The sequence below is a fragment of the Cervus canadensis genome, chromosome 17, assembly GCF_019320065.1.
Source record: "Cervus canadensis isolate Bull #8, Minnesota chromosome 17, ASM1932006v1, whole genome shotgun sequence".
In the NCBI taxonomy this organism is placed as follows: domain Eukaryota; kingdom Metazoa; phylum Chordata; class Mammalia; order Artiodactyla; family Cervidae; genus Cervus; species Cervus canadensis.
This window is the reverse complement of record NC_057402.1, coordinates 18,488,853-18,560,941: the sequence shown is the minus strand read 5'-3', so window position 1 is coordinate 18,560,941 and position 72,089 is coordinate 18,488,853. Positions and strand designations below refer to the sequence as shown.

The following is a 72,089-nucleotide window of genomic DNA, read 5'->3' as shown; positions in this document are numbered from 1 at the left end:
AGAATATATTCTAAAATCACTTTTAAAAGTGTTAAAGCACTTTTGAACATGTGGATCTTTTTCTTATTGAAATTGCATCTCCAGTGTGCTATCACTCTATGCCAAGATTTTGTAAAATAACTGAACTAGACTTATTGAGTCAAATTTTTCAACAGCAGTATTTAGTAAATAACTCAATATCAGACAAAAGAAGCCCATTATTGACCTGTTAAGAGTAAAGGATTTTTCATCTTTTTCTATATTTGTGTTTGGTTATTGCTGATGCTGCTAAACCTGACTATCTGATTTTAGCTCTTCAGTCTCATTCTGTATTGAGACATGACTCTTTCTCTGTGAGACCTTTTAACACAAGGTTTCACAACTATTTAAATCATTTCAAAAGTTCCTTCTATGGTTTTCTTCAGCTAGAAGTCTTCCATTAAACACTCTGTGGTCATATAGTTAAATCCTACCACACCCTTTCATCACTGATTGAAATCCTAAAATGCATGTTTAAACTGGTACCTCCTCTGAATTGTACATAACTCTTGCTTTCCATGATGCAATATTCATCTTTCGTGCCTCAATTTAGGTTTTCTTCAAAATATTTTCATAGATGTAGTCTCATTCTTTCTGGGAAAATCCCATGGACAGAGGAGCCTGTTGGGCTACAATCCATGGGGTCACAAGGAATTGAACACGACTGAGCGCCTGAGCACACAACATAGAACATCTCAGAGAAACTCACTGCCGAGCCTAATCTAGCCACCCCAAGGATGGCCTGCACAGACACTCACCAAGCAGAGCAGGACGTTGACTGTTGGCTTCACGCCAGCTACTTCTCTCAGATCCTCTTTTGCCTGCTCATTCAACTAAGGCATAACACAGGCCAAGGTAACATGGCCCTCTGTTACCTTGCAGCAAACCATTGCTCTCACATAGGATTGCCTAAAAATAGGTATAAATCAGAAAATTAAACAGCAATGCATATGATGTTATTGTGATCTTACCAGTATAAATCTGAATTAATCTTAACCCCAAATGATACATATTAACAGGTAACAAACTTTATTCTAGACACATAAAGAGAAAATAGGTCAAAATGTGTGAACTGTACTAAATAAATATTTCCTATAATTTTAAGTTGGGACATGTAGAGTAAGTTTAAAATATATAATTAATATTAATATTATCAGTTATATGTAAGAATATGGACTATCTATTAAAGACATGATTTTAATTGTAAAAATTTAGAAAAACATATACAAAATAATAGTAATTATCTCTGAAAGTGATGAGATGACAAATGAAAAACATCACTTTCAATTTGTTTTTGGTTGAGTATGCTTTAGGTTTATGAGAAAATTAAAGACATATCAAAAATAAGACCAACTGCCCATTTAGAAAGAAACATATCAAACATATCAGGGATTTGGAAATATATTTTTAATACATGTAACTGAAATATGTTAGTGTGCTAAATGTAGATAAAATTCCTAGAGTCAAAAGCACCAACAAAAATAAAATGATAATTCAATGAGGATGCATATCATTGAAGAGGAAGTGGTCATTTAGTGCACAAATATATATATATTAATACATGATAGAATATAAAATGTAAATGTGTTATATGCATATACACAGTTTATTGACAGTTTTTTCACATAAGTATAATTCATATATATTGTATGAATGAATGTAATATGCATTATTTATATTGCATGTTATATAAATATTATATACATATATTACATTTATATTACCTATTTATATTAAATATTTTATATATAATAGCACATTTAAATATGGGACTTCCTTGGTATCTCATATGGTAAGGAATCTGCCTGCAATGCAGGAGACCCAGGTTACAATAAATCATATATGTAATATATCACATATATGTTACATGTGTAATAATGGGTATATATAATTATATATAGCATATGTATAACATATATACAACATATTATAATATATATTATATATTATTTTATATGTTATATAAAATAATATATATATATAATACACTGTATATATATAATACACACATTGTATATGTAATATGTATTATATATGTTATATACATACCCAATAGTGTATGTTTATTGTATATAAAAACTCAAATCCAAAGGTAAAGAGGGAAATGCAAATTTAAAGTACAGCAATGCCATTTTATTCAACTAAGGGAATAAAATAGTTAAAAATTCTCCTGATACAGGAAAATGATGTGCCTATACTGAACTATTATACATGTGCAGTAAGAGATATAGAATAGTGCAGTTATAGAATAGTGCAAGTGAAAATAATCCAAATATCAATGAAACAAATAGTTAAGTAAATTATTTGTATTCATCCAAAATATGTTATACAGCAGAGAACATAAATATAATAGAGATACAGGCTTGAGCATGGGTGAATCTCACAAATTATTTTAAGCAAAAAAGCAAATTGAAGAATATATGGAGTATAATTCTATTTATATAAAGTTCAAAAACAAGCAAAATAAAATATTATTTATATATGTGTATTTGATTAAAATGTGAAAAGCAACATAATTAATGTAAAATGTTGTGATTCCTTGAAGTTTGAGACACAGGGTTGCTGTCAGGAAGGGGTATAAGGTCAACTAAAAAGTTACTGATAATATTTTATTTCAAATATGAGTGGTGGGTACATGGATGTTCATTTATACTTACTTTATTTAACTCATGAATTCTATCATTTACATTATGCTTGTAAAATAAGAAAAGGTTTTTTAACAAATTTATCAAATATAATTAATTATACTTTACGAAGAGTGTTACAAGGGGCTTCCCAGGTGGTGCTAATGGTAAAGAACCCACCTGCCAATGCAGGTGGATCCTGGCAGGCCACAGTCCATGGAATCCCAAAGAGTCAGACAAAACTGAAGTGATTTGGCGCACACGCACACGCACACGCACACGCACACGCACGTACACATATTTTTGATAACTTACTAAAGACATTGTAATCTGGTGTGTGCCAGTTATTTACCAGAGATATTCTTGGAAAATAGTAATTATGCTATTATGCTATTATTCCTGTACTATCTTGCATTTTTTCATAAATATCTAATTATTTCAAAATACTTTCTGTATATTTGGATGCAAAGTGAAAGATGAGCAAATTATTTAAATAATATCACCTGATCAGAATTTCTACATGTTCCTAAACCAGAATTATTATGCAAAGTGCAATTATCTCAAGTAGTGTCCTTTCTGTAAATGTCAGAGAGAGAGAAAATAAACTTAAGGTCATATTCAGCTGTATTTTCCTAATCATTAATTATTTTCATAAATATTTTTGAACCTTTGCAATTCACAGTTTTATAAACTGTATAAAACTAAGCTACACATGCATCCATTCCCCTACCAGAAAGCAGGGAGATACGGGGATGTTCTGCATCACCCCACAGTCTGGTACACTGTATATTGTTGGAGATTTCAATGGTAGGGAACAGCATAGTTATCCACTTATGGCAAGTCTCAATGGGAGAATAAATATGTAAGAGCTGAGATTCTAGAGTAAGGCCATACTTTCATCAGCAGAGACTCATATGTCTTTTAAAATTCTTGGCATGTCAAGGCCTTGGCAGAAAGAGAACATTTTGATCATGGAACACCATGTGACCATGCACCTAAAACTTCTCATTATGATCTGGGTTCTGTTGGTCTTACCAAGTCACAAAGATAATACATATCCAGAAGCAAACCATCACAAGAATGAACTAGTATATCCAGGATTGAGTCTGAGAATGACCAAAAGGCATGTGTAAAATGCAATAGCAGATGAGTAGACCAGATGCCCGTGTCACCCACCAAAGTTGTACCAGTTCAATTTACTGTTTGTTCCTGTCCAATCGGAAGGTTCCACGTGACCAACTGAAGGAGGAAGAAAAAGCCCAAGATTAAATTTCAGATTTTTTTAATCAAAGTATAGTTGATTTACAATATTAGTTTTAGGTTTACAACATAGTGATTCAAATTTTTTGTAGATTACACTCCATTTAAAGTTATTATAAAATATTGGCTATATTCTCTTTTCTGTACAATATTTCCTTGTGGCTTATTGATTTTATAGATAGTTGTTTGTACCTCTTACTGTCCTATCTATATCTTGCTCCTCCTCACTTCCCTCTTCCCACTGGTAACCACTAGTTTGTTCTCTATATCTGTGAGTCTGTTTTTGTTATATGCATTTATTTGTTGAACCTTTTATATTCTACATATAAGTGATAGCATAGAGTAATTTTCTTTCTCTGACTAATGTCATCGAGATAATACCCTCCAGGTACTTAGGTTGCTTCCCTACCTTGGGATACACAATAGTGTATATCATGCTGCTCTGAACATTGGGGTGCAGGTTTCTTTGTTAATTAGCATTTTCATTTCTTAAGATATATACCGAAGAATGGAATTGCTAGGTCATATGGCAGTTTTAATTTTAGTTGCTTGAAGAATCTCCATACTATTTACCACCATGGCTGAACCAATTTAGATTCCCCAGCAATGTATAAGAGTTCCCTTTTCTTCACATCTTTGCCGACACTTCTTATTAATGATCTTTTTCATGATACTCATTCTGCCAGGTATGAGGTGACATCTCGTGGATTTTTCTTCATTTCTCTGATCATTAGCGATGTGGAGCATCTTTTCATGAGTCTTTTTGCCATCTATATTTCTTCTTTGGAAAAATGTCCATTCCAGTCTTCTGTCCATTTTTTAAATTGGGTTGCATTGATTTTTTTGAGTGGTATGAATTTTTAATATATTTTGTTAATCACTTATTGGTTGTATAATTGGTGACATTTTTCTCCCATATTGTAGGTTGTGTTTTCATTTTGATGATGGTTTCCTTTGCTGTGCAAAAATTTTTAAGTTTAACAAAGTCCCATTTGTTTACTTTTGGTTTCCTTTGTCTCGTAGATAGATAAAAAAAAATGCTATGATTTATGCTAAAGAGTGTTCTGCCTATATTTTCTTCTAGGTGTTTTCGGCTTCTGGTCTTACCTTTAGGTCTTTAATCCATTTTGAGGGTTTTGTTTGTTTGTTTGTTTTTTATGGTACGAGTGAATGTAATTTCATTATTTAGCATGTAGATGTCAAATTTTTGCAGCTTACTTGTTGAAGAAGCTATCTTTTCCTCATTGTATATAGTTTTGTCTCCTTTGTCCTAGATTATTTGACCATAAGTGCATAGGTTTAGTTCTAGGTTCTCCATTCTATTAAATTGATATGGATCTACATTTTTAAAACGTATTTTCTATTTTTTCCTCAAATTCTTACTTACTATTAAAATAAATTCCATAGTAATAATAGCCTCAGATTGTCTTCCAGAAAAAAAGTAATATAGGGTAAGTTGGATAAGAAGAATGAAATATTAGCTGTTATTATAAGTCAAATTTGTATTATTAACATTTCTGTATATTATATCATTTGCAGAAGGAAATGGCAACCTGCTCCAGTATTCTTGCCTGGAGAATACATGGACAGAGGAGCCTGGCAGGCTACTGTCCAAGGGGTCGCAAGAGTTGGACACAATTTAGTGACTAAACCACCACATATTCTATTTATAATTCAGTTGCTCTGCTTTTGTTATTTCAGTGAAAATAAACACATGCTCTTTTGAAAACACAAATAATAAGTCCTGGTGGCACAGTGGCAGAGAATCTGCCTGCCAATGAGGGAGATGCAAGAGGATGTGGGTTCGATCCCTGGGTTAAGAATATCCTCTGGAGTAGGAAATGGCAACCCACTCCAGTATTCTTGTCTGGAAAATTCCATGGACAGAGGAGCCTGGCTGGCTACAGTCTGTGAGGTTGGGTTGCAAAGACTGAGCACAGACACACAAGTGACTGAACTGGATTTTCTGGACTAAGTAAACCAATTTTGGGGAGCCTGTTATATGTAAAAGATTTTTCCAAATCACATTTGAAAAAAATTTTCTAACAAGTGTGTTACCATTTTATTGTCTTAGCAGTTGCTCATATATGTAATTTCTTCTAGATTCCATGATCAATTTTCCTTTTCTTCTTCAAATACTACAGTTTGTTTTTATTGTTGATTCTTAGTCTCCCCCTCCCCTCTTCCCTTTGCTCTGCTCCCCACACCCCTGCTTCCTCTCCCTCTTCCTATAGTTTCTAACTTTTCTGTTGGAGAGAAAACAAAACAAAGTAACATAGCAACCCATCATGAGATGTTTTCGTATCAATATCTTAATGGGGCAAATATTATCAATTCTTCTACATTAAAAATAATATAGATTATAAACTATAAGTTTGCTCTGGAATTAGATTGCCTGGATTTGAATGTCAACTTCAACACTTGCTAGTTGTGTAAATCCTGTTTACTACTCTTTTTCTGTAGTATTTTGTAAAATAATTTATAAAGTAGGAATTTTTATATTAATAGTAACCACCTCATAGGGTTGCTTTGAGATTAAATAATATGTTTAAAGACAGAGTACAATTCCCAACACTGAAAAAGCTCTCAGTGAATGCTAGCTATTTATTTAATGCTCTTGGATTCTTCCATTTCTTTAGCATTAATAAACATATGTAGAAATAGAAAAGGCCTGCTTGTCAAAGCCCTTGGTTGCTGGTGGGTTGTTTATTATGGTATTGAAAATAGGCAGCAGTTAATTTTTACCTGGTAATTCTCTTTTCCTTCTTCTTCCCTGAACTCCCATGATATTATGTCAAACTTTTTTCTGTGTGTTCTAAAGCAATTGAGAGTTTTATTTAAAGAATAACACATGAAAATAAGGCAACCAGATATTATAAATTTGATTTTACTCCAAGATGCCAAAAAAACAAACCAAAAAACAAATACCAGTGTTTTCTGAAGCAAATGGACTTTAGGACAGATGCTCACAACAGGAAGAAACACTGAGGTTTTTCAAATTACTAAAGAGATCTGATGAGCAGATTCTCTTGCTCTTGCTTTTCAAAAAGCAGCAGAGGATGTTTAAATTTCCACCTAATGCTGTGAAGTGTCTGCTTTTTCTGTTTTTCTTGCAGACTTGTTTATACAAAACCAGAAGAGACCCATTGTGTCATATTCAAACATTCCATATCACAGTATCATATTCTCATATCTGTGCAATTGTAATGACTGATCTTTTATGTTCAGAGCTCTCCCCTCAGAGACTGCTGGCTTGTTTATAGTTTAGCTGCAATTGGGTCAGATAATTACTCTTAAGGCAATGACAGTACAGTTATGTGGTACCAGCATAATGCCTTACAGATGAGACTGTAGTCAGGATGCTTGTCAACTTTTTTTTTATGGAAAGTATCAAGGCCAACCTTATAGTCCAATAACTAGAAACAGTGTAGTATAAAGTTTAAGGATGCAGTGTGATTGGGTTAGAACCTTAACTCTGCCATATTCTAGTGGCTGAAACTCTCTGAGCATTGATTTTCTCATCACTATAAATAGGCATAATGACAGTACTGGCAACAATAAATGTACTTTTAAACCTCATTCTCAATAAGCATTAGTTATTACTACTATCTTATGCCTACCATTAGATGCAAATGTTAAGTTCTGATGCCTGATTTTCCTGCCAGGTAGAGAAACACCCAAAGAGTAAAACTCTTGACCCTTCTATATGTATTCACACAAACGCCTCCAGAGAAGAAGGGTGAGTTGACTAGTGCATTTCAGAACACAGCCAAACATAGATAACGATGCTCCCTCCTACTTTTCTCTGGAGACCTTCAAGAGACAGATCTCCTACTCCATTACTCTATTCTGTAAATGTTTTCCAGAGAAGGCCACTCGGAGGGAAGCTTATGATTTTTCACTTAATGACTAGACAAATTAGTAAGTAATTACTTGATTCATTAAATCTAATTTTTTGAGTCATTCTTAAAACCTCAGTGTTGCCAAAGTGTCACCTAAGTCATTTACTCCAGTATCAGCTAATCTTTTCATTTTGAAATTGTCTGGGGGGGGGGGAAACTTAGAATTTTAGGGTGATTTTAGCCTCCTCAAAGCTCTATATCTCCTAATCTAGTGTATACTCTTAGGGACCAAGTTTTAATTATCCTTGATTCCCAATTATCTTTGAATGTCAGCTAAAGTTCCTGGTATGTAGTACATTTTATAGTTTATATATAACATTTTTCATAATAAGTTCCTATATCCAGGTTAGGATACAACCATTTAGCTTCAAGCCTGCCACTCTCACTTTTCATACAACCTACTGTGATCTGTCACTTCATTCCTTGCCATCAGAAAATAACACTACCAAGATGCACTGAACTATTTGCTTTGTGTTCAGCTCATTCCTAGAGACACTGCTTAGGATTCAATTTTTCTTTGAAGTTTCTCTGAGCAGTGGAGTCAGCAAATATTTATTGAGCATTATATGTCTCCTACACTGGGTAAAAAATTGATAAATATGACAATATATTTCTAGCATAATGGAATAGACAAGCCCATTATAAACATATTTATGATTTAAATGAGTATGTATTTGTAACATGCTGGTGTAACTTAAAGGAGAAAATGTTAAAGCCTTGAACCCAGTTCAAGTAAAACTGACAGAGTCTGAAAAACATTTAGAATAAATATAATGTCATTTTTATCTTGAAGAGTGTTTTGAAGACAGAAGAGATGTATGGATGTATAAAACAGTGTTGTTTTCAAGATGGGCAAGCAAATGTTAATGGCAGGATATAAACCAGATTAAATTTGAAGAGACTTCCTGAGATCTGTCATTTTTAAAGTCTACTTCAAGCAATATTGAAGGGATAGGATAATGACAGGAAAGATACAGAGCAAAACTAGAGTGCTCTGAGAAGCGAGTGGCAGATGAGTAAGTGGAGACTTGAACAAGTTTGAATAAAAAGGTGAAGAGAGATTTGTTAAAGGGAAATGTTGGAAAAATATTTTTAGGATGGGCAAATTTGGATGTGTTTACTGACTGAGAGGAACAAAAATTAGATAAGTGTGTAGTAAATCATAGTATCCAAAGAGATGGCTGGCTTTTCCCCTGAACTTCTGAGAGATGCTCTCTAAGCATTTGAAATGTCCTATCTTTATCGGATTGTCTTTGTTGGCCAAGGGACATTATTAAGTCTAAGAATGTGGTTTAAGATAGGACTTTAAGTCATGCATTCTCAGTCTGACCTCCAAGGTGTTGCAGACTGAGGTTGCCATATAGGCAGTTGACCATACAGCCCCAGTAAAAATCTTTGGACATCAAGGCTCCGATAGACTTCCCTGGTCAACAGTGTTGCACGTGCTTGTAACACACAGATGAGACTCTTCTCCACAGGCAGAGGACCATGGAAGCTTCATGGTTGACACTTTCCTGGGTTCTGCCTTTTGTGCCCTCCTCTCTTGGCAGATTTCGATCATATGGTTTTCTGGTGATGATCCATAACTTTGAATATAACAGCTTTCAGTAAGTTCTGTAAGTCCTTCTAGTGAATTTACCAACCCTGAGGGCAATTTGGGAACCCTCCACCCCCGAACTTGCAGTTGGTACCAGAAGTGAGGGCAGTCTTGCAGACTCTGCTCCTTCTATCTTTTTAAAAAGGATGTTGAAAGCTAATAAGAATGCATATCCAGCCAATCAAGGTAGTGAAATAATGCAATAAGGATAAGAATTGTGTGGCAGGTATATATTTGTCCAGCTGGGAGGCACCACATTCTTGATACTTTGAGGGTAAGAGAACATGGCATGGGTGGTGTGGTGTAGAAGAACTTATAAAAGGATGAAAAGTTCTTGGGATTTATAGTAGAGGAACCCATTGTTCTTCATGAATGAAAGAGAATTTGTCTTATAAGTGGTTTTAATAAAGGTTAAAATAAGGATACTGAAGAATGAAAAAAACCTGCAAAAGAAACTAAGAGGTATTGTGGTCAGCCAAATGAGGTCAGAGACAACCAAAAAACTGTAAGTCAAGCCAATCTTTAAATGTGAATATTTACCCACAGCACAGCTTTATTCCTCCTTTTCCATTTCTGCGCAGTCAACTGTGAGCTCTATCAAGTCTTCTGCCACAGCAGGGCACCAAGGCAGCAGTGGGTAGAGAGAAGGTATTTTGTGAGCAGAGTGCTTATTGAGAGATGCTTCTTCAGGGAGGTAGAGAAGGATTTAGATAAGAAGAAACTTTTGGGCTTTGTTTTCAGATAGTTCCAGTTAATATATGATACCACCCAAAGGGAAGAACTATTAATAGATAATTTGTGCATTTGTGCTCAGTCACTTCAATCATGTCTGACCCTTTGTAACCTCATGGACCATAAGGTTACATGGGCTCCTCTGCTGGGCTCCTCTGTCCATGGGGTTTTCCAGGCAAGAATACTGGAGTGGGTTGCCAAGTCCTCCTCCAGGGGATCTTCCCAACCCAGGGATCAAACCCATGTCTCCTGTGTCTGCTGTGTTGCAGGGGGACTCTTTACCACTGCACCACTGGGGAAACCCCATATTGACACCACTGGAAGAGAAAAAGCTAGATGATTGGTTGCCAATTAATAGGCAATAATGCAGCTACTACACCATGGACAGGAAGGAGGATGTCTGGACCTGTTGGATTTTCTGGGTACTCACCTGTCCAAAATTCAAGTGAAAACTATAACAAGCCAAAATAAAAATATCCACTAATGACAGCCTCCTTAGGAGTGCATATTTTTGCCTTTCTGCCAAATAAATAGGTATGTCAAGTTTAGGTTCTGGATGAGGGCAAAGCAAACACTGAGTTGAAACTGGGAAAAGGAAGTTATGACTCCTAACTCCAGCCACATAAACAGTTTCAGGCTGAGGATAATAGTAACTGTGCATATTTTTCTTCCTTGCTTTGATATTTAATTGCATTAAATATTTTTTCTTCCATTTCCCACTATCTGATAATAGATATAAGTTGTGTAAATAACATTTGACTCTATAATTCAGCATTTAAGTTTCAGTATATAAACTGTTGTTACTAGGCAGAGAGAGAAAAACATTACCCCTTTTAGGGAAAATGTCAGCATGCGTGTGACTGCACAAAGAGCAAATACATCACATCAGGCAGGCAGAGTGCTGTTATCCTCTTCATTCAGAAGTGAACTGTGTGTCAACAGGTCGCCTATAAATACAGATTTGAAATGGTGTAGACTGCTGGGTTGTCTGTCATCAATTTATTCCCTTTTCTGGTCTCCTTTGCCTCACAGAAAATAACACAGAGCTTAATTTTGCAAAATCCCCATTCACATATGGTTTCAGGTTAGAGTTTGACATTGGACGACATTCACGAGTGATTTACAAGGGAAAGACAAATCTATTCCTCAGGGACAGTTGAATTGAAGTGAACTTCCTGGCAGGCTTTTGAGAAGAGACAGCTGCCACGGACTGAGGTGGATGGTGAGAGCTTAGCAAAGATCTTTAAAAATTGCACTTACTTTATTTTGAGTTCTTGAGAACCACACTCTTCAGGATTTGAGGTGGAGATATTCATTAGAAGCTTCTATGTTCATCACTCACTCCTCAATTGTTGCCAATTGGGTGAACCTGTAATTCCCAAATTAATGTCTTTATCTCTGGAATACATGTCCTTGCTTTTATTTTCCTAACCAAACCCAGACAGAAATAGCAGATAATTTCATTATGTAGATGTGGAAATGTGCTAGAATCTTATTTAGTGGGTTTTTATATGAATTGAATCATGTGAAATTTGTCCCAGGGTTTAGGAAATCAAATTTATTTGAGATTACTTAAAAATATTTATGTTGGTCATTTGTCATTCACTTGGCTTAATATTGAATTTTCTTGTTATGGCACAGAATTATTGGCAAGCTGATTGCCTTTATGAGTGTTGAAATAAGCAAATTTCAAGAAAAATGCAGGAAAAAAATCCAGAAAAAGAAGGTAGTGTTTATATAACATATAAACATATAGGATATATATATTTAATATATAATATCCTTTCAAAGTATAAAAATAATGAATTTTGGGAGAATGGATTTTTTAAAGCTGGAAAGTTGCAATGGTTGTTTTTAAAGTGGATGAAGTTTCTGTGCCGTAAAGATCAGCACTCCTTACTTCTCCATCTTGGCTGCAAAGAATATAATCAATCTGATTTCTATATTGACCATCTGGTGATGTCCATGTGTAGAGTCTTCTCTTGTGTTGTTGGATGAGAGTTTTTGCTACGACCAGTGTGTTCTCTCGGCAAAACTCTATTAGCCTTTACTGTGTTTCATTCCGTACTCCAAGGCCAAATACACCTGTTTCTCCAGGTATCTCTTGACTTCCTACTTTTGCATTCCAGTCACCTATATTGAAAAGGACTGAAATTATGGATAGTTTATTATTTCTCTTTGTATTTGCCAATTCTGCACCCAGTCTAGGGGGAGGGAAGTAGTTCTTTGACAACCGCCTGGTGTCCTACAATTTAATACAGTTCTGACACTGCTAATCTGGAGATAGCATCAGATCCCACAGGTTAAGAACTCAGTCCTAACCTATGACTGATTCGTGTTGAGGTCTGACAGAAAACGGCAACATTCTGTAAAGCAATTATCCTTCAGTTAAAAATGAATAAATTAAAAATAAAAGAAGTCCGTCCTAAAAGAATGCCCCCCACTTCCCTTTAGCTAGCCAGTGGGAAGTCTGGGTTGTCACCTATGCTTCTGATTAACTGGCTATCAATAGGGGTTTCCAATGACACCCTCCTAGGGTTCAATTAATTTGCTGGAGCAGTTCAGAGAACTCAGAGAAACATTTTATCTACCAGATTACTCCTTTATGATAAAAGGACATAACTCAGATAGAACCAGATGAAGAGATGCATAGATGGGATATGTGGGAAGGAGGTCAGAGCTCCCATGCCTTCTCCGAGTGGGCCACGCTCCCTGCGTCTCCACATTCAACCACCCAGAAGGTCTCTGAACCTGCTCCTTTTGGTGTTTTATGAGGCTTCACTACATAGGCATGATTGCTTACATCATAGACCTTAGGTGAGTGAACTCAATTTCTTCTCCTCCCCACTTTGTAGGGGAGTTGGAGGGCTAAAGACTCTAGTCATGTAGTTAGTTCCTCTGGTGTCTAGCCTCACACTTAGATGATATAGGGGCTTTCTCAAGTAAATCATCAACATAAGAAAGGACACATCATTGCTCTCCTCATAGGAATTCTGTGCTGGAAACAAGATGAAAACTAAATACTTATTTCTTATTATAAATCATGAATCTCCATCCATAGTTCTTCAGGTGCTCTGTCTACCAGATCTAATTCCTTGAATGTATTTGTCATCTCCACTGTATACTCATAAGGGATCTGATTTAGGTCATACCTGAATGAAAAGTGAAAGTGAAGTCGCTCAGTTGTGTCCAACTCTTTGCGACCCCATGGACTGTAGCCTACCAGGTTCCACTGTCCATGGGATTTTCCAGGCAAGAATACTGGAGTGGGTTGCCATTTCCTTCTCCAGGAGAACGTCCTGACCCAGGGATTGAACCCTGGTCTCCCGCATTATAGGCAGACACTTTACTATCTGAGCCACCTGAATGGCCTAGTGGCCACTAGGTGGTTTTCCCTACTTTCTTCAATTTAAGCCTGAATTTTGCAGTAACAAGTTCATGATCTGAGCCATAGTCAGTTCCTGGTCATGTTTTTGCTGTCTCTATAGAACTTCTCTATCTTTGGCTGCAAAGAATATAATCAGTCTTATTTTGGTATTAATCATCTGGTGATATCCATGTATAGAGTCTTCTCTTGTGCTGTTGAAAGAGGGTGTTTGCTATGACCAGTGTATTTTCTTGGCAAAACTCTATCTGCCTTTGCCCTGCTTCGTTTTGTACCCCAAGGCCAAACTTGCCTGTTACTCCAGGTATCTCCTGACTTCCTACTTTTGCATTTCAGTCCCCTATGGTGGAAATGATATCTTTTTCTAGTGCTAGTTCTAGAAGGTCTTGTAGGTCTTCATAGAACCATTCAACTTCAACTTCTTCAGCATTAGTGGTTGGGGCACACACTTGGATTACTGTGATGTTGAAGGATTCGTCTTCGAAACGAACAGAGATCATTCTGTCATTTTGGAGATTGCACTCAAGTACTGCATTTCGGGCTCTTTTGTGGCCTGTGAAGGCTACTCCATTTCTCCTAAGGGATTCTTGCCCACCGTAGTAGATAAAATGGTCATCTGAATTAAATTCACCCATTCCCATCCATTTTAGTTCACTGATCCCTAATATGTCAATATTCACTCTTGCTGTCTCCTGCTTGTTCACATCCAATTTATCTTGATTCTTGGACCTAACATTCCAGTTTGCTATGCAATATTGTTCTTTACAGCATTGGGCTTACTCTCACCACTAGACACATGCACAACTGAGTGTCATTTCCACCTTTGCCCAGCCACTTCATTCTTTCTGGAGCTATTAGTCATTGCCCTCCACTCATCCCCAGTAACATATTGGACACCTTCTAACCTGGGGGCTCACTTTCCAGTGTCAGATCTTTTTGCCTTTTCATATTGTTCGTGGAGTTCCTGGGACAACCATTTCCTCCTCTAGTGGACCACGTTTTATTAGAACTCTTCATTATGACCCATCTGTCTTCGGTGGCCCTGCCTGGCATAGCTCATAGCTTCATTGAATTACCACAATAAGACTGTGATTACAATGAAACCTTGCACCCCTAATTGAGAGTCAAACCCATGGTCTTTTAATTGAGATCACACACCTGGCTTCAGGGTTTAGTGATGCTCACATTCTTGATGTTTCATTGCAGAAATAATTCAGTGAGAGACAAAGTGATGATCAAGAATGAGGTTTTTTAGAGAGAACCACACTCCAGAGAGTATGGGCTACGTCAGAAGGCAAGAGTGGCCCCAGGGTGTGGGGTTGTCAGATTTTATATGGGTGGGTAATTTCTCAGTCTACAGAGTGGGAGGAGTTTTCCAGCTCTTTTGGGGAAGCTGTAGAGATTTCCACGAATGGCGCCACCGCCCACCTTTTTACCTACATGGTCGGCCTTGGAACTGTCATGGTACCTGTGCGTATGTCATTTAGCTTGCTGTTGTGTTACAGTGAGTGTATGAAAAAGTGAAAGTGTTAGCCCTTTCACTAACCCTTTCTTAGCCCTCCAGGCTCCTCTGTCCATAGAATTTTCCTGGCAAGAATACTGGAGTGGATAGCCATTCCCTTCTCCAGAGGATCTTCTCGACCCAGGGATCTACACTGCAGGCAGATCCTGCATTGCAGGCAGATTCTTTACCATCTGAGCCACCAGGAAAGCCCACAGTGAGTGTATACTGAGGCTCAAAGCCTAGTGGAAGGTAACTTGTCTGCCATCTCGGGATCTGTTTTGTTCTAACCAGTTTATGTTGTGTACTCGGGCGATGTCATTCTTTTAAAGGTTGTGCTCTGCCCCCATTCCATCTTGTTCCCTCCATCAATATCACATATACTTTTAGAGATTACCTGAAGTTTTCTTTGTGTGGTCAATGTATTTTACACACACACGCACACACCCCTTCTATTCCTTATCATTTGTAAATTAGCATTCCCATTTTGAATTGAAAATATTTAATCACTAAATTTGACAGGTCTGTTTATTGTTTCATTGAGTTGAATTTGTGTTTTTTGGTTCAAAAAGCAAATTTCTTATCTATTCCAAGGCTTGAATACATCAGGTACCTTTCTGATACAAACTGATGTTCTTAAAAATAGACTTTTAATAAGAATTCTGGTTTCAGTTCTGTTATGTCAAGAGCTTGGAAATGGTCATTTCAGTCAATAACATTTTAATTTCTAACAATAAGGAAAACCTGAACAGACTTAAAAGTAATGGCTTTTCTTGGACCCATTAAACAATTGAGAACGTAGAGCAAACTGTCACCTTGAAGTTTGGGGAAACAGGTATATTCAGGGAGTCACAGCTGAGATCAGTTTATCTAGAACAGAAGCTGCTAGAGTCATAATCTGGAGGAATACTTAAGTGATAATCACAAATTGCTAGAGGTTGAATGTGGACTGTCTTAATCATGAGAAACTCCAAAAGGAATGAAGTCTTAGGGGTCCCTACCACATTTGTGAGTTCTCCCAGTGAAAAGTCAAAATACATTATTGATTCTGGCAGAAGGAGGGGGAAAGTAATGTTTCAAGAATATAATCTATTGTCTATAAGAACCACTGTAAATATTAAGACAAAGGGATACAGAAAGAGAAAGCATAGTAACATTTTTTAAAGCCTTAAATAAACAAAATGTTGTTGCAGAGATAAATTAGACAAAATCAAACAGGATAAAATAGCTACTTCCCAAGATTATCTCCAAGCAGAAGTTTCTTATAAGGTGTTAATAGTTTTATTTAAATCTGCAGAATATAAAATAATAAATTTAAATTACTATGTGATCATACCCTATATTTGCTTATCCCATAGCTAACTTATCCCATTGGCTCCAATGGACTAGTAATTCCTACAAATTTTCAGAAATGATAACTACTTGAAGATCATAATATAAATATCATTTGTACCAAGTCTCAAGTGAATTAATGCTTTCCTATTCTTTAGATATTTAAAATACATTCAAATAAACAATGTGATTGTAACATAATTGTGTCATAGCATAATAATAGTATGAAGCGTGGCTTGTATAATAATTTAGTTTACCCATGTACATGACAATAGGTAAGACATCCCACTTGTTTCTCTCTTCAGGCACATGGAATTTTGATTATGACGCTAAAGTCACAAAAATAATTTTCTATCTCATAACATGTAATTCATTTGTAAAATGCTAATATAATCTGTTGGGTTTTGCCACTGTTGCTAAGTTTATTCAAAAGAGTTATCAAATTATAATTAAATGAACCGGAATCTGCTTGTCCTGTGTAAATATTGTAATTGGTTCATAAATATGTAAAGCCATTTGTGTTATCTCAGGTAATGTTGAAATAAGTATTGCTGTCTCCATGGCCATCTTATACATAAAATATTTTATTTCCCAATAATATAGTTTGAAAAGAAATTCAAAGTATAAGTAGAACTTTCCTAAAAAGTAAAGACTAGGAAAATACTAGAATTATGTTTCATATATGAATGAAAATTGCCAAAGACTTTGATGGATTATTCTATAGGACCGTTCTCCTTTACCACCATAGTTGATGGGAGGTGTTGCCAAACTTCCCATTCCTATGAAATGGCTACAACCCTACCCCATTAGAAATACTCATGGAACATGGCAAGTTTACCACCTCTGTCAAATCCATTTCTTTATAGTTTAAAAAATTTATCTTCACAGAGAGAGTTGATTGGTCTTTAGAGACATATAACGTGTGCGTTTTTCATCTTAGGAGTAGACTACATAAGACCTCACATTAACTATGAAATTATAGTTCACTTTTTACCCTTTCTCCTTTTTTCATCTTGATTTTTACCAAATTCACTGCTAAAATGTTGCATTGTCATCATTTGTCTTTTCATTGCTATATGTTCTTAAATGTTCTTTAGTGAGCAGATTTTCTTTCAGCTTTAAAAGATTCAAGAATAGAAGGTTTTATTTTTTGCCATCTATTGGCTTCCCTGATAGCTCAGTTGGTAAAGAATCTGCCTGCAGTGCAGGAGACCTGGATTTGATCCCTGGGTTGGGAAGATCCTCTGGAGAAAGGAAAGTGTATCCACTCCAGTATTCTGGCCTGGAGAATTCCATGGACTATATAGTCCATGGAGTTGCAAAGAGTTGGACATGACTGAGCGACTTTCACTTTCATTTTCTGTTCTCTTGGTTCAGATTTAAGAAAATAAAGTGACAGATGGCTGTATATTTTCTTCTTTATTGGAATCGCTGAAGATTTTACCATAATAGTTAACCCCTTTAAAAAGTGTTAAAGCCATTTTACTTTCAGCAAGCCAGCTCATTCATGATTCTTCCTCTATTTTTATTTAATATTTCAATTAGCCCAACAGAATAGTCATTCTGCTGATTTATTTATCCTGTTGATAAGTGATTTCAAAAAATGATGAATCGTGTCTTCATTAAATTGTTTGACTAAGAGTATAAAGTAAAAAGGGGGTGAACAAAAAATATGTTAAATTCAGTCATTAACTAGATGAGGTAACAGGCACTTTGTTTGGGGATTGAAGATTAATGTTCCTTTAGGATCGTATCTTGGCAATTTAGAATAAGCATATTTCACCAGGAAACTTCTGGCATTAATACAGCATCTATAAAATATTCATTCATTTGCAGATTTCATTTATGTCAAATCTTGTTAGAACAGTTAATTTTACATGAAAGTTATTCTCAAAGGAAGCTCTTAACAATTGGATAGTAGCATTTTTGAATGAGTCAGCATTTTTCATGTAACAAGATTCCTGTCTTGTTATGTTTGCATAATTTAATCATTGCACAGTATGGCATAGATCTAAGAAGGCCATTTTCTTGGGTTAAATATCAAAATTATGTGGATAGTAAGGTAGTCAATTATAAGAGAATATATTTTACTAGAAAATAAACAAGAATGAATTATGGCCTTAATTCATTAACTTGTACTCAAAATGTTAAATCACTCATAGGAAGTAAGAATTCTGTCATCTGGACATATATGTAAGTAGCTGCTGCTGCTGCTAAGTCACTTCCGTCATGTCTAACTCTGTGCGACCCCTTAGACGGCAACCCACCAGGCTCCTCTGTCCCTGGGATTCTTCAGGCAAGAACACTGGAGTGGGTTGCCATTTCCTTCTCCAAGGTGAATAGCATGTATTCTTAACACTTCATTGACTGTAGTTCCATTTCATAGACCGTTTCTGTGGATTGTGTGCGGTGTGCTGTGCAATGCTAAATCACTTAGTCGTATCCGATTCTTTGTGGCCCTATGAACTGTAGCCCACCAGGTTCTTCTGTCCATGGGATTTTCCAGGCAAGAATACTGGAGTGGATTGCTATGCCCACCTCCAGAAGATCTCCCCAACCCAGGGATCAAACCCACGTCTCCTGCATGGCAAGCAGATTCCTTCCTGCTGAGCCACTGGGAAGTCCCTATTGTAAATTAGTGTAATAATTTGCCACACAAGATTATATTGCCATTAAATTTAAATTTATGTCCAATAGAAATACAAGTGTTTCTCTTAGTTAAAAAATATATTATTCAGCACCGATTAAAAACCTTGAGATTTTCTTTGGTTTCTTAAAAAAAAAAAAAAAGATAATGATGCTAGTAACTAGGTTAATACTCAAGAATTTTAGCAAATGACACTCTGAGTCTGTCTTCTACCTCTTGCATTACTAGTTCTGAACATAAGCCTTTTCTCAGATACTTGTTTGATATTAGAGTGGGAGTTTGGTCCTGAGAAAGATAGCCTTGACCTTTCCAGCAGCTGAATTGAACTTTAGCCAGACTTCTTGCCTCTAGACCCTGCCCTTCCTCTTGCCAGGGCTCTTCAGAATCCAGACAGCCTAAGCACACAGGTCCCTTCTCTCCCTTTTCTTAGAGCATTTACTTAGAAAACTTGTAATTATAAATCTCCTCTCTCTATATTTATTTATTTAAAGATATAACTAAATAATTTTAAAAGTTTCTTCTCAGCTTTAAAACCCAGGACCTGGGACTTTCTCAATGACCTGGTAGTCATTCTTTTGAAATGAATCATCAAAGATATGTCTTTATCTCCTATTTTGGGGGCCTCCCAGGTGGTCCTAGTGGTAAACAACCCACCTGCCACTGTAGGAGATACAAGAGATTTGGGTTCGATCCCTGGGTCAAGAAGATCACCTGGAGGAAGGCACTGCAACTCACTCCAGTATTCTTTCCTGGGGAATCCCATGAGCAGAGGAGCCTGGTGGGCTATAGTCCATAGGGTTGCAAAGAGTCAGACACAAATGAAGCAACTTAGCACGCATCTCCTATCCTCAGTGAGGATCCCCACTTAGGTGGGCACCTTACTCCAACTTGTAAAACTACATCCTGTCAAACAGAGGTGAGAAAGTTTACTTTTCCTTTGGGTAAAGTCAATGAAAAAGCAGATGGCTTAGCAGCCCCACCCCAGCTTTTATAACCTCTTCTACCTTTTGTCTCAGTGAAGTTGAGTTCAGACTGTGTTGTGGTTTCTGTTCCTATTGAATAATTTCTTCCTAATTATCTCTGGTATGATTCTTGTTTTGACCGTGACAAATAACTGATTTCCTTGGAAACACACATGACAAGACTTGCAGATTGGCTGTGCCGAGGCACTCTTGTCCCTGAGTATTGGAGGGCATGGTGATTAGAGGAGAATGAAGTTTAATGCAAAGGACTTCAGCCACAGACCGGAGGCCTTTAAACTCAGTTGGCTTATGGTGGGGAGAGACTGATTTCCTTTCTCCACTTTCAGAGCTGAAGATACTTCGAAAGTGAAAGGGAAGTCGCTCAGTTGTGTCCGATACTTAGAATGAATGATAATAAAAATCTAAGTTGTAATGTATAAATAAATACAGGAACAATTAAGCAAACCTACGAGTAAATAGCTGCCCTCTCACGGGGCTCCGCGTCACAAAGAGGGACACTAGTCAGGAGAGAACCACAGCGATGAAGGAGAGCGGCAGCAGGGAAGCAGATGGCAACGTGATTTTTCAGGAGAGCAATTTAATCAGTAAATTGATGCTGCCTTTAAGTATTGAGTACCTTTAAATTTATTCTTGAGGGTTTAAAAAAAAAATCTTATTTATTTTTGGCTGTGCTGGGTCTTCACTGCTTCCTGGGCTTTTCTTAGTTGCAGCAAGTGGGGGCCACTCTCTAGTTGCGGTGCTCATCTTCTCGTTTAAGTGTCTTCTCTTGTTGCAGAGCATGGGCTCTAGGGCCCCTGGGCTTCAGTAGATGCACCGCCCAGACTCCAGAGCACAGGCTCAATAGTTGCGGTGCACATGCTTAGTTGCCCCAGGGCATGTGAGATCTTCCCGGATCAGGGATCAAACCCATGTCTCCTGCATTGGCAGGCAGATTCTTTACCACAGAGCCACCAGGGAAGCTTATTCTTGAGTTTTAAGAGGTTTTTTTTTTTTTTTAATATACATATTTATATATGTGTGTGTATGTGTGTGTGTGTGTATTCCATAACAATCCTTTTCAGATGTGTCTTTTCATATATTTTTTCCAGTCTGTGGCTTGTCTTCTTATTCTTTGACATTGTCTTTCACAAGGCAGAAATTTTTACTTTTAATTAAGTCTAGCTTATCAGTGATTTATTTCATTGAGCAGACCTTTGGCATTATATCTAAAAAGGCATATCATATCCAAGGTCATCTAGTTTTTCTCCTATGTTTTCTTCTAGGATTTTTTATAGTTTTGCATTTTACATTGAGGTTTTTGATCCATTTTGAATTAATTCTGAGGAAGTGTATCTATATTCTTTTATTTTTCTCCCCGTATGTGAATGTCTAGTTGTTCCAGCACCATTTGTAGAAAAGACTATCTTTGCTCTATTGCAGGGGTTCCCAACCCCAAGGCCATGGACCAGTACCAGTCCATGGCCCGTTAGGAACCAGGGCCATACAGCAGGGGCCCTGCTGTATGAATGGCAGTGAGCTAGTGAATGAAGTACCATCGATATTTATAGCTGTTCCCCATCACTGGCATTACTATCTGAGCTCCATCTCCTGTCAGATGAGCAAAGGCATTAGATTTTCATAGGAGTGAGAACACTATTGTGCTTGAATCATCCCCAAGCCATTCTCTTCCCCCACCCCATCCATGAAAAAAATTGTCTTCCATGAAACTGGTGTCAAAAAGATTGGAGACTGTTGCTCTATTGTTTTGCTTTTGCTCCCTTGTCGAAAGTTAGTTGACTGATATTTATAGTGGAGTATTTATGGGCTCTCTATTCTGTTGCATTAGTCTATTAAATATTTTTTGCCAATACTACACTATCTCTTCATTTTTTATTTGTTTATTTTTAATTGGAGGATAATTGCTTTACAGTGTTGTGTTGGTTTCTGCCATACAACATGAATCAGCCATAGGTGTACATATGTCCCCACCCTCTTGAGCCTACCTCCCACCCTCCAACCCATTCCACCCGTCTAGACTGTCACAGAGCACTATGTTGAGTTTCCTGACTACACTGTATTGATTACTGCAGATTCATAGTAAGCCTAGAAACTGGGGGTTTCTGTTCTCCAACTTTGTTCTTCTCCTTCAATATTGACTGTTCAGGGCCTTTCATCACTAAAACCAGTTTGTTGATACCATAATGTACGCGCTGGGATTTTGATTGGGACTGCATGTAATTTACAGAGTTGGGAAGAACTGACATTTTGACAACATTGAGTCTTCTTATACATGAGCATAGAATCTCTATATATTTATTTAGCTCTTTACTTTCATTCATCAGAGTTTTATAGTTTTATTCTTGAAAATCTTATTATATTTTGACAGATATATACATAAGTAATTCATTTTGGGGGTGCTATATAAATGGTTTTGTGTTTTTAAGTTCAAATTTCCTCTTCATTGTTGGTAGAAGAAAAATTGACTTTTGCATATTAATTAATTGACTTTAATATTAAATTAATTGACTTTTGCATTTTAATTAACTACACAGAAGAATATACAAAAAAGATCTTAATGACCCAGATAACCACGATGGTGTGATCACTCACCTAGAGCCAGACATCTCGGAGTGGGAAGTCAAGTGGGCCTTAGAAAGCATCACTATGAACAAAGCTAGTGGAGGTGATGAAATTCCAGTTGAGCTATTTCAAATCCTGAAAGATGATGCTGTGAAAGTGCTGCACTCAATATGCCAGCAAATTTGGAAAACTCAGCAGTGGCCACAGGACTGGAAAAGATCAGTTTTCATTCCAATCCCAAAGAAAGGCAATGCCAAAGAATGCTCGAACTACCACACAATTGCACTCATCTCAAACACTAGCAAAGTAATACAAGAGAGGCTTCAGCAATACGTGAACTGTGAACTTCCAGATGTTCAAGCTGAATTTAGAAAAGACAGAGAAAACAGAGATCAAATTGCCAACATCCATTGGATCCCAGAAAAAGCAAGAGAGTTCCAGAAAAGAATCTACTTCTGCTTAATTGACTATGCCAAAGCCTTTGACTGTGTGGATCACAACAAACTGTGGGAAATTCTTCAAGAGATGGGAATACCAGACCACATGACCTGCCTCCTGAGAAATCTATATGCAGGTCAAGAAGCAACAGTTAGAACTGGACATGGAACTCCGGACTGGTCCCAAATTAGGAAATGAGTACACCAAGGCTGTATATTGTCACTCTGTTCATATGCAGAATACATCATGCAAAATGCCAGACTGGATGAAGCACAAGCTGGTATCAAGATTGCCAGGATAAATATCAATAACCTCATATATGCAGATGACACCTCCTTAATGGCAGAAAAAGAAGAAGAACTAAAGAGCCTCTTGATAAAGGTGAAAGAGGAGAGTGAAAAAGCTGTCTTAAAACTCAACATTCAGAACACAATGTTCATGGCACCCAGCCCCATTACTTCATGGCAGATAGATGGGTAAACAGTGGAAACAGTGACAACTTTATTTTTCTGGGCTCCAAAATCACGGCAGATGGTGACTGCACCCATGAAATTAAAAAGCACTTGCTCCTTGGAAGAAAAGCCATGACCAACCTATATAGAATATTAAGAAGTAGAGACATTACTTTGCTGACAAAGTTCCATCTAGTCAAAGCTATGGTTTTTCCAGTGGTCATGTATGGATGTGAGAGTTGGGCCACAAAGAAAGCTGAGCACCAAAGAATTGATGCTTTTGATCTGTGGTGTTGGAAAAGGCTCTTGAGAGTCCCTTGGATTGCATGGAGATCAAACCACTCAATCCTAACAGAAATCAGTCCTGAATATTCATTTGAAGGGCTGATACTGAAGGTAAAGCTCTGATACTTTGGCCACCTCATGTGAAGAACTGACTTATTGAGCATCCAAATGCTGGGAAAGATTGAAGACAGGAGAAGCAGACAACAGAGGATGAGATGGTTGGATGGCATCACCAACTTGATGGACGTGAATTTGAGCAAGCTCTGGGAGGTGATGATGGACAGGGAAGCCTGGCATGCTGCAGTCCGTGGGATCACAAGGAGTCGGACATGATTGAGTGACTGAACTGAAGTGATATTAATTTTAAATTTTGAAATCTTGCATTAACCACTTATTAGTTGCAGTAATATTTTTGTCTCTTATTTCATAATATGGTCATGTTATCTACAAAAAGGACTATCTTACATCTTCTTTCCCTATCTGTGTATTTTTTGTTGCCTTTTCTTTCCATGTAGCATTAACAAAGAGTTTCAGTATGACGTTAAAAAGATGAGAAGTTAGCCTGGCTGCAACCTTGAGTTTGATCTGTGAGACCCTCAGCGCACAACCAAACTCAGCCAACCCAAACTGTTTATCTAACAGAATAATAAATAATGCATAATGGAATTTGAACTGGATATGGCTTTAAGTTTATTGTGATAATTTGTTATGCAGTGAAGAAAACTAATACACTGATAATGAATCAGCTCTTATTAAAAATGGAAGCTTCATATGGTTAATCAAGTAGATTTGCCTGTTAACCCCGAAGTATAAAAACTGAGCAAGACAATAAAGTGTTTCATGTATTATCCTGGAATATTCTTTATGAATATCCTTAATTCACTCAGTTGAATTATGATGTTGCTTTTTTGATGGTTAACTACTAATTTAAAATATTTCCAAAATGTCATGATGGACTATTTAAGTTTTTAGTATCAGTTGGCTACAGTACTGCAGAATATTTTTTTATGTAGGAAAAATTCTTTTAAGCATTGAGGTAAATAAAATGCCAGTAATGTCATTGCTCTGTCTACAAAGTCATCGTAAGGTCTTCTCTTGAAACCTAGGATGAAACTGCTAATTTATTGTTGTTTAGTCACTGAGTTGTGTCTGGCTCTTTGGCGACCCTATGGACTGTAGCCTGCCAGATTTCTCTGCCCATAGTCTCTCAGGCAAGAATACTGGAGCAGGTTGCCATTTCCTTCTCCAGGGGATGTTCCCAACCCAGGGATCACACCTGCATCTCCTGCATTGCAGGCAGGTTCTTTAACACTGTGCCACCAGGGAAGCCAAAACTGATAATTAAAACTGGGCAAAAGAGGGTAGTGATTCAAGAGATGTGAAAAATGTGAAGTTTTCTACACTTTCTTATTCAATTTATTTATAACTGTCTAGCAGAATAGTCACTAAAACTAATGGCAAGATAAACTAAAGGGAGAGTGAACTAGTGCCTTACAATGAAAGTTCATTTTGCCTGGTAAAAGCAAAACCTATTGCACTATGGATCCCACAGGTTCATGGTCCTAGGAAATTTTTTAAAAAAATAGCTATTCTAAATTTATGCTCCATTGATTTAGTGATGATAATAAAAAGGTGTTTCTTTGATATTCTTAATGTGCACTCTGATAACTGGTTTGTCAGCTTAATAGGCTTCATTATTCTAGTTTTTTCACAAGTATAAACAGAATGAGTGAGTGGATAACAATGCATTGTAAAGTAGGTGGTTAAAACATAGTTTTGATATAATGAAAGATTTCATATGTGCAAGAACTAGACATTTAAGGAAATAATTTCAAGAAATAAAAATATTACCTCTCATAGAAATTATTTGATTTGAAAGCAAATAATTAAAACCAAGGCACATATACCCATCTTATGACTGCCATTCTTTCTTGACAGTGTGACTGGATTTTCAATCCCAAGTGTTAATCTCTTTTGTAGAGAAGATAGATGGAGAAAACCCCTTTGAAAAGATCAGTTTTCTTTGCTTCCTCAGTAGCATTTGTTGATTACATATTCCATCAGTCATTCACTGCTCTATGAAATGTTTCATTGTCCAATTAAAAAAAACACCTTTTGTTTCTAAAATTTAATTTCTGGAAAATACTCTCAAGACTTGGCTTCCCCATAGCTGATAAGAACTGAGGAGACAGAGGGCAAGTATAGTCTCTTTTTCCCAAGTGGATTTCAGTACAATTTAATTTAATCATCCCCTATAGGCTTGTTCATTTATCTTTTTGATTAGTGCAGTTGACACTTCCATTCTGGAATATATGCTATGGTTTACTATATCTTCAGGATCCACTCCAGTTGGTATGAAATCTACTTCATCAAGACAATGGATTGTAAATAAAACAAATAGTGTTATGGGAAATTTAAAATAGTCTGAGTCCAGTGGCAGGTTAAAGCAAAAAGATTACATTCCCAAAGCTATAAAATATAGTTTTAGAAGTTTTCAGTAACTATCTGTTAAGATAATCTTAAGCTCTTTTACTGTAGACTTTTAAATAAAATTCTAGCTGCCAACATAAATGGGAAAATACAAAAAAAGAAAAGAGTTAATTGATTTTTTTCTAAAGCATGGACATATTTTTCATCCACAGGGAACACAAAGAAAAGTCCCAGAGACACCAATTCAAGAACAGAACCAGCAGCAAGTAGTAAGAATGTTAGCCAACAAACCTGAAACTAAAATTGACTTATGTCTAAAAAATCCTAAATATCAAGTAGTATCAAAAATGATATTATACATTGCATTTATTTTACTCTCTAAAGTAAAAATAAAATAGTTTTCTGACATGAGCAATTTTCTGATAAAGAGAACAGAGTATATTTGAAGGACTTTTCTTGTCGCTGTATATTTTTCATTACATTTTTGATAAAGAGTTAGATGCATGAAAACTTACTGAATACCCAGCATCCAAAGAGGGAAGCAGGGAGCAGATGTTTAATAATGTATTCTTCTAATCCTCTATCATGAAAGATTTTGGTTACCTTTCTAGCATTAAAAAAAAAAAAATGTACCAAATGAAGTCTTGAATTTTCCCTCTTTAACAGTGAATGTTATGTCTATTTTGTCACAATAGAAACAATTTAATTCATATGCCTTGAGGGAAAACACATTTTTCCCAAGCTCAATAAGAAAAAAACTCACAAATATACCATAGGACTCTCTTGGGATTGAAATCTGCACTGTTCAAAACTTTTCCGCCAGTAGTCACATGTGAATATTGAGGCTTAATATGAGGCTACTGCAACTATGCAAGTGAGCTTTTAAATTTTATTCATTCATTCTTTGTCATTATTGTTTGCTTGTTAATTATCAGCTCTGGAACATACATACCCATATCTACAGTTGAGGCAGTCTGAAAAAGAATTTCCAGACACAGACTTTTAGAAAGGAATGAGTTTATTAAGAACAGAAAGCAGAGATAAGGTGGGCACTGCAAGCACAGTGGGCCAACCTCCTGAAAGACCAGAGAAAGCTGACAGTTTTCATGAGTTAACAGCCAATTTCTGTAGCCTCAAGACAGAGAACATTCCTGATGGAAGGTTGGTGTTAGGTGATTATTTGGGGGCTACAGGGAGTTTACTGGAGTGGGCATTGCCCACTTGCCCACTCTTTGCCTAATTTGGGGTCAGAAAGCTTATTAGTGATGATCAGGGGCTTTTGAAATGGTTACAAAGGGTCTCAATGAACTTTGGAGGTGTCCTTGGCTCTGGGCTCCACTTCTGTGGCCTTGGTACAAGGTCTCATACCTGTGCCCCTGGGGCAGGACTCAATGTCTACCCTCTTAATTATACAACTGGAACATGTCTTAGGTTGACTAATGGAAAAAATTAGTTAAATAAGAGAATTATAAAAAATGAAACTTATAAGCACAATTTTAATAATTTATTTAAACTTACAACATAAGCTTATACTCATCCATTGATTGGTTATTGGTTGTAGGAACAAGGCCTATTCATCACGATGCATTTTCTACCATTACTAGCTTCAGTTTCTTTAAAATAAAGTGACAGATTTTTTTTAACAAATCTAAGAGCAGGATCTTAAGATATTTTTATGTTTTTTTCCTCAGTCTTTCACTGTTTTCTCATCCATACCTAATTCAACTTTTATAACTCAAGCATTTCTAAAGCATTCAGCCTTTTTTCTACTTTTCTATATCAGCTAACTTAAGTTTTAATTAAGTATACAACTGTACATGTAAAAGTGGCATGGATATTTTGGGGACCCACCTGACTCTTGATGTGTGTACAAGCCAGTACTGTGAGAGCTGAATCCAGCCACAGCACTGAGCAGGAATAGGCTGGGTGTACTGGCATCAGTGTCTACAGAATGCAGACCAAGAGATGGTTAAGTGGAAACTGGCTAAGGGAATTTCTTCTGCCCTAACAAGAAATGACAGGCATTGGCAGTTGATCTACAGAAAATAAGGGGACAATTCTGAAGTGAGAATGACTGGATGAGGCACTGTGTGTGTGTGCACGCATGTGCTTCAGTCGTGTCTGACTCTTTGAGACTGCATGGACTGTAGCCTGCCAGGCTCCTCTGTCTATGTGATTTTCCAGGCAAGAATACTGGAGTGGGCTGCCATGACCTCCTCCAGGGAATCTGCTTGACCCAGGGATCAAACCCACATCTCTTTTGTCTCCTGCATTGATAGGCGGGTTTTGTTTTTTGTTTTTTGTTTTTTTTTTTTACCACTAGTGACACCTAGGAAGCCCTATGTATTATTAGGTTGGTGCAAACATAATTGTGGCTTCAGATCATCAATTTTAAATCATTATATCTAGACTCAGACATATCTTTATTAAATAGTAACCTTTACAATCAACACATTTTTGCCAATGAGGAATAATTTATTTATTCTTGTAGCATAAAAATCCATGCTTTGGGATTTGATGGACTCTTGGAAAGCATTTTCAGCCTCCTGCTGGTTGCAAAAGTGTTTTCCCTGCAAACAGTTGTTGAGATACTTGAAGAAGTGGTAGTCAGTTAGCCAGAGGTCAGGTGAATATGACAGATGAGACAAACCTTCATCGATCAATTCATTCAATTTTTGAAGTGTTGGTTGTATGACATGTATCCACATATTGCTATAGAGAATTGAGCCCTTTCTGTTGACCAATGCCAGCTACAGGCATTGCAATTTTTGGTGTGTCTCATCAAGCAGCTGAGCATACTTCTCAGATGTAACGGCTTCAATGGCATTCAGAAAGCTATACTGGATCAGACCGGCAGCAGACAATCAAACAGTGACCATGACCTTTTTTCGGTGCAAGTGTGCCTTTGGGGAGTGTTTTGGAGTTTCTTCTCAGTCCAGCCACTGAGTTGGTCATCACCAGTTGTATAAAATCCACTTTTTATCACGTCACAATCTGCTCTAGAAATGGTTCATTGTTGCTGCATAGATTAGGTGACACTTCAAAACAACAATTTTTTAATTTACATTCAGCTCATGAGGTACCTACTTATCAAACTTTTTCACCTTTCCAATTTGCTTCAAATGTGAAATGACCTTTGAATAGTCAATATTGAGTTCTTCAGCAACTTATCATGTAGTTGTAAGTGGATCAGCTTTGATGATCCTTTCAATGGGTTGTTATCAACTTCTGATGGACAGTCACTGTGCTCCCCAACTTCAAGGCTCTTGTCTCCTTTGCAAAACTTCTTGAATCATTATTGCACTGTGTGTTTGTTAGAAGTCCTGGGCCAGGTACAGTTGTTGATGTTGCAAGTTGTCTCTACCACTTTATGAGCTATCTTGGACTCGAATGAGAAAATTGTTTGGATTTGCTTTTTGTCTAACATCACGTCCATAGTCTAAAATAAATATAAAATAAGCAGCAAATAATGTCATTTTCAAAAAGAAAAAAACATTTAATGAGAAACGTGCATTAAAATGATGTATAACAATCACATTTATTTAAGAATGTATTCCAATACCAAAGGACAAAGTTAAACAATGCAAAGCCACAGTTTTGTACCAAACGAAGTTATCTAGTACTGCAAAACAAATTCCTCTATGCTCAGCAAGTTGAAACAACAAATGTTCATTCTCTAACAGTTTCTTTTTGTTGTTGTTTGTGATTTTAGTACCAGTTTTGGGGGGGTTGTACAGCATGTTGATACATTTAAATATCGCAATATGATTGTCACTGTAGGCTTGGCTAACACCTATTTGATATTTCCTTAATCAGTTTTATTTAACTATAAGCAAAAACAATTCACCCACTTATATTTTAATAAATGTAAGTTTAGACTAAAAATGTGAAGCAGTACAAAATAATTTTTGTATTAACTCAATATTATTGTTCTGGTAGGACTGCATTTGACTTTAATGGCTGCATTGTATACAAAGGTATTATTGCTGATTTTTTGTGTGCCTGTCAGATGCCTACTTTGTTGCCAGAAATACACAGGAAACAAGTCACTTATCCACTTTGTGTCAATGGATTCATTTAGTATAAATAATATATTAATACTTTATACTCTAAACATATAAAGGTAAAATTGTCATGTGATAATTTGGATACTTTATTCAGGCAGCATGAATTACAGAGAAACCTACAAAAACCATCAATGGCGGATACATTGAAAATAATACTAATTTTAACAAAATTATTTTCATGATTAAATCATAAACATAAATACATTTGAAAATTCAAAATGAAGACATACTACTTACTGATGCTCTATTAAGCAGAGATACAGATGACATTATGAAGATTAGAACTTTAAAGGAAAATAAAGATGGAAAAAGGGTCTGTAACAAGTATAGTATGAGAACCACAAATTGCTGTGACAGAGCCCAACACAAAGTTTTTTTTTGTGTAAGCTCTTTTGAAGATAATAATGTGGACAATATTAATAATAGTTTCAGCAAAATATATGAGATCTTCAATTAAGCATGAAACCTCTATTTGTAGAACATAAGCTTTTCTAAAAATACTGAGTATTACCTGAGTCAAAATTTGAAAATTAAACTTTTTCTTTGGCATTACATGAGTCATGCATTGTAAGACACTGAACAGTTAATACTTTGTGTATGTTTTGTTTCATATGACTTCAATTCACTACCTCAATAATCAGATTCATTTTATGAATATTTTAGAATCATCTTAATCTGCTAATAAATAATTTCAGGTAGATAAGAAGTTCACTTGTATAATTATAAATAAAGTCTTCTAGTTATATTATCAAAAATCAGGGCTATTTGCACTTTTAAAATATAGATAATTGCTGATAATTATATAATATTCCACTATATGATGCAAAATGTAAATAGTGTGACCTTATGAAAAGTACCATGCAGTTATTTAGTGTCCAATATTTATTTGTATTTGTAAATACTAGTAATTAACTAACACAATTTGTTATTTCTAGTGATGATGCTGAGGTGACCCCTGTAGGATCCTCACTGACTCTTTTGCCTCAAAAAGGCTCATTGTTCACTGCTATCTACTTTTACTAAAGAAAAATCTCTGTGATACTCTGCTGAAAAATACGTGGATAAATGGATAATGTCAGATACATGGATAAATGTTAACAAAAAGAATTTAGTGTCAGAAAATAGCAGAGTTTCTTTGAATCACAGTGGCAGCTCAATTATGAAAACTCTTGATGGCTTTAGGTATAAATCGAATATTTATTTTCAATAGACTTTTCGCTAGTCAGCTTTCCTCCCTGCTACCTCCACCTCAGATTGTAGTCCTTAGGGATTTATTGCAATTTGTTTTTCTAGTTAGAGCACTGGAATTAGTAACAGAGTATTAAAACTCCATTAAACATGACAGTAAGTTTCATTTACTCTTTGCATATTTTCATCTTGCACAATACACAAGAGTTTTGTTTTATAACAGAATTGTTACTGAGCAGATACAATAGCTACCAGGGAAGCAGGACTAAGAATTTACAGTTGAAATACACTGTTGTAATAATGTTTGCTGAATGTTTTTGAAATAGGAAATAATTTGTCTTAGAACATGGAATACATGTTTTTCTTGGGAGGGGAGAAATTGAATGATTTTTATAGTATAATTTTTTTACCAGCATAGTTACTAATCAATGAAATGACTAAGATTGTCAAAGTAGGCAGAGAGAAAGTTAAATCAGTTTTGTGAATCCTGTCTACATAATGAGAACAATTGTATTCACATTGATTTACTCTTCTGCATTAACTAAAAGTAAAAAAACAGGTTTCTACGTAGACCTGGGTTGGAAATTAGGGTGAACAGTCTAAAGCCACTTATTCTTGTAAATGCAAGATTATTTCCTCGTTAAAACTTCAAAATAACAACATGTAGAATTATGTCTTGTCAAGAGATGTTTTTCTTTTTGTGTACAAAGTAATATTCCATTTATAAGTTAAAGGTTCAATGATACTACAGAAACATGAAAATGACCAGAATCATTCCAGGGCATTTCATTTTACTCTTTCTTAAAAGAAGAAAAAGTTTGCTAAAAGTACTATTTATTTTTTTTCCATTTATTTTTATTAGTTGGAGGCTAATTACTTTACAGTTTTGTAGTGGTTTTTGCCATACATTGACATGAATCAGCCATGCAGTTACATGTATTCCCCATCCCGATCCCCCCTCCCACCTCCCTCTCCACCCGATCCCTCTGGGTCTACTATTTATGCTTCTAGGATGACTTTGTAAAACTTTGACAAAATTATTTTCTTTTAAGTATAAAACCTGGACACACACAAAAACTACAGGAGGGATTTGGAGAACAAAGCAAAGTAGACATATTTTGGGAGGCAGCTGAATTTTGGGGGAAAGGGTTGATATGGGGTGCGCTGATGTTGCTAGAGGTCCTTCAGATGTGACACACGATGGCTAATGGCCTGAAAAGAGTGGGAGCAAACTTTGGGAATTCTATGGCCCATACAGAGTGGGAGGGGTTACTGAGCAAAAACAAACAAAAAACCTGAACTATGGTAGTCCCAAATTCTCTTTGTTGACTTTACTCATCTCTGGCTGACCCCAAGCCAGACACATGCAGACAGACTCAAAGCAATGAGTATAAACGTATTAATGAGTTGCCCCTCACCACCGAGATATAAGAAAACAAATTTTGCTATTTGAATTGTTTTCATCGTTTAGTCACTAAGTCGTGTATAGCTCTTTTGTGACACATGGACAGTAGCCTGCCAGGCTCCTCTGTAGATGGGATTTCCCAAGCAAGAATGCTGGGGTGGGTTGCCATTTTCTTCTTGGGGGAAACTTCCTGACCAAGGGATTGAACCCATGTTTTCCACATAGCAGGCAGATTCTTTACCACGGAGTCACTGGGGAACCCATAGTCTGAACATAACCAGGTTAACGGCTTTCTTAAATATAAATGTTTCCAATCTACACAAGTATATATCAGAATGCTGATTTCTCATAATGTAATAAACTCTGGAAAATTCTGAAAGAGATGGGAATACCAGACCACCTGGCCTGCCTCTTGAGAAACTTGTAGGCAGGTCAGGAAGCAACAGTTAGAGCTGGACATGAACAACAGACTGGTTCCAAATAGGAAAAGGAGTACATCAAGGCTGCATGTTGTCACCATGCATATTTAACTTATATGCAGAGTACATCATGAGAAATGCTGGACTGGAGGAAGGACATGTTGGAATCAAGATTGCTGGGAGAAATATCAATAACCTCAGATATGCAGATGACACCACCCTTATGGCAGAAAGTGAAGAATTAAAGAGCCTCTTGATGAAAGTGAAAGAGCAGAGTGAAAAAGCTGGCTTTTAAAGCTCAACATTCAGAAAACTAAGATCGTGGCATCCATTCCCATCACTTCATGGCAAATAGATGGGGAAACAGTGACTTTATTTTTCTGGGCTCCAAAATCACTGCAGATGGTGATTGCAGCCATGAAATAAAAGATCCTTACTCCTTGGAAGGTAAGTTATGACCAACCTAGATAGCATACTAAAAAGCAGAGACTTTACTTTGTCAACAAAGGTCTGTCTAGTCAAGGCTATGGTTTTTCTAGTAGTCATGTATGGATGTGAGAGTTGGATTATAAAGAAAGCTGAGTGCCAAAGAATTGATGCTTTTGAACAGTGGTGTTGGAGAAGGCTTTTGAGAGTCCCTTGGACTGAAAGGAGATCCAACCAGTCCATCTAAAGGAGATCAGTCCTGGGTGTTCATTGGAAGGACTGATGTTGAAGCTGAAACTGGAAAAAAAAAAAAAAGCTGAAACTCCAGTACTTTGTCCACCTAATGTGGAGCTGACTCATTGGAAAAGACCCTGATGCTGGGAAAGATTAAGGGCAGGAGGAGATGGGGACAACAGAGGATGAGATGGTTGGATGGCATCACTGACTCCATGGACATGGGTTTGAGTAAATTCCAGGAGTTGGCGATGGACAGGGAGGCCTGGTGTGCTGTAGTCCATGGGGTCACAAAGAGTTGGACAGGACAGAGCGACTGAATTGAACTGAAATATATACATATATGGTATAAGTGTATATATACATGTTGATATAAAAGTTAAAGGTTCAGTGATACATTGCGCATATACACAATGAAGACTGAAAAGAAATTTCAGCAGAGGACTACAAAAAACAAAATACTGAATGTAGATTTTAGAACTAAAAATTACAATATAGAAATTTTAAAACAACTGGGCAAAGGGAGATATACATGCTGAACAATCACTAGATTGACCACCACAAACTAACTGCTAAGTGACTTCCAAATTAAAATAAAATTCCAAAAAGCTAAAAAAATAGAGAACAAGAAAAAGAAAAGTGGAGAATGCCAAAACCAAAAATGTCTTTTCACATCATGTAATATATATTCTACAGTTTTTGCTCTAAGTTTTATCACTCTTACCCTCCAGTGGAATGTAACTTATGTGAAAGCTGGAATATTTTTCTTTTTTTCTGTTTTAATGTGTTTATTTATATATGTCCATAGGATTCTTTCAGGCAAGAATACTAGAGTGGGTTACCATAGCCAATCTGCCTGCAATGCAGGAGCCGCAGGAGACACAGGTTTGATCCCTGGATGGGGAAAACCCCCTAGAGGAGGCAAGGCAACCCACACCGGTATTCTCACCTAGAGAATCCCATGGACAGAGAAGCCTGGCAGGCTGCAGACCATGGGGTCGCAAAGAGTCAGACACGACTGAAGTGACTTAGCATGCCCAAGCACAAGCTAGAACTAATAATCTAATGTGAGCCAAATATACTCACCTGAGATAAGAAAGGAAGTCATTTATATTCTTTACCTGAGTGCTCAATTCAGTTGCATGTAATCGGAAGCTTTCTATTATTATCATCATGTATTCTTTTTTTAAAATTTATTTTGTATTCAGGTATAGCTGATTAAAAATGCTGTGATAGTCTCACATGAACAGCAAAGGGACTCAGCCATACACATCCACATGCATGCGTCCATTCTCCCCCAAATCCTCTACCATCCAGGGTGCCACATAATAGTGAGCAAAGCTCCATGTGCTATACGGTAGGTTCTTGTTTTTCTTGTCCAATTGCTAAGTTCTGTTGGAATTTTTGTGATCCCATGGATTGCACCATGCCAGGCTTCCCTATCCTTCACTATCTCCATGAGATTTCTCAAACTCATGTCCATTGAGTCGGTGATGCCATCTAATAATCTCATCTTCTGTCGTCCCCTTGTCCTCCTGCCCTCAATCTTTCCCAGCATCTTTCCCAGTGAGTTAGCTCTTTTCATCAGATGGCCAAAGTATTGGAGTTACAGTTTCAGCATCAATCCTTCCAGTGAATATTCAGGGTTGATTTCCTTTAAGATTGACTGGTTTGATCTCCTTGCTGTCCAAGAGACCCTCAAGAGTCATCTCTAGCACCACAATTCAAAAGCATCAATTTTCAGTGCTTTGCCCTCTTTATGGTCCAACTCTCACATCTTTACATGACTACTGGAAAAACCATAGCTTTGATTAGACAAACTTTGTGGACAAAGTGAATCTCTGCTTTTAAAATACTGTCTAGGTTTGTCATAGGTTTTCTTCCAAGGAGCAAGCGTCTTTTAATGTCATGGCTGCGGTCACTGTCTGCAGCGATTTTGGAGCCTAAGAAATTAAAATCCATCACTGCTTCCACCTTTTCTTCAGAAATTGATGGGACCAGATGCCATGATCTTAGTTTTCTGAATATTGAGTTTTCAGCCAGGTTTTTCCACTCTCTTCTTTCACCTTCATCAAATGGCTCTTTAATTCCTCTCCTCTTTCTGTCATTGCTGCTGCTGCTGCTGCTGCTAAGTCGCTTCAGTTGTGTCTGACTCTGTGTGACCCCACAGACGGCAGTCCACCAGGCTCCGCCATCCCTGGGATTCTCCAGGCAAGAACACTGGAGTGGGTTGCCATTTCCTTCTCCAATGCATGAAAGTGAAAAGTGAAAGTAAAGTCGCTCAGTCGTGTCTGACTCTTTGCAACCCCATGGACTGCAGCCTACCAGGCTCCTCTACCCATGGGATTTTCCAGGTAAGAGTACTGGAGTGGATTGCCATTGCCTTCTCCTTTTCTGTCATTAGGGTGGTATTATCTGCATATATGAGGTTGTTGATATTTCTCCCAGCAATATTGATTCCAGTTTGTGATTCATTGAGCCTGGCATTTCATGTGATACACTCTGCATAGACGTTAAATAAGCACAGTGACAGTAAACAGCCTTTTTGTACTACTTTCCCAGTATGGAACTAGCCCATTAATCCTTGTCCTGTTCTAATGGTTGCCTCTTGACCTGCTTAGGTTTCTCAGGAGGCAGGTAAGGTGGTCTGCTATTCCTATCTCTTTAAGAATTTTCCGAAGTTTGTTGTGATCCACACAGTTAAAGGCTTTAGTATTGTCAATAAAGTAGAAGTAGATGCTTTTCTGGAACTCTCTTGCTTTTTCGATGATCCGGTGGGTGTTGGCAGCTTGATCTCTGGTTCCTCTGCCTTTTCTAAATCCAGCTTTAACATCTGGAAGTTCTCGGTTCACGTACTGTTAAATCCAAAATTGAAGGATTTTGCGAATTACCTTGCTAGCATATGAAATGAGCACAGTTGTTTGGTAATCTGAACATTCTTTGGCATTGTCCTTCTTCAAGGTTGGAATGAAACCTGACCTTTTCCAGTCCTGCGGCCATTGCTGAGTTATCCGTATCTGGTGGCATAATGAGTCCAGCACTATAACAACATCATCTGTTAGGGTTTGAAATAGCTCAGCTGGAATTCCATCACTTCTCCTAGCTTTGTTCATAGTAACACTTCCTTAGGCCCACTTGACTTCACACTCTAGGATGTCTGGCTTAGGTGAGTGACACCACCATTGCGGTTATCTACTTTTTGGTTACCCATTTTAAATATAGCAGTATATAGTCACATATTCTTAGTTTTTGAATTGCAATGTAATTTCTGGGTAGTTGGCAGCTCAAATCCTATCAAGAAAAGCCTGATTAAAGATGAATGACTCTCAGTGAAATCTGGTAGTACTCAGATTAGCAACATTTCCAATTGCTTTATGGAGATACAGATGCTATGTGAACTTCTTAATTCTTAAACTTGTTCATTTGAGCTACGTAGTCCTTGAGGGACCCTGTTATAATATTTTGATATTCTAACATGTGGTCTTGGAAGCAGCAATTCATTTGTAGGAGTATCTTAAGAAGCTTGGTAGGAGGGTTATTTGAATTTAATGATTTTGTGTATATTCATAATTACTGGTTTTATCATTCTGACATTTGGAATTGATGCATATGTTTTACATTAAATAGTTTAAGTATATAAATTACTTTTCAAAGTATCTGTCACATTATTTGTCTTAAAATATAAGTAAATAGAATTTGATGAATTTAAAGCAATGATTTCTCTTATTTCATACTAGCTTTATCTGTTTATGTGGACAAGCAAGTCTAAGATTACCTCTGAGTTTGCTAAGGGTCTTGACTGGAGACAGAGAGAGGTGATGTGAGAGAGAGAGACAGAGACAGAGACAAAGAGACAGAGACAGAGTTTGAGTGAAAATAGTTTCCAATATTTATTTCTACATTTCAACAGATTACCACAGTGCAAGAAAAGATATGACTACACTATTACGGTGTGTTCAATCAAGCCAACAACTATAGCTTCTGGCTATCTGGAGAAATTAAAATGGGGAATGAGAATGACCCAAGAGAAGTGAATTATTTCTATAGTCAATCATATTAAGCTGTTCCTTTTATGAAATACAAATTTTAGTAAATGAAGAAACATCAAAGTAGCTCAACTGTCTCACTGAATCTTTAGCAAAGACTTAATTGGGGGGTGGGAGGAGGCAGGGAGACAAAAACAAAACAATAAAAAGTCAATCACACATAGCCTAATTCTTAAGAAACTCAAATGGAAATTTTTCTCCATTAAAAAAATGAGATAATTATTTGTTTAGTTAAAGAACTATTAACAAGACCACTTGGGAAGTTTCATTAAACCAGAAATATTTCTTAAAAAAAATAAAAAACTAGTAAGTTAATTCTCAAACACTTTTTCATTAATTTAAACATTAAATCTAGGGGAAACTCTCTCACAAGGACAGCTGAGTGCCTCACCTGCATGCTGGAGGACTCACTTTTTTGATCATTGTGGTGGCCGCCATATGCTGCCTGCTGTGGGCACGGTGCTCAGCAGGGCGCTTCCGCTGTTCTCCAAGGTGTTTCTGCAGGATACTTGCGCCTTTGCCAAGTAGGGTGGCAATGTTACCTGAGGGACTAGAAGACTGAAGCATGTACCATTTTTGTGACATCAGTTCAGAATTACATGGAATTATTTATGCTGCACTTCTTCATTGAACCAGTCAGAAAATTCTACCCAGTTTCAAGGGAAGAAGATATAATCAATCCCTGATATAGGAGTGGTAAAATTCTAGGCATAGAGTAGCAGCCATCTTTAGAAAATCAAACTTCCACACTTGGCCACTTTATGATCTACCCACAATATTTCTGACAAAATAAGCTCTTTAGCCCTCAGTAAACATAAGAAAATCTCACATTACTGCACATATTATTTGAGCTATTTTATTTTTTTTTTATTTGAGCAATTTTAGATGCTTAAGTTCAAATTTGTGGGGAAAGTTTTAGTGATTCAGTTGTTCTGCTACATTTATTCACACATATTTATAATTGCTGGCTTATATGTACCACTTTGCATAAACCTAGGACATGTTTTCATGCAAATATGCTAATTTTTATTATACTGAATAAAAAATGTATTTAATTATTTCTAAAATTCATAAAATTCTTTACTTCAAAGCATAATTGACCAAACTAGTGACATTGATTTTTTACTTCTCTTCCTATTGACTTTATTTTTTACTTCTATTCTTTTTCATTTCAAATTGCCCTCTTCTAAGTTATATTTACATTAGAATATTTTTAAAAGTTCACTTTTTGGCTTTATTTTAGAGATAGAGAGTATCAATTTGGTATAACATAGTATCTCTTAGATATTTCTTGGACTTTTCTTTGAAAATAAATGAGTAAAGTTATTTCTAAATTTTAAAAATAAATTTCTTTGTTTTTCTATATTTTATGAACTTAGTAGCAGTTTCTGATTGTTTTCCAGAAATGTAAATATATTTTGATAATCTATAAAAATTCAAGTGAATATTGTGAATATAGTAATGTGAAAATTATACAAATCTTCTGATATATACAGACATTAGCAACCTATCTCAGTAATGGATGTTGGCCGTGATTGTCAATTGATAGCTAAATTGTTGGTTTGGGGTTCTTTGGGGCTGAGCCAACTAAATGAGTCACCTGAATTCTAATCTACTGTATAAGATATACATGGTCCTCAAAAGTGAGTTCATATATCAATAAATATAGTTATTAGTAATTATATTGGAACTTTTCCTGGTGGTCCAGTGGTTAAGACTCCACACCTCCATTACAGCTAATGGGTGTTCCATCCCTGGTCAGGGACTAAGATTTCACATGCCTCCTGGTGTGGCCAAAAAAATGATAACATGCAATAGTCCAATATAAGGTCTATTTTTCTAAGTGTAGTTTTTCATATATATGTTTACCTCAATATTAGTAATGAAGCAAGTCATGAATATAAGCAGTGATTAGAAAGCCTAACATAATTGTCTTCAACATTCCTCTCATTTTCCAATTGAAATTAATAGGATAATGTGTGGTGACAGTACAAGTCAAAAGGAATTATACAATTGTTTTACTAAATGGATCAGATGAAATTTGTGATCAGGTGTAACCTTTTTCTTGGTTTGCTTCAGTTTTGCCTCTGCTTTCATTTCAGCAACTAAATGTGATTGGTAGCCAAAACAAATTTCTCTTTTGTTGAATTTCATTTTATGGAATTTCTAGGATCATAGATGATTTCCAGTGTGTAGAGAAGTGATTATAAAATAATAGGAATATTTAACCTATTAAAATGTTCTTAGAAGTTGTTAATTATATGAAGCCCATTAAATTGACCATCATTTGTTGTCTTTCACAAACATTACCTTTTTAGTCAGTGAAGTTTCAATTGATTAAATATTTTTGGTATTCTCTCCTTGAAAACATTACCAAAAGATATGACTAGAACACTGAATCTTATTGTATTTTTATATCTCTAATGGGAAAAATTATTATTCCTCATTGTTAATTTATTTTTATTTTATTTTATTTTTTTTAGTAATTTTGTGGTGTTGTTCAGTCTCTAAGTCATGTCTAACTCTTTGCAACCCCATGGACTGCAGCATGCCAGGCTTCCCTGTTCTTCACTGTCTCCCGGAGTTTCCTCAAACTCATGTCCATTGAATCAGTGATGCCATCCAACCATCTCATCCCCCTTTTCCTTCTGCTCTCAATCTTTCCCATCATCAAGGTCTTTTCCAATGTGTCAGCTCTTTGCATCAGGTGGCCTAAGTACTGTAACTTCAGCTTCAGCATCAGTCCTTCCAATGAATATTCAGGGTTGATTTCCCTTAGAGTTGACTGGTTTGATTTCCTTGGTGTCCAAGAGACTCTCAAGAGTCTTCTCCAGCGCCACAGTTTGAAAACAGTTCTTCAGTGCTCAGCCTTCTTTATGGTGCAAATCTCACATCCGTGCATGACTACTGGAAGAACCATAGCTTTGACTATACAGACATTTGTGCGCAAAGCGATGTCTCTGCTCTTTAATATGCTGTCTAGGATTGTCATAGCTTTGCTTCCAATGAGCAAGCGTCTTTTAATGTCATGGCTGTAGTCGCCATCTGCAGTGATCTTTGGAGCCCAAGAAAATGAAACCTGTCACTGCTTCCACCTTTCTTCCAGAAAGTGATGGGACCAAGAGGCTCTTTTTTTTTTTTTTTTTTTTTTTTTTATTATTAGTGGAGGCTAATTACTTTACAATATTGGTGGTTTTTGCCATACATTGACATGAATCAGCCATGGATTTACATGTGTTCCCCATCCCCCCCCCCACCTCACTCCCCATCCCATCCCTCTGGGTCTTCTCAGTGCACCAGCCCTGAGCACTTGTCTCATGCATCCAACCTGGGCTGGTGGTCTGTTTCACCCTTGATAGTATACTTGTTTCAATGCTATTCTCTCAGAACATCCCACCCTCGCCTTCTCCCACAGAGTTCAAAAGTCTGTTCTGTACTTCTGTGTCTCTTTTTCTGTCTTGCATATAGGGTTATCGTTACCATCTTTTTAAATTCCATATATATGCGTTCGTATACTGTATTGGTCTTTATCTTTCTGGCTTACTTCACTCTGTATAATGGGCTCCAGTTTCATCCATCTCATTAGAACTGATTTAAATGAATTTTTTAATAGCTGAGTAATATTCCATGGTGTATATGTACCACAGCTTCCTTATCCATTTGTCTGCTGATGGGCATCTAGGTTGCTTCCATGTCCTGGCTATAATAAACAGTGCTACGATGAACATTGCGGTGCACGTGTCTCTTTCAGATCTGGTTTCCTCGGTGTGTATGCCTAGAAGTGGTATTGCTGGGTCATATGGCAGTTCTATTTCCAGTTTTCTAAGGAATCTCCACACTGTTCTCCATAGTGGCTGTACTAGTTTGCATTCCCACCAACAGTGTAAGAGGGTTCCCTTTTCTCCACACCCTATCCAGCATTTATTGCTTGTAGACTTTTGGATAGCAGCCATCCTGACTGGCATGTAATGGTACCTCGTTGTGGTTTTGATTTGCATTTCTCTGATAATGAGTGATGTTGAGCATCTTTTCATGTGTTTGTTAGCCATTTGTATGTCTTCTTTGGAGAAATGTCTGTTTAGTTCTTCAGCCAATTTTTTGATTGGGTCATTTATTTTTCTGGAATTGAGCTTCAGGAGTTGCTTGTATATTTTTGAGATTAATCCTTTGTCTGTTTCTTCATTTGCTATTATTTTCTCCCATTCTGAGGGCTGTCTTTTCACCTTGCTTATAGTTTCCTTTTTGTGCAAAAGCTTTTAAGTTTCAATAGGTTCCATTTGTGTATTTTTGCTTTTATTTCCAATATTCTGGGAGGTGGGTCATAGAGGATCTTGCTGTGATTTATGTCAGAGAATGTTTTGCTATGTTCTCCTCTAGGAGTTTTATAGTTTCTGGTCTTACATTTAGATCTTTAATCCATTTTGAGTTTATTTTTGTGTATGGTGTTAGAAAGTGTTCTAGTTTCATTCTTTTACAAGTGGTTGACCAGTTTTCCCAGCACCACTTGTTAAAGAGGTTGTCTTTTTTCCATTGTATATCCTTGCCTCCTTTGTCAAAGATAAGGTGTCCATAGGTTCATGGATTTATCTCTGGGCTTTCTATTCTGTTCCATTGATCTATATTTCTGTCTTTGTGCCAGTACCATACTGTCTTGATGACTGTGGCTTTGTAGTATAGCCGGAAGTCAGTCAGGTTGATTCCTCCAGTTCCATTCTTCTTTCTCAAGATTGCTTTGGCTATTCCAGGTTTTTTGTATTTCCATACAAATTGTGAAATTATTTGTTCTAGTTCTGTGAAGAATACCGTTGGTAGCTTGATAGGGATTGCATTGAATCTATAGATTGCTTTGGGTAGTATAGCCATTTTCATAATATTGAGTCTTCCAATCCATGAACACCGTATGTTTCTCCATCTGTTTGTGTCCTCTTTGATTTCTTTCATCAGTGTTTTATAGTTTTCTATGTATAGGTCTTTTGTTTCTTTAGGTAGATATACTCCTAAGTATTTTATTCTTTTTGTTGCAATGGTGAATGGTATTGTTTCCTTAATTTCTCTGTTTTCTCATTGTTAGTATATAGGAATGCAAGGGATTTCTGTGTGTTAATTTTATATCCTGCAACATTACTGTGTTCATTGATTAGCTCTAGTAATTTTCTGGTAGAGTCTTTAGGGTTTTCTATGTAGAGGATCATGTCATCTGCAAACAGTGAGAGTTTTACTTCTTCTTTTCCTATCTGGATTCCTTTTATTTCTTTTTCTGCTCTGATTGCTGTGGCCAACAGTTCCAAAACTATGTTGAATAGTAGTGGTGAGAGTGGACACCCTTATCTTATTCTTGACTTTAAGGGAAATGCTTTCAATTTTTCACCATTGAGGATAATGCTTGCTGTGGGTTTGTTATATATAGCTTTTATTATGTTGAGGTGTGTTCCTTCTATGCCTGCTTTCTGGAGAATTTTTATCATAAATGGATGTTGAATTTTTTCAAAGGCTTTTTCTGCATCTATTGAGATAATCATATGGTTTTTATCTTTCAATTTGTTAATGTGGTGTATTACATTGATTGATTTGTGGATATTAAGGAATCCTTGCATTCCTGGGATAAAGCCCACTTGGTCATGATGTATGATCTTTTTAATATGTTGTTGGATTCTGTTTGCTAGAATTTTGTCAAGGATTTTTGCATCTGTGTTCATCAGTGATATTGGCCTGTAGTTTTCTTTTTTTGTGGCATCTTTGTCTGGTTTTGGTATTAGGGTGATGATGGCTTCATAGATTGAGTTTGGAAGTTTGCCGCCTTTTGCAATTTTCTGGAAGAGTTTGAATAAGATAGGTGTTAGCTCTTCTCTAAATTTTTGGTAGAATTCAGCTGTGAAGCCATCTGGTCCTGGGCTTTTGTTTGCTGGAAGATTTCTGATTACAGTTTTGATTTCCATGCTTGTGGTGTGTCTGTTAAGATCTTCTATTTCTTCCTGGTTCAGTTTTGGAAAGTTATACTTTTCTAAGAATTTGTCCCATTTCATCCAAGTTGTCCATTTTATTGGCATAGAGCTGCTGGTAGTAGTCTCTTATGATCCTTTGTATTTCAGAGTTGTCTGTTGTGATCTCTCCATTTTCATTTCTAATTTTGTTGATCTGGTTCTTCTCCCTTGCTTCTTGATGAGTCTGGCTAATGGCTTGTCAATTTTATTTACCTTTTCAAAAAACCAACTTTTAGCTTTGTTGATTTTTGCTATGGTCTCTTTTGTTTCTTTTGCATTTATTTCTGCCCTAATTTTAAAGATTTCTTTCCTTCTACTAACCCTGGGGTTCTTCATTTCTTCCTTCTCTAGTTGCTTTAGGTGTAGAGTTAGGCTACTTATTTGACTTTTTTCTTGTTTCTTGAGGTAAGCCTGTAATGCTATGAACCTTCCCCTTAGCACTGCTTTTACAGTGTCCCATAGGTTTTGGGTTGTTGTGTTTTCATTTTCATTTGTTTCTGTGCATATTTTGATTTCTTTTTTTATTTCTTCTATGATTTGTTTGTTATTTAGAAGCGTGTTATTTAGCCTCCATATGTTGGAATTTTTAATAGTTTTTTTTTTTTTTCCTGTAATTGAGATCTAACCTTACTGCATTGTGGTCAGAAAAGATTGCTGGAATGATTTCAATTTTTTTGAATTTCCCAAGGCTATATTTATGGCCCAGGATGTGATCTATTCTGGAGAAGGTTCCATGTGCCCGTGAGAAAAAGGTGAAATTGATTGTTTTGCGGTGAAATGCCCTATAGATATCAATTAGGTCTAGCTGGACCATTGTGTCATTTAAAGTTTGTGTTTCCTTGTTAATTTTCTGTTTAGTTGATCTGTCCATAGTTGTGAGTGGGGTATTAAAGTCTCCCACTATTGTTGTGTTATTGTTAATTTCCCCCTTCATTCTTGTTAGCATTTGCCTTACATATTGTGGTGCTCCTATGTTGGGTGCATATATATTTATAATTGTTATATCTTCTTCTTGGATTGATCCTTTGATCATTATGTAGTGTCCTTCTTTGTCTCTTTTCACAGCCTTTATTTTGAAGTCTATTTTATCTGATATAAGTATTGCGACTCCTGCTTTCTTTTGGTCTCCATTTGCGTGGAATATTTTTTTCCAGCCCTTCACTTTCAGTCTGTATGTGTCCCTTGCTTTGAGGTGGGTCTCTTGTAGACAGCATATATAGGGGTCTTGCTTTTGTATCCATTCAGCCAGTCTTTGTCTTTTAGTTGGGGCATTCAACCCATTTACATTTAAGGTAATTATTGATAAGAATGGTCCCGTTGCCATTTACTTCGTTGTTTTGGGTTCATGTTCATACAAACTTTCTCTGTTTCCTGTCTAGAGAGATCCTTTAGCATTTGTTGAAGAGCTGGTTTTGTGGTGCTGAATTCTCTCAGTTTTTGCTTGTCTGTAAAGCTTTTGAATTCTCCTTCATATCTGAATGAAATCCTTGCTGGGTACAGTAATCTGGGTTGTAGGTTATTTTCTTTCATAACTTTAAGTATGTCCTGCCATTCCTTTCTGGCCTGAAGAGTTTCTATTGAAAGATCAGCTGTTATCCTTATGGGAATCCCCTTGTGTGTTATTTGTTGTTTCTCCCTTGCTGCTTTTAATATTTGTTCTTTGTGTTTGATCTTTGTTAATTTGACTAATATGTGTCTTGGGGTGTTTTGCCTTGGGTTTATCCTGTTTGGGACTCTCTGGGTTTCTTGGACTTGGGTGGCTATTTCCTTCCCCATTTTGGGGAAGTTTTCAGCTATTATGTCCTCGAGTATCTTCTCATGGCCTTTCTTTTTGTCTTCTTCTTCTGGGACTCCTAATATTCGAATGTTGGGGTGTTTCACAGTGTCCCAGAGGTCCCTGAGGTTGTCCTCATTTCTTTTAATTCTTTTTTCCTCTCTGCTTCATTTATTTCCACCATTTTATCTTCTACCTCACTTATCCTATCTTCTGCCTCTGTTATTCTATTATTGGTTCCCTCCAGAGTGTTTTTGATCTCATTTATTGCATTATTCATTTTTAATTGACTCTTTCTTATTTCTTCTAGGTTCTTGTTAAACATTTCTTGCATCTTCTCAATCTTTGTCTCCAGGCTATTTATCTGTAACTCCATTTTGTTTTCAAGATTTTGGATCATTTTTATTATCATGATTCTAAATTCTTTTTCAGGTAGATTCTCTATATCCTCCTCTTTTGTTTGGCTTGGTGGGCATTTTTCATGTTCCTTTACCTGCTGGGTATTTCTCTGCCTTTTCATCTTATTTAGTTGCTGGATTTGGGGTGGCCTTTTTGTATTCTGGTAGTCTGTGGTTCTTTTTTATTGTGGAGGTTTCTCCCAGTGGGTGGGGCTTGGTGTTTGGCTTGTCGAGGTTTGCTGGTTAGAGAAGCTTGTGTCAGTGTTGTGGCGGATGGAGCTGGATTTCTTCTCTCTGGAGTGCAATGGAGTGTCCAGTAGTGAGTTTTGAGATGGGTCTATGGGTTTGGTGTGAATTTGGGCAGCCTGTATATTGACTTTCAGGGCTATATTCCTGCGTTGCTGGAGAATTTGTGTGGTATGTCTTGCTCTGGAACTTATTGGCTCTTGGGTGGTGGTTGGTTTTAGTGTAGGTATGGAGGCTTTTGGATGATCTCTTATTAATTAATATACCCTGTAGTCTGGAGTTCTCTGGTGTTCTCAGGTTTTGGGCTTAAGCCTCTTGCCTCTGGGTTTCAGTCTTATTTTCCAGTAGCCTCAAGACTTCTCCCTCCATATAGCAGTGATAATAAAACTTCTAGGTTAATGGTGAAAGGATTCTCCACAGTGAGGGACACCCAGAGAGGTTCACAGAGTTACATGAAGAAGAGGAGAGGGAGGAAGGAGATAGAGGTGAGCAGGAGGAGAAAAAGGGGGATTCAAGAGAGGAGAGAGACAGATCTAGGCAGTACTCTGTTCCCTAAGTGTTCTCCGCAGCCCAGAACACCCACAGAGATTCACAGAATTGGATTGAGAAGAGAAGGGGGAGGGAGGAAATAGAGGTGATCTGGGGGAGAAAAAGAATCAAAAGGGGGAGAGTGTGATCAAACCAGTAATCACACTCCTGAGTAAAAATGTGTACTGAAGGTTGGATTCTTAAATGTCCAAAATTGATAGCAAATACTGAAAAACAAAGATTAAAAATCTAGAGTAGAGTTTAGACTCTTAAAAATACAATAGTAAAAAACCACAAAAACACACAAAAATTTAAGAAATATATATGGAGTTTGCATTAAAAATAGGATCCTAAAAAAAAAAAATTAGGATTTTTTTTTTTAACCAGGTTATAGTGGGTTATAAAAATGAAAATTAAGGAGTAATAGAGGAGCAATAGAAGACTTTAATAAAAGAAAGAAAGAAAAAGTAAAAAAAGAAAGAGAAAAAAAATTTTTTAATTAAAAATAAAAAAAAATAGTAGTAAAAATATATCTAGGAATTTCTCTGGAGCTGTTGTGGGCAGTGTGGGTTTGGCTCAGTTTCAGACAGCTACTTGTTCCAACTTACACTTCTCGCTATCTATAGGCCCCTTCCAGTGTAGTCGGTGTTAACTACAGGGATTTTAATCTGCTGCACCGGTCACTTCTGAAGCGGTTCCCTTTGTTTCTTTGGCTTCTGTTTGCAGGTCTCTTCAGTGTCTAATTTCCACCCTGACACAGGCGGGCGGAGGTGGTCTCTTGTTTAGGTTCGCTTGTTCAGTCGTGCTGTGGGAGGGAGGGGCGCTGCAGACAAATGTCACTGGCCTGTGTGGGGAGCACTCGCGGTTTTCCGGCCACACTGGGTTTGCCCCCACTCGGGGCGGGCGTGTGTGCTTTCCTGTCTACACTGCTCAGGCTCCAGGCTGCTCTCCGGGGAGCTGGCCCTGCGTTGCGTGGACTTCACAGGCCTAAGCCGCTCAGATTCAGGTTTTCAGGTTCTCCACAAAAGCACAGACTCGATTGGGCCTACGTTTTGTGCCTTCCCTGGTTGGGGCAGCTCAGGCAGCCAGGAGCTTGAGGAGTGCACTCTCCCTAGGTGCAGGGCGCCTCATCCCCTCCGCGGTCCCAGCCTCAGTTTCCCTGCGCGCCGGTAGCGCGCGCCTTGTGTCAGTTCTGGGGAGCTGGACTCTAGCTGCGACCCTCCTGGTGGATGTCGACTATCCAGGATCTCAAGGAAGTCTTTGGTTAGAAGCTGGAAGCCTGTTTGCTGTTTGGTAGGGATGCCATTTCTGGGGCCGAGTTTGCCCCTTTCCCCTCCCCGCTGCCTCCTGCCTTCAGCAGGGGATGGGCCGGTCCGCCGCCAGGTAGCTCTTCTCTGGTATTTGCTCAGTCCTTCGTTCTGGGAACCGGCGGGTAGTGCCTAAGTTTAGGGCTTTTCCCAACTTAATTCTCACAGTTTAAGTTGCTATCTCACGTTAGCTCCCTCCGATTGCCCTCAGGGCATTCGGGGCTGGTCCACACCCACACTGCCCCCTCCCCCCCCACCCCCCCGCTCCTCTCCGTTCCGCCCCCACTTGCTGGTGGTCTGCTGGTGGTGGGTGCGGGCGTCTGGGGTACTTTTCTGCTGGGAGTTGCTTTTAGGCATGTAAACTGTGGGTTTTATTTATTTTTCCTCCCAGTTAGTTTGCCCTCCTTCGAAAACTTCCCCCAGACCTGCCAGTGAGAGGGTTTCCTGGTGTTTGGAAACTTCCTCCATTAAGACTCCCTTCCCGGGATGGGTCTCTGTCCCTAGCTCTTTTGTTTCTCTTTTTATCTTTTATATTTTGTCCTACCTCCTTTCAAAGACAATGGGCTGCTTTTCTGGGTGTCTGATGTCCTCTGCTAGTGATCAGAAGTTGTTTTGTGGAGTTTGCCCAGCGTTCAAATGTTCTTTTGAGGAATTTGTAGGGGAGAAAGTGGTCTCCCCATCCTGTTCCTCTGCCATCTTAGTTCCCTCCTCTCAAGAGGCTCTTTAGTTCCTCTTCATTTTCTGCCATTAGATTGGTACCATCTGCCTATCTGAGGTTGTTGATATTTCTCTCAGCAGTCTTGAATCCAGCTTGTGATTCATCCAACCCAGCATTTCAGGTGATGTACTCTGCATAGAAGTTAAATAAGCAGGGTGACAACATACCCTGGTCATCCTCCTTTCCCAATTTCAAACCAGTCAGTTTTTCCATGTCCAGTTCTAACTGTTGCTTCTTAATTTACAAACAGGTTTCCCAAGAGATAGGTAAGGTGATCTGGTAGTCCCATCTCTTTAATAATTTTCCACAGTTTGTTGTCATCCACACAGTCAAAGGTTTAGCAGAGTCAATGAAGCAGCAGTAGGTTGTTTTTTTCTGGAATTACTTTGCTCTCCATGATCCAACCAGTGTTGGCAATTTGGTGTCTGGTTGTTCTGCCTCTTCAAAACCCAGTTTGTACATATGGAAGTTCTCAGTTCATGTACTGCTGAAGTCCAGCTTAAAGGATTTTGAGCATAAACTTGCATGTGAAATGAGCATGGTTGTACAGTAGTTTGAACATTCTTTTCGTTGCCCTTCTTTGGGATTGGAATGAAAACCGACCTTTTCTTGTCCTGTGGCCACTGCCAAGATTTTCAAATTTGTGGACATATTGAGTACAGTCTTTAACAACATCATCTTTTAGGATTATCAATAGCTCAGTTGGAATCTTGTCACCTCAACTAGCTTTGTTCATAGTAATACTTCCTAAGGCCCACTTGAGTTCACATTCTAGGATGTCTGACTCTAGGTGAGTGACCCCACCATCATCGATATCCAGGTCATTAGTAATTTCCTTGTATAGTTCTTCTGTGCATTGTTGCCACCTCTTCTTAATCTCTTCTGTGTTTTACCATTTCTGTCCTTTATCATGCTCATCCTTGCATGAAATGTCCCCTTGATATCTACAATTTTCTTGAAGAGATCTCTGTTCTTTCTCATTCTATTTTTTACCTCTAAATCTTTGTATTGTTCATTTAAGAAGTCCTTCTTATTGCTCCTTACTGTTAAGTTGAAAGTTGGTCATTCAGTCGTGCCCAACTCTTTGTGACCCCATGGGCTGTAATCCACCAGGCTCCTCTGTCCCTGGAATTCTCCAGTCAAGAATACTGGAGTGGGTTGCCATTTCCTTCTTCACCTTGCTATGAAACCCTGATTCAATAACACTTTCTGTCAATGAAATTTTAGCCGCTTAGTCATGTCTGACTCTTTGTGATCCCATGGACTGGAGCCCACCATGGAATTCTCTCTGTCCATGAAATTCTTCAGGCAAGAATACTGGAATGGATTGCCCTCCTCCAGGGATCTTCCTGACCTAGGGATCAAACCTGTGTCTCCTGCATTGCAGTCAGATTTCTTTACCATCTGAGCCATCTGGATTCTTAATCATTGGCCCTTTCTGTCAGTATCTTATGCTAAAAATAAATCCAGATTATTCAAGTATCCATTATACATGTGAAACATTTAAACTATACCAGATTGATCTGTCATAACATGCCTTGATGCCTTCCTAATAGACTATAAAGTCTGGAACCAGACTGCTTGTGTTTCAATCCTTGGTCTACCATTTGCTGTCACCTTAGCATTTTACCAAACTCCTTCAGTGCTATCTGTAAGATGGTTAAAGTGAAAAGCTGTATTAGTTATGATATTGGCCTGAGAATTAAATATTTTATCTAATTTTTTAGCATATGATCTTTCAAAAATGATATATCTTACTCTTTTTTGATGATTTTTCTGCCCAAGACCATATGTTTAGGTGATGCAAATTATTTTAGATTTGGTCTTATCAGAAATAATTATTAGCAATGTAAATACTAATTTCTACAAAAATTAATTCTCTCAAAAGCAAATAAAAATGACATTTAAAATTTCCTTTTGTTAATGTTTGTTCTGTGACTTTCCTATATTAACTTGAAAGAGGAAAAGCAGCACTTTATCTCATTGTTTCTGCCTCATGACCATTGACTTTCAGAAAACAGAAAAATAATTTGATACTGATTGCAGATTTTCTAGTGATTCATTTCACTGATTCAGCACCCTTGCTGGATAATAAGCACATATTTATTTTTCTGTTTGCAAATTTTACAATGCAGTTGTCTCAGTACTCTACATGAGACATCTCAATATTATAAATGAATTTAAGCAAGCACATCAAAGCACACTTGTGCTTTTTTCCTTGTGTTTATTCATTTACTTATCCATTAGAGGGAAATAAAACTCACAATACCTGTCCACGGTGCATTACAATTCTTGGGCTACTAAATTTTATCAAGGCTCTTTACTCTGACATCATTCTAGTAACTGTTCTTCCTTCAGAATCAGAGCAAAGCCAAGAGATAATAGTCCTTCAATTACATGGTTTTCAGTATGCTGATAACCTTTCAGCTCAGATACATTGTTGAGAACTAAAAAAAAAATAAAAAGAAATCCAGGACACAGATTCAATTTACAGATGTCCCTTTTGGAAAATTAGAAATAAATCTCATATATTTTGCTTTATTGACAATGCCAAAACCTTTGACTTTGTATATCACAATAAACTGTGGAAAATTCTGAAAGATATGGAAATACCAGACCACTTGACCTGCCTCTTGAGAAACCTGTATGCAGGTCAGGAAGCAACAGTTAGAACTGGACATGGAACAACACACTGGTTCCAAATAGGAAAAGGAGTACATCAAGACTGTATATTGTCACCCTGATTATTTAACTTATATGCAAAGTACATCATGAGAAATGCTGGGCTGGAAGAAGCACAAGCTGGAATCAAGATTGCCAGGAGAAATATCAATAACCTCAGATATGCAGATGATACCACCCTTATGGCAGAAAGTGAAGAAAAACTAAAGAGCCTCTTGATGAAAGCGAAAGAGGAGAGTGAAAAAGTTGGCTTAAAGCTCAACATTCAGAAAACTAAGATCATGGCATCTGGTCCCATCACTTCATGGCAAATAGATGGGGAAACAGTGGAAACAGTGGCTGACTTTATTTTTTGGCCTCCCAAATCACTGCAGATGGTGATTGTAGCCGTGAAATTAAAAGACGTTTACTCCTTGGAAGGAAAGTTATGACCAACCTAGACAGCATATTAAAAAGGAGACACATTACTTTGTCAACAAAGGTCCTTCAAGGCTATGGTTTTTCCAGTAGTTATGTATGGATGTGAGAGTTGGACTATAAAGAAAGCTGAGCACCAAAGAATTGATGTTTTTGAACTGTGTTGTTGGAGAAGACTCTTGAGAGTCCCTTGGATTGCAAGGAGATCCAACCAGTTCATCCTAAAGGAGATCAGTCCTGGGTGTTCATTGGAAGGACTGATGCTGAAGCTGAAACTCCAATACTTTGTCTACCTGATGCGAAGAGCTGACTCATTTGAAAAGACCCTGATGCTGGGAAAGATTGGGGGCAGGAGGAAAAGGGGGTGACAGAGGATGAGATGGTTGGATGGCATCACCGACTCAACAGACATGAGTTTGAGTAAACTCCCGGAGTTGGTGATGGACAGGAAGGCCTGGAATGCTTCAGTCCATAGCGTCGCAAAGAGTTGGACGTGAGTGAGCGACTGAACTGAACTGAACTGAATATACCTTGCAATAGTCTCAATTATTTCAAACTAAAATAGTTTTATTCCCTTACTGGTTTATGTGTTTGTCTAAAATTTATGAGAATAATGCTAACTTCTGAGTATTTATAATTTTATTAATTTATTCCACATATTTTACTGCATATTAATCATGTTCAGATGACTCTGCTAGCTGAATGCTGTGAAATATGAGAAAAATAATTTAGGGAAATAATAATAACATAGTTTAGACAAATAAAGAGCCAAATTAGTAATAGTTGTTTTTTTTTTTTTTTTTGGTCTTACTTTCCTGTTCCTTAAAAGGAAAGATTGAAAAGGGTTTAGATGATTCAGTGCATACTAGATAAGTCTGGCCTTAAGAAATTACTTTGCTGTCCTCAGTAATATAAGATTCAAAAATGTCATGATAATGGGAATGATTAAATCTCTTTTTCAGTCTTGTATAACTTCAGAGTAGGGCAGAATCAAACAAATGAAAATAATTGGCAAATACATATATATCACACTGGAGTATAGTTTGTAAAATTTATTTTCTTTTTATAAAACATGTTTATTATTGAAATTTTGAATGACAAAATCACTTTACAAAGTTAAGAACATCCTTCCACTTTACCAAATGACTTGACTCTTAGTGTTTTGTAAGAATAATAATTCCTAAATCAATTGAGGTACTCAAACATGTTGAAATGCTAGTGGCAAATGCACGTTTTCCTTTCATAAGTTCACTTACACTCAGATTTGAAATGTATCACTTCCGTGTTCTTCTTTTATCTAATCAACCAGCACACTAGTTTCAGCTCAAGTATATATGCCCCAAATGGCTTACCATTTGTATTTGGAGATGTATGTTGTCACTTTTATGTTGTAGATGATATATTTTATATGAAATTCTACCATTATAAAATACAAATATGGTATAAAACTGTTAGCAAAGGTTTAATTTTCATTTCTTTGTCATATAGCTATTATCTCCCTACAAATTACTGTTACTATAGTTAGCAGTTGTTGTTTGGTGCTCAGTCATGTCTGACTCTTGGCAACCCTATAGACTACAGCATGCCAGGCTTCCCTGTCCATCACCATCTCCCAGAACTTGTTCAAACTCATGCCCTCTGAGTCAGTGATGCCATCCAACCATCTCGTCCTCTATCATCCCCTTCTCCTGCCTTCAAAGTTTCCCAGCCTCAGGGTAGTTTCTAATGAGTTGGTTCTTTGCATCAGGTGGCCAAAGTATTGGGACTTCAGCTTCAGTATAAGAGCTTCCAATGAATAGTCAGAACTGATTTCCTTTGGGGATTGGCTGATTTGATCTTCTTACAGTCCAAGGGACTCTCAAGAGTCTTTTCCAACACCACAGTTCAAAAGCATCATTTCTTTGGTGCTCAGTCTTCTTTATGTTGCAACACTCACATCCATATATGGCTACTGGAAAAACCATAGCTTTAACTAGGTAGACATTTGTCAGCCAAGTAATGTTTGCTGTTTAATATTCTGTCTAGGTTTATCATAGCTTTTCTTCCAAGGAGAAAGTGTCTTTTAATTTCATGGCTGCAGTCACCACCTACAGTGATTTTGGAGCCCAAGAAAATACAGTCTGTCACTGTTTCCGTTGATTCCCCATCTATTTGCCTTGAAGTGATGGGACTCAATGTCAGGATCTCAGTTTTCTGAATTTTGAGTTTTAAGCCAGCTTTTCACTCTCCTCTTTCAACTTCATCAAGAGGATCTGTAGTTCCTCTTTATTTTCTGCCATTAAGGTGGTTTCATATGCATATCTGAGGTTATTGATATTTCTCCAGGCAATCTTGATTCCAGCTTGTGCTTCATCCAGCCCGGCATTTCACGTGATGTACTCTGCATAGAAGCTAAATAAGCAGGGTGGCAATATACAGCTTTGACGTACTCCTTTCCCAATTTTGAACCAGTCTGTTGTTCCATGTCTGGTTCTAACTGTTGCTTCTTGACCTGTATACAGGTTTCTCTGGAGGAAGACAAGGCAATCTGGTATTCCCATCTCTTTCAGAATTTTCCAGTTTATTGTGACCCACAGAGTCAAACGCATAGTCAATAAAGCAGAAGTAAATATTTTCCTGAAATTCTCTTGCTTTTTCTATGATGTAACAGATGTTGGCAATTTGATATCTTTTCCCTCTGCCTTTCTTAAATCCAGATTGAACTTCTGGAAGTTCTCTGTTCATGTACTATCGAGCCAGCCTTGGAGAAGTTTGAGCATTACTTTGCTAGTATGTGAAGTGAGTGCAATTGTGCAGTAATTTGAACATTCTTTGGCATTGTCCTTTTTTAGGATTGGAATGAAAACTGACTTTTACAGTCCTGTGGCCACTGCTGAGTTTTCCATATTTCCTGGCATATTGAGTGCAGCACTTTAACAGCATCAGCTTTTAAAATCAGAAAAAACTCAGCTCGAGTTCCTTCATGTTCACTAACTTTGTTCATAGTGATGCTTCCTAATGCCCTCTTGACTTTGCATTTCAGGATGTCTGACTCTAGGTGAGTTATCACACCATCATAGTTATCTGGGTCCTGAAGATCTTTTTTGTACAGTTCTAGGTATTTTTGTCAACTCTTCTTAATATCTTCTGCTTTTGTTAGGTCCATGATGTTTTTGCCCTTTATTGTGCCCATCTTTGCATGAAAGATTCCCTTGGTATCTAATTTTCTTGATGAGATCTCTAGTCTTTCCCATTCTATCGTCTTCCTCTGTTTCTTTGCATTGTTCACTTAGGAAGACTTTCTTACCTCTCTTTGCTGTTCTTTGGAACTCTGCATTCAGATGGTATATCTTTCCTTTCCTCCTTTGCCTTTAGCTTCTCTTTTCTCAGCTATTTGTAAGCCTCTTTGGACAGCCATTTTTGTCTTTTTGTATTTCTTTTTAGGGGGATAGTTTTGATCACCACCTCCTGAACAATGTCACAAGCCTCCATCCACAGCTCTTCAGGCATTCTGTCTATCAGACCTGATCCCTTGAGTCTATTTGTTACTTATACTGTATAATCGTAAGGGATTTGATTTAGGTCATACCTGAATGGCTTAGTGGCTTTCCCTACTTTCTTCAATTTAAGTCTGAATTTGGCAATAAGGAGTTCATGATCTGTGCCACAGTCAGCTCCCAGTCTTGTTATTGCTGACTGTATAGAGCTTCTCCATCTTTGACTGCAGAGTACAGTCAATCTGATTTTGGTATTGACCGCCAGGTGATGTCCATGTATAGAGTCATCTCTTGTGTTGTTAAAAAAGGATGTTAGCTATGACTTGTGAATTCTCTTGGCAAAACTCTGTTAGCCTTTGTCCTGCTTCATTTCTACTCCAAGGCCAAACTTGCCTGTGTGTCTGCTTGTAACTGCCACTTTGTGAACTGAGAAAATTAGTTTTTATAAGATTTTTAGTATTTTAACTTTTCATTGTGACATTTGAAACACAGAGAAAACAGCAGAAACTAATATTACATATACCTACCAATTTATTATTGTAATCAAATGAACATTATATTACCTTTAGATGATTTTATTTCTCTTTTAGAAAGAAAACTTGCAAAAATAGACTTTAAGTCCACATACTGTTCTTTCCTCTTTCTTAGAATCTAGAGTTAATAAAATTCCTGAAATTGATGAATACCATTCCCATATTTTCTAGTATTCTTTTGTTGTGTATGATCAATATGTAATATACACAAAACATACATCTTTGCCTTGCTTTGCTTCTTGAAATGTTACAAAATCATGGAATCAAGAAACTGTCTTGTGTAGGATTTTTTATATCAGTGTTGAAGAAATGAAATTGGTCTGTAGTATTCATGTGTTTCCCTTTTTGTTTTTAGTATAAAATGAAATTACACAAAAATACATATATTTTGAGTTCAAGTTCTGGAAAAGATACATATACACACTACCTGTATGTTCTAATGAATGCTGAGGGCCCTCACAAGCAGATAGATCCAGCAGAATCTACAGGCAGTTTACCATTTTTTCCCCCCTAGTATGTAGTGATTTGAACCCAAAGTGCCAAGAGACGCCACTGGGAATAAACAGAGGGAACTCCAATACAAAGCCTTTAGTCTGGCCAAGGGGTGCGAAAGGGAACCTCTAACACTCAGAGAGTGTGTATAACTATTTCTTTGGTTTGCTTTCTTTCATTCTTCTTTGCTCTGATCCTTAAGCAGTCCCATCAAGGCAGCCTCAGCTGGCAGCAATACAGCTTAAGGAAGCCAAAATTCTAAGGGAGAGGAATCTTCTTTCTCCTTCTTTGGAACTGTGTTTCCAATAGAATGGGTGGAATTCCATTTTGTTTCTTGTTTGTTTGTTTCTGTCCTTGTTTTTCTGTATGCAGGAGCAGTTTGGGGCCTGACCAGCAAGGCAGAGTATATAAAACCCCAGCCTTCTGAATAGAGTTCCAGAGATGAACCCAAAGAAACCAGAAGTATGAGGTGATGTGTAGAGGGAAGTGCTGTTTAAACATTTCTTACCTCACCCTCAAACTCTGCATGTGTGCATCTGATTCCATTCAGTACGTCAAATGCTTTAAGAATTGAACGGGTAGACTACTACCTAGGTCTGGATATTGACTGGTACACACATGGAACTGTTCTGAATAATGCAAAAAGGATTGGAATCAAAATTGAATTTAAAACTGTAGCTCACGGGAGGCTGTCAAATTAAATCCTGTTCACCACAGGATTTAATCAAGACTCAGAGTCTCATTGTACAACAATAAATATGTCTTGGGTAAAATTCAGAATTCCTTGGAATTTGAAGAACCAGGAAAATTTTATCTCATATGGGAAAAAAAAAGATCAAGACACACCAGTGATGAAGTGACATATATATTGAAATTATTTGACAAAGACTTTAAAGACACTATTAATTTCACAAAGCTCTAGAAAACGATTTAGAAAGATACTTGAAACCAAAAGGAAAATTAGTTTCAGCAATGAAATGTAAGATACATGTTACCTGGGGGAAAAAAAAAACTAGACAAACACAAATTACTGCATACAGGGAATAATTAGCAGAGTAGAGATAACAGAGGAATAATGAAATTGAAGATAAAGGTTCATTATCTAATTGAAACATGAGTGAAAAAAATTAATGACAATAGCCTTATGTCCTACAACCAAATATGTACATTATTTCTGTCTTTGGATTATCAGGAGAAGAGAAAGAGCAAAGTGCTGAAAAAACTTTGAAAAAATCAAGAATAGAAATTTCCTAAACATGGTGCTGAGATGTAAACTTACCAGTTGAAGAAACTTAGTGAATCCCAAAAAAGGGTAAATAGGACTCCATGACCAGATACTACTGAAAATGACATATATAGAAAAATAATATTTAAAAAATTCTCAGAGAAAACAAAATAGCAAAGCACTGTCTGTAGGGAACAGTAAATTAATGACTGCAGATTTCTCACTAGATACCATGAGCTCCTGAAATTAGAGGAAGCAGTGGTAAGTCCTGAGAGGAAAAAGCTGTAAACTCAGCTTCAATATTCAGGCAGATATCATTTAAGGATAAAGATAAAATAAGAGCTTTCTCAGATGAAGCAAAACTAAACTCATTGCAAGAGAACTGTTCTAAAATAATCACTTAAAGGAGTTTCTTCAAAAAGAGAATGTTACAGATTGATGTGTCTCCCCCCCAGTCTCCCCAAAAAAGGTATATTGAAGTCCTCAGATTTCTTACAGAGGGAATCAAGTGAAATATGACCATTGAGGTGGTCTCCAATCTACCTCAATGTGACTGGTGTCATTATACAAAGAATTTTGGACACAAAGACAAGGAAGGTGGGAAGACAACATGGAGACACAGAGAGGAATGGAACAAATGTTCCTTCACAGATCCCAGAAGGAACAAATCCTACAAACCACTTGATCTTGGACAGCTAGCATCTAGAACATATGAGACAGTAAGTTTCTGTTTTGAAGACCATCCACCAAGTGTACAGTACTTTGCTTGGCAACCCTAGGAAGCTAAGACAAAGGGGAAATGATAAAAGAAATTTGGAACATCAGAAATGAAGACAAAAAGCAATAGCTTAAATATAGAAATTAAGGAGAGCATAAAGACATTCTCAAATAATGGGAAACAAAATTTGTTGCCAGCACACCTACTACTGTAAATGAATGGCTAAAGGAACTTCTTTAAGCAAAATGTTCATGATTAAAGAAGGAATCTTGGGACTTTAGGAAGAAAGAAACAACATGGAAATAGCTACTATGTGGCAAATTAGATTTTTTTTCAAGTTTTCTATTTGATGACTGAAGTAAAAATTGGAACACAGGTATATGTAGAATGAGTGATATACTTTCAAACTGTGGTGCTGGAGAAGACTCTTGAGAGTCCCTTTGACAGCAAGGAGATCAAATCGATCAATCCTAAAGGAAATCAACCCTGAATATTCATTGGAAGGACTGATGCTGAAGTTAAAACTCCTATACTTTGGCTACCTGATGCAAAGAGCCATCTCACTGGGAAAAAACCCTAATGCTAGGAAGGATTGAGGGCAGGAGGAGAAGGGGGTAAAGGAGGATGAAATGGTTGGATGGCATCATTGACTTGATGGACATGAGTTTGAGCAAACTCTAGGAGATAGTAAAGGACAGGGACGCCTGGTGTGCCGCATCCATGGGGTTGCAAAGAGTAGGATACAAGTGAGCAACTGAACAGCAACACAGAGTGAGTGGGCATCAGGAGAACAGTATGAAGGCAGCACTGAGGGTGGGAGTGTGCAAGCTATGTGGTGTGTGAGTCAAGCTAGGGCAGCACTGAGATACTTCTAGTCCCTTTGGGTTACCAATGAGGCAGAATACTTGGTGGCATACTTTCCTTCAAAGATGTTGTTAGAACCTGTCAGTTTTTTGAAGGAACCAATCCTAAACATTCATAACCTAACTCAGATCCACTCAGACCTGAATCTGTGGCCCTGTTCTACTCACCAATAGCCACAATGGACTGGAAGATCCCACTTCCAAGTAGTGAAGATTGAGTGAGTGTGAAGAAGCCTTCCAGGGAACCAGGGTGTTAATGATGCATGGGATGCTAAAAAAGCAACCAGAAATTACTGGATATTTTTGAGAAAGTGAAACCTGTGATCTGGCTGCTGATCCTGAAATGTGACTTGGTAAAAATGTGGGTACAGCTCCTAACTCCTAGGATAGATGATGGGAATGACTTTGGGGTATATATTCAGGAGAAGACAGTTACAGAACTAAGAATGTTGAGAGCTGCATTTCATCTGAATCAATTTCTGGATATTATGTTACAGGAGCCAAATCAATTTTCAAAATAGCTAAATATCCCCATATGGAGGACTTTCCTCCTGCACCATGACAGAGATTGATGAGAAAGACTATGACAGCCTTCAACTCATTGTATCAGAACTAAGGAATCAGTATGTCCTCTACATGACATGATCCTGAAAAACATCAAAAAGATCAAATGCAGAGACTCTGTACCAAGGCCAAGGCCAGAGAACTTTGCGAGTCTGGCTCAAGACCCAACATCATCTTGGTCTGTTATGTGACTATGATCATGGGGCACCTGGCTGGAAATAGTAGTCATAGTTCTCTGTGTTTTTAGTTGGAGTCTAATGAGACTCTCATGTAGCTCTGTGCATCTCTTTTTGCAGGCCTCAGTGCATGCATACTAAGTCACTTTGTCATGTCCAACTCTTTGCAACCCTATGGACTTCAGCCTGTCAGGCTCCTCTGTCCATGGGATTTCCCAGGCAAGGATACTGGAATGGGTTTCCATTTCCTTCTCCAAAAGATCTTCCAACCCAGGGATTAAACCCACATCTCCTGCATTGGCAGACAGATTATTTACCACTGAGCCACCAGGGAAGCTCTATCTTAAGCCAGTAGGGAAATGCATATTTAACCATAATGAGTTATAAATACACATCTATTAGAATGTTTATAATTAAAAATAATGACAATGCTAAAGACTGACAAGGACGTGGAAAGACTAGGTTGCTCATATGTTTCTGGAGGAAATATAAAATGGTTCAGTTGTTCCATAAAACAGATTGGCAATTTCTTAAAAACCTAAGCAAGCAATTACCATCTGAACCTGCTATTGCACTCCTGGGCATTTATTCCAAGGAAATGAAAATTTATGTTCACACTAAAACCTGAGTATGGATATTTGTTCAAAGCAGCTTTATTTGTAATAGACAAAATCAGGAAACAACCCAATTATCACTTATTAGTAAATGGTTAAACAAACTGTACGATATACCTATCATGGAATATTATTAATATTCAAGGATAAAAAGAAGTAACTGTTGATACAGGCAACACGTTGATTGAATCTCCAGAATATCATGTTTTTGTAGTGTACTCCTGAATTCCCTTTTCCTCTTCTGCATCTTCAAATAAACTACAACTCTAAATTCTTGGCACAGGTTTTGCATTTGTAGAAACCTAAGATAAGTCAATTCTAGAATCTGTATTTTTTTTTTAGTTTGTTTTGAAGAAATTCTGCAAAGTGTAGAGTATATTCTTAACTTTAGGAAGTGCTAGTTCAACATAAGGGTGTTTCCCAGGTGGCCCAGTGAGATAGTCCGCCTGCCAATGCAGGAGATGTAAGAGACACATGTTCAATTCCTGGGTCAGGAAGATCCCCTGGAGGAGGGCATGGCAACCCACTCCAGTACTCTTGCCTGGAGAATCCCCATGGACAGAGGAACCTAGTAGATGACAGTCCATTGGGTCACAAAGAGTCAGACACAACTGAAGCAACTTAGCACCCACACAGTTCAACATAAACCCTCTTGGCACACAAGAGGAAAAATAACACTGCTGACTTTGATATAACAATATTCCCTGAAATTGAGCAATTTTCTAAAGCTACTTTTTGAAGGACAACTTATTCTGATAACAAACATGATTGGAATTAAATATATGTACCAAAAATATTGTGGCTACATGCATATTGATAACATAATATGATTTACATATCTTTAACATTAGAATTCCAAAATTATCTGCAAAATGTCTGTCTAACTTGGTAATTTTACACCAAAAAACAAATCTGTGTGTACATTCACATTAATAAGCCAATATACAAGATATCGTGCAGGTAATTTTCTGCAACCTTTACTGCAACACTCCCTAATAAGTATTATTCCTGTGTTATTGATGATATCATGGCCTTGAGGACCGTGAGTACACTTACTTCCTAGCAAGTGGCAAATCAAAGAGCTCTTCATTGTTGTCACATTCTCAAACTCCACACTCTTGTAGCTCTGCATGGTCTTACTAGATAACCCTCTGAATCTGTACTGCAACCCTGACCTCTATTCCCGGAGGCCCAGGTCTCTGCCAGGACTGAGGGTTTGTCTGAGCCCCCATCCCTGTAGTCGTGTTTCCCTCTGTTTATTTAGAAATCTGTTTAGGTGTTATTTTTTCTCCTATAATCAATCACTCCAGTTACAAAACTCCACTTCATAGATTTTCCATAGCTGCGTACTACTCAAGTTGGTTTGAAACCTCAACGTTGATAACTTAAGTATCATCCCTTTTGTATCTCAGGAGAGCCTTTGGTGTTCTGCTCCTTGAAGCAGTTTAGTCCATCTGCCCACTTCCTTGCCACATGAGATGTTTGTTGCAATGGGTTGATTCTCTCCCATCTTCACCACCATATTTCACTGATCGCAGGTCATTAAAGCTGTAATTGTAAGAATATATGCAAATGGGCTTGTTGATAAATCTTTGAGGGGAAGAAGTAAAATGAACCTTAAGAAAGAAAAACAAAATCTGCCAGAAGCTTAGCAAAGGGATGTAAAAAACTAAAAACAGACATTTTCTTTTTTTAAATCCTCTTTATTCAAGAACCTAAAAAGAAAGAAAACCTTGTCACCAGACATCCTGGAAACCCTAAGTGATGGAAAGTCACTTTGATCTTGGTGGTAAGTCACCTAAATGATTAATAAGGTGTAAACTTATAATTTGTACCTAAACATAGCTATGGTAATTAAAATATAAGTGGTAAGAAACTGACCTGGATTACTTAAGTGACTAACAGATTTCTAAAACATCTGATTGACACTGGAATATAAATTCTGATTAGGAGTCCAATACTTATTAATGATGGTAAGGAAGACTTTATTCAAGAAAGGACTACCCCAAGGAGGCATTGCAATAGAGGAGCATTGGGCTCTACTCTGACTACAACCCCAACTAAAAAAAGAAAGTGGAGATGTGTAGCCAAAAGCAGGGTGGGGCTGAGTGGATGGTTGCTTACTAAGGGGAAGCATCAAGGGAAAAGGGGATTCTGGCTACACAGACCCAATAAATTTCTTGGTGAAGGCAAGTCAGGGTTCTCAGATATCACCTGGGGACTCGCAAGGTAAGGAATCTGACCAGAAATGGAGAGTAGTCAGATATGAAGATCTCAAAATGAGGATTCTGGCTAAACAGAGTAGAAATCTTGAGAATGCAAAGATTAACATGGAAATGCAAATGTAGAAACCTGGTTGAGAATATGTCTTAGAGGAGACTGGCTGAAGTTTGGTCAAAAGAGCATCTTTGTGATACTTTATAATGTACATGCTATTAACCTCCATTAGCTACAATATTCTCATTAGATTTGTGATTTGTAAGAGCATGTATACCATCATTTATGTATTTAGAAATACAAAATGCTAGAATAGAAAGGGAACTTAATATGTAAGTAAATACAATTTTTTAAGTATATATAATGAAAATTATGGTGCAGGAATATGAGAGAGGCAAAGTAAGGTTATAGATGTTTGGCATAACTAAGTTTCTTAGTTTTAGTTTTATATCATTTTTGTTATATAAAACTGAGATATGAGCCTACATTTTTAATGTTTAAGAGATTTTCCGTTTTAGCAAAAGAACATTACATATTCTTAAGTGAAATTGTTCAAAAACTGCATCCAAATGGAACAACATTGACTTCATTTATAATTTACCAATTTCTCAAAAAGTAACTGTGGAAACATATTAACAATGTCTTATAGCTAGATAGTTCTATTCTCATGAATTCCTTTGATTCTAGTTGTGCGAATCATTTCCTTTTCATAATGTTTATAGGTATACATGATTAATAATCTGATATTTGACAAAGTTGTACTCTATTTTCATAAAAAGATTCTACCAAAATCAGACGTGTGGGCTTTGTTCTCCTGAAGTAAGGATGGTAAATCCACTAAAATGTCGGTGGCTATAAAACTGTGGAGGTTTTTTTTAAGTAACAATCACCACTGACTTACATCTTCTACTTATGGCCAAGGAAATGTAATGAAATAATTGTGAGTTTACCCTTATATAGATTTTCCAGGTTTGTTTTGAACGTAAGATGGTACATATTAAGAATATCCAGATTCTTGTTGAGGAAGAAAGGAGAGGAGGAAGAAAAAGGGAGAAAAGAAATGAAGATCTGTTGCCAAAGATGAAACAGATATAGAATACATAATTATAATGAATGAAGAGAAATATAATGGGATTAAGAGAGTAACTCTTCTATTTTTGAAAAGTGATAGCTAATTCCTTTAGATTATATACTTCTCTCATGCAGTAATACTGCTCTTACCATAAAGAAGTCTCAACAGATAATGATTACTCCTTCTCAAAGACAAATGAAACGAAGTGAGTTAGAATTAAATAAAAGTGGAAAATATGATGATTTGGGGATTATGTATAAATTTTTATGTTGCTGTTAATAGCTATTCAATTCAGTTCAGTTCAGTTCAGTCGCTCAGTCGTGTCCGACTCTTTGCGACCCCATGAATCGCAGCACGCCAGGCCTCCCTGTCCATCACCAACTCCCAGAGTTTACTGAAACTCATGTCCACCAAGTCGGTGATGCCATCCAGCCATCTCATCCTCTGTCATCCCCTTCTCCTCCTGCCCCCAATCCCTCCCAGCATTGGGGTCTTTTCCAATGAGTCACCCTTTATCAAATGCCTAATATGTTTAAGGTACATCATATACATTGCTTATTACATTCAAACACATTCTCTTCATCTGTCTTCCCTTGACAGTCACTTTATATTGAGGTAATTAGTGACCTGCTCCTATTCTGTCATTTATACTTCTTCTTTTAAGGCAAGACATAAAGAGATTAATGAAAAAGTAGAAAAGTCTTTTTGTTTCACTTTTACTATTAGGTAACATATGCTTGTTAGTGAAGGAAAGATTCTGTACTTAAATTTTTATTTCTTACCTTCATGTTTAATGTCTATTTACAGATTTCTTTAATGTATTCACCCCCTTGTCTCCGGCAGTCTCAGCTTGATCTTGTCTCCTTTGCTCAGTGGAGTTGTGGCAGGTGCAAGTCATCAAGGCCCTTTGTCCTTGTCACCTTTCCTTCCAATGTCGTAAGAATTGACAGCATGTCCCTGATACTGCCTCCCTCTGCTTGTTCACAATACAGGTGTCACCTTCCTAAGTGACACCTTTGAAAACTGCTTAATTTAAAAAACAAGAAAGGTTTTGATTTATGGAAAGTATAGTGAATTTTTTTTTCCTTTACTTGCTTTCTGGGCCAACTGAATGTCCTGCAAATGTCTGAAGAACTCAGCTTCCTGATAGTTATAATTGGGTTTAAGGAATCTAAACACAATCTGTACCCTTAATTGTCAGCTGGAGAAGAGGCAAAGTGGTTAACTGAATCTATTAATAGTTAACGTATTTCAAGTGCTTAAGTTAACTTAAAAGTTTAGTGCATGTTCTAAACTCTTTACTACCATTCCTTCATTTAATCATGAAAAATGCACTATGAGATGTCAGATTTGTGCACGTGTTTGTCTCATGGGAGAAGAAACCAAGGCACAGAGAAATTAATGGACTTTTCTAAGCTCATTCAGCTCACCAGTGGTGGCACACATTCTAAGACAGGTCTTTCTGACTCTAGAATTCTCATTCTTAACACCATACTTTCTAGTACCTTTTGGGGAAAGTGCAATGTTATCATTTTTCCTTCCTCTGGCAGATGAATCTTTGTGGTTAATGCTAATCAGTCTCTCTCTGTAAGACAACAGGATAATTACTTTGTGTTTTGTAAGATTTTCACTGTGACCTCTTATTTCTGTCTTTAAAAGGAGAGCAGGAGAAAATGTCACATAAAATCTGGGTGATTAGTTTCAAAGCTACTGTAAAACAAAGGCTAAAAATATACTCAGAACAAGGCTGAGAAAGAGAATTGAGTGAAAATTAATTAGTTTCTAAGTCCTTTCAGTATTCCTAACAACACAGAGACCCATGATTTTACAGATCTTAGAGTTTATTTTATAATTCATAACTTATCTAAACATTTGTGTAACTTATTTTGACTTTTTTCTGACTTATTTAAGGATTGAAGGCATCTTCTCACTGTGGATGGCAAGTTTGTATTTTCAAACATAAAAACATTTTGAAATGTTTCAAAATAAGACTGATGGAGCATAGGAGCCCTTAAAACAATTGTGTGCATGCTAAGACAAGAGATTTGTGAATTCTATTCATAGTCGTAGTAATTAAAACTGAAGTTTATATACATTTATTCATTTACTTAAAAAGTCTGTAGGTGGCAGTTACTATCATCAGCCTGATCTTACGAACAAATATATTGAGACTTAGATTGATGCAACTTGTATTTTAGGTGGATAAAAATAAGCAGCAACTTGGAAAGCAGGAAAGCTGAAGGCCAACCTATGTTCCTAACAATTTACTTATCCTTATGCATCTTTTGGGCTTCTCTTGTGGTTCAGCTGGTAAAGAATCCACCTGCAATGCAGGAGACCTGGCTTCGATCCCTGGGTTGGAAAGATCCCCTGGAGAAGGGAAAGGCTACCCACTCCAGTATTCTGACCTAGAGAATTTCATGGACTATACAGTCCATGGAGTCACAGAGTCGGACATGACTGAGCAACTTTCATTCATTTTCACATGCATCTTTTGGGCTTCCCAGGTGTCGCTATTGTTAAAGAACCTACCTCCAAGTGCAGGAGATGTAAGATGTATGGGTTCCATCCCTGGATTGGAAAGATCCTGTGGAGGAGGGCCTGGCAACCCACTCCAGCATTCTTGCCTGAAGAATCCCGTGGACAAAGGAACCTGGCAGGCTACAGTCCTTTGGGTTGCACAGAGTTGTATATGTGTGTGTGTGTGTGTGTGTGTGTGTATTTTAAATTGTGGGTATATTAATGAATAAATAATTGAATTAATAAATGTTCTTAGATATTTTTGCTCAATCTCAGAATATCTGTTAGAGTTTGTCTCATTTTGGTATATCAGTGTATCTGATATGGTGAGGATTTGTTTTTTTATTTGTCTTTAACACTTGTCCTAGTTGAGGAGTTAACAGCTTTGAAGTAATTTTTGCTTTGGTCTTGAGAAGATGTTAGAAATGATTCGTTTTTCTCCCTATTCAATAAACTCATTAAGATGATTGTATATTAAGCAACAATATAATCAACAAAGACAACAAAAGTAAGCTAGGAGTAGAATAATGTTGGTGGTTATATAATAGTGTACTTCTGAGAAAAGGTGAGCAGTTAGACAGTTTTTCTATAACAGTTTGAGAAAATATTAAAAGAATGATAGTTAATAATTATATAAACTTGTCTGCTAATATCTATTAATAGATATTGCTAATATCCCTCAATTCTTCCTGTGGGGATTAAACAATTTTATAAGGCTTTCCCTAAGTATGACAGCTCAGTTTGAGAGAAGTGCTGAGAGAAATGACTGTTCTACACCATCAGATTTTCTGTTAATTAATTCAGATATATTTTTCCTCCCTATTCTCTATTTAGAGAGTATCCAAAGAAAAGCTCTTAAACTATGAGTTTTCTTAGGTGCTAAAATAAAAATAATATATATTAATTATAGTTTGTGATCACAACATATTTCAATGGCTTTGTTGCTGTGCTGTCTCCACTTTATGTAAATAAATTTTTCGTTTAAAATAACTTCTTAAAACCTAGAAGTCAGTTGACAAAACAACAACCTCTATGACTATTCTGTAACAAATATGGGTTACTGATTACAGTCCAATCTAACTGTGGTAAGAAATGAAAACATATTTTTGTTATATTTTAGTTGAAAAGTGAAATTGAAAGTATTAGTTGCTCAGTCATGTCCGACTCTTTGCTACCCCATGGAGTGTAGCCCACCAGGCTCCTCTGTCCATAGAATTCTCCAGGCTAAAATACTGGAGTGGGTTGCCATTTCCTTCACAAGGGGATCTTCCCAACCCAGGAATCAAACACAGGTCTCTCACATTTCAGGCGGATTATTTACCAGTTGAGTCACAAGAGAAGCCCAGCCTCTATCCTATAGATGAGTTAATCTGAGCGAACTGAAGAACAGTTTTGCATTTTGTTAGGTTAGATAAAAGAGTACTACTTAAAGATGATAAAAAATGTATTGTGTGGAATTACAGTTGCAAGTTATTACTCAAAGGAAGTTCCAAGTATCAAGTCTCAGTGATTTATCTATACATATTTATAATTTCAAACCAGATTTAGTGTCTTCTAGAATAGCCTTCTAAATAAAAATAATCTCAAAAGCAATTTGTGATCATGAATAAATATTCAAGCTTAATTTATTTTGATAGATTTGATAGAGCTCAAATAGGGGATTTAATCTCTTGTTACACTAGAGAGCTAAATTATTTGACATGCAAATACATACTTTGAATTAAAATTTAAAGGGTTTATACAGCATTGATTTTTCTTTTTCTTTTTTTTTTAAAGAGGGAAATCTGGACAAGAAGTCTAAGGCTTGATTTTTCTTTTATTCTATGAAATAAGTTTAAAATGACTTTCAAATAATACACCTTTGAAATATTTTTCAAACTCTTCTAGAGAACAAAAGCATCAAATATTTCTAACTTGTTTTTATGATTCCAGCTACCAAAAAAGGAAAGGAATTGGTATTGAAAAAGTCAAAATACATGATATCCATGATAAAGAAGGCAACTAGAAGTACATTTTTCTCATAAATCCAGATGTGAACATTTTAAGCCAAATATTGCCAAATCAAATGTAGTATTTGCGGAGTAATGTACTATAGCGTAACAAAGTGGTTTTATTGAAGAATGCCTGAATTAGAAAATATGTAAATATCAGTTACTATAGTACCATAAAAATGATGTTATACAGTCATTTCTCTAGGGTGTGAATTCACCACTAACTCTTCTATAGATTCAGTGTAGTTCCAATAAAAATTCCAACAAATTTTTACGTGAAAATTGTTAGGTTGATTTTTAAATTTACATGGAAGATTAAAAGGCTGAGAGAAGCTTACATCCTATATTCAGAAAAACAAGACTATGAAGGGTAGAATTATCCTTCCCATTATGAAGTGTTATTATAAAGATCTTGTAAATAAGATATTGTAATACATTTCTTTTTCCTTTTGGTTGGAGTATAGTCCATTGAAATGTAAAAAGAAACCAAACATAGAGCTGAGATATATATGGAAATTTTATATCTGCTCAATTGCATGCTTCATAGCTTTGGGTCAAGGAAGAATGACCCAACTTTACTAAGATACACTTTATGTACAAAAAGTTACATATATTTAATATATATATATATTTGTATGAGTTTGCACGAATGTATATACCCATGATACCATAACAACAAGAAAAGATAAAAAACATATCCATCACCTCCAAAAGAGTCCTTTGCTCCTCTATCTTTTCTCCTTTTTCTTTTATTCCATGTGCGGGGTGGGGGCAGGTAAGAACATTGAGTATGAGAGCTACTCCCTTAAGTTTTTAAGTGCACAATACCATATTGTTCTGGGCATACACACTGAGGAAACCAGATCTGAAAGAGACACGTGCACCCCAATGTTCATAGCAGCACTGTTTATAATAGCCAGGACATGGAAGCAACCTAGATGCCCATCAGCAGATGAATGGATAAGGAAGCTGTGGTACATATACACCATGGAATATTACTCAGCCATTAAAAGAATTCATTTGAATCAGTTCTAATGAGATGGATGAAACTGGAGCCCATTATACAGAGTGAAGTAAGCCAGAAAGATAAAGAACATTACAGCATACTAACACATATATATGGAATTTAGAAAGATGGTAACGATAACCCTATATGCAAAACAGAAAAAGAGACACAGAAATACAGAACAGACTTTTGAACTCTGTGGGAGAATGTGAGGGTGGATATTTCAAAAGAACAGCATGTATACTATCTATGGTGAAACAGATCACCAGCCCAGGTGGGATGCATGAGACAAGTGCTCCGGCCTGGTGCACTGGGAAGACCCAGAGAATCGGGTGGAGAGGGAGGTGGGAGTGGGGATCGGGATTGGGAATACATGTAAATCCATGGCTGATTCATATCAATGTATGACAAAACCCACTGGAAAAAAAAATAAATAAAATAAAAAAAAAATAGTAGGAACTACAACTCAGTAGCAAAAAAAAAAAGAACCTGGTTAAAAAATAGGCAAAATATTTGGATAAATATTTTGCTAAAGAAGATATACAAACAGCCAACAGGTTTATGAAAATGTGTTCAGTATCACTAATCAGAGAAATGCACATCAAAACCACAGTATGATAGATGTATTTATTTTTATTTCAGGCTCAAATGAGGCTCATATTTTCAACATGACAATCATGACAGAGCAATGGCTAGGATCTTAGACTCAAGAAGGTAAAAGGAATCTGTGAGGAGACAGTGTTTTTTGAGTTCCTTAAAGTTGTAGCTGCTTCAGGAATGTTGTGGTTAATCTTTCCTTGGTTCATAATGATCAGATTCATGATGAAGAGACTAGAAATCTATATAAAATCTATACTTATTTATAGTTTATTGCAAGTATTTACACACAACTGGTAGCAAATCATTCTGCCTGGGTTTACCATATGTTAAATAGCAAAGGTTATATGTACAAGAATTAGAGATAGTATCAAGAAGTTGATTACTGTATTGAATACTGGTCAGAAGTGGATTCTAGCAGGAGGTAATATCTAAGTCCATTGATATGCATGGTAGTAGAAGGAGGAAATGAGTTTTAGACCAGAAATGCTGATGTGTGAAGAATCACCCTTGTTTCTTCTTTTCGGATTTCTGTCACTAATTCCCACTGGCTTAACTGACTCACAAAATAATTAGAAAAAAAGTCCAAGTGATGCCACTTCATAGAAATAAACCTTCCAGGATACAGAGTAAAGTAGGGATTGAATCTAGAAGAGTGGTAGAGAAATGGGAAAAGCAACACATCTATTTTAATTACATAGTTCCAATAAATCACAGCCTCATGTATCCCACTTACCCTGTCCTACATTTAATTCGGCTTATTAAAGTTTTCATTGCTGCCATTATTGTTTATATTCCCCCAGGAGAAAAATGATCTTATCTCTTTTATTCACTTATGTATCCTAAGTGCCTAGAATATTGCCTAGCATCTGGTGGACATTCAGTAAATATTTGTTAAATAAGCAACATAAAATATTTCTCCATTTAAATTACTTCGTTATTTATAAAACATTCTGCAAGTTAAAATAAAATTCATTTCAAGAAGGCTCAATCCTTTATATACTAACTATATCATATACTACTGTGATACTAATTGATATACTATTATGAAAAATAGAAATTTAATTCAACTTTTTTTTTTGCAAATCTATGATATGTGCTCAACCTGATTATAATTTCCAAAGTATCTCATTTAGCCCCTCCATAGCTTTGTGAAGTATATTTTATTGCTTCCATTTATCTAGAGAATATTGTAGCCAAGAACTCATAAAGATTAAATAACAAGCCCAAAACACAGCTGATATGACAGAGACTAGATTTAAAATTATTAATTTTTCCTCATTTTATTTTTCCACACCCAGCTTAGATTTATCACCTCCTGCTAGAATCCATTTCTGAACAATATTCAATTACAGTGATCAACTCCTTGATACTCTCTCTAATTCTTATACATATAACCTTTACTATTTAATATATGGTAAACCCAGACAGAATGATTTGCTATGAGTTGTGTGTAAATATTTGCAATAAATCAAAGAAGTAATATGTAGATTTGATATAGATCTCTACTCTCTTTTTCATGAATCTGATGAAAATTCTTGGGCAGAAACATGAATATAATGTTGCATTTTTCCTTGCCAAGTTCAACAGAGTTCCTCTTTTTGTTACATGACTCACATTTTCCTATCTTTTTCTTTTGACTAAATATGATTCTAATTTCACAACAGTCTTTCCTAATTAAAAGAAATGCTCTTTTTATTTAGGCCTTTTAAACTCCTGACAGAATACCATTATTCTCCACTCATGCAGTTGGATAAAGTTCATTTCAGAGATTGTCAGTACTTTATCACATTAGTTTGCTCATACTGCAGGATCCATGTTCTGCAAACATGCATTATTTGCATTTTGTTGTAACAATTACAGTGCAATGCAATGGTGTTTAATATTGTTGGACAGGGTGGTTGGTTGTTCAGTCACTTAGTGTTATCTGACACTTTGTGATCCCATAGACTGCAGTATGCTAGTCTTCCCTGTTCTTCACCATCTCCTGGAGTTTGCTCAAAATTCATGTCCATTGAGTTGATGATGCCATCCAACCATCTCA

At 36.9% G+C, this 72,089-nt stretch overlaps 1 pseudogene; it reads left to right on the top strand.

The window, feature by feature from the left end:
- The first annotated feature begins 14,929 nt into the window (after positions 1 to 14,929).
- Positions 14,930 to 60,043, top strand: LOC122454909 (annotated as a pseudogene).
- The last annotated feature ends 12,046 nt before the right edge of the window (positions 60,044 to 72,089 follow it).